Source organism: Ranitomeya variabilis, chromosome 6 (genome assembly GCF_051348905.1).
Source record: "Ranitomeya variabilis isolate aRanVar5 chromosome 6, aRanVar5.hap1, whole genome shotgun sequence".
Taxonomy (NCBI): Eukaryota; Metazoa; Chordata; class Amphibia; order Anura; family Dendrobatidae; genus Ranitomeya; species Ranitomeya variabilis.
In genome coordinates, this window is record NC_135237.1 from 315,130,297 (window position 1) to 315,202,385 (window position 72,089).

The following is a 72,089-nucleotide window of genomic DNA, read 5'->3' on the forward strand; positions in this document are numbered from 1 at the left end:
TTGATAATGCGGGGGTCCCTTTTTAGGATACGCAAGGAATACTCAGCCATGTGGGCCAATGTTCCAGGTGTCAATTCACTGCTTGTGCTGGGTTGAGGAGCACTTTCTTGCAAATCAACATCACTTGTGTCCCGCAAAAACCCTGTACCTGACCTTGCAACGCCACCAGTTTCTATTGCCCCCTGAGAAGCATCCTCCTCCCATAAATATTCATCCCCATCATCCTCCTCCTCCTCCTCTTCGTCTGCTACCTCGTCCAGGAGAGTTCCCTTAGCTGACAATGGCTGACTGTCATCAAGGCTTCCCTCTTCTTCGGCTGCAGACGCCTGCTCCTTAATGTGCGTCAAACTTTGCATCAGCAGACGCATTAGTGGGATGCTCATGCTTATGATGGCGTCGTCTGCACTTACCAGCCATGTGCATTCCTCAAAACACTAAAGGACTTGACAGAGGTCTTGTAGCTTCGCCCACAAACACCAGACAACTCCATGTCTGCCATCCAACTGCCTGCCCGTGTATGTGTATCCTCCCACAAATAAATTACAGCATGCCTCTGTTTGCACAGCCTCTGAAGCATGTGCAGTGTGGAGTTCCACCTTGTTGCAACGTAGATTACTAGGCGGTGCTGGGGAAGATTCAGCGATCGCTGATGGTTCAGCATACGGCTGGAGTGTACGGGCGACCGGCGGATGTGTGACCAAAGTCTTCCCACCTTCAGGAGCAGGGCTGGTGACTCCGGATAATTTTTCAGGAAGCACTGCACCACCAGGTTCAAGGTGTGAGCCATGCAAGGTCTGTGTTTCAGTTCTGAAAGGGCTATGGCAGCCATAAAATTCCTTCCGTTATCACTGACTACCTTGCCTGCCTCAAGATGTACACTGCCCAGCCATGACTGCCTTTGCTGCTGAAAGTACTCTGGCAGTACTTCCGCGGTGTGTCTGTTGTCGCCCAAACACTTCATTTGTAATACAGCCTACTGATGCTTACCACTATCTGTTCGATAATGGGACACCTCGTGTGCAACACTGGCAGCTGCGGATGGAGTGGTTGTGCTACTGCGCTCTGTGGATGAGCTTTCGCTTCTGGAGGAGGAGGAGGGGTGGCGAACGCCTACAGCCAACTGTTTCCTAGTCCGTGGTCTAGGCAGAACTTCCCCACTATGGCTGTCCCCTGTGGACCCTACATCCACCACATTAACCCAGTGCGCCATGATGGACATGTAACGTCCCTGGCCATGCCTACTGGTCCATGCATCTGTTGTGAGGTGCACCTTTGCACTGACTGATTGCCTCAGTGCATGAACAATGCGGTCTTTGACATGCTGGTGGAGGGTTGGGATGGCTTTTCTCGCAAAGAAGGGTAGGTCATGGCGTGGTACTGCGTAGGCCATCTGGTCTTTGAAAACTTCGCTTTCAACCATCCAGTAGGGCATCATCTCTAATGAGATTAGTATAGCAATGTGGGCATTCAAACCCTGTGTACGCGGATGAGAGGATGAGTAATTTCTTTTCCTAATAAGAGTCTACTGTAGGATGAGCTGGACTAAAGAGCTGCATATAGTGGAACTAGCGGTGGTGGTGGTGGTGGAAATGGCGGATTGAGAGAGGGTTGGTGATGGTATACTTGATGTTGGCCTGCATACAGTGTTTCCTACCAATAACCTTGTGATTCCCTTACTGCTTTGGCCTTGCGATGATACCTCCATATTTGCTGCTGGTGGTGTTCTAACCGGTGGGCTTACAGTGAGGGAAGCAATGTAGCGTTGCTGACTACCTTCATTATGAGCAGGTGCAACAATGGTACGTGACGTTTGGTAGTTAGTCCAGGCTTGCAAGTGCATGCTGGTTAAATGTCTACGCATGCACGTTGTATTTAAATTTTGAAGATTCTTCCCTCTGCTAAAGGTCTTTGAGCATTTCTTACAGATAACTTTTGACTGATCATTCGGATCTTGGTTAAAAAATTGCCACACTGCACTCTTCCTACTATCGAATACCTTTTCAGGCATTGCACGCTGTGCTACTTTCACCGGATGGCCACGCTGTCCTAAAACTGTTTTTGTTTTTGACACACGTTTTTGGCCTGATACGGGCCTGCCAGATGACAGCTGTTGCAATGTAGATGGCTGCTGCGGATCATCCACCTCCGCTTCTGAGCTACTGGCAGCGGCACCCTCTTCCCCCAATGGCTGCCAATCTGGGTCAACAACTGGGTCATCTATCACCTCCTTTTCAATGTCATGTGCACATTCCTCTGTGTCACCGTGTAAGGTGCTATAGCGTTTGGGACGGGGCACCATAGTCTCATCAGGGTCAGATTCTGGCTGAGTACACTGCGAGGGCAATGTAGTGATCTGAGTCAATGGAACAGCATAATAATCTAGCTGTGGCTGTGCATCAGTGCACTCCATGTCCGATTCAACTTGTAATGGGTAGTTAACAATTTCCCTTTCTAACCCAGGCACGGTATGTGTAAAGAGCTCCATGGAGTAACCTGTAGTGTCGCCTGATACATCCTTCACTTTTGGTTTGGGTGAAGGCCACAAGGAAACGTCTTGTTCCTGACTGGGAGCATCCACTCACAACTTGCTGCTTTTATATTTTGAACTTTCTGAAGAGGAGGCAAAAGAGCTAGAGGCTGAGTCAGCAAGGAAAGCCAAAACTTTTTCCTGCTGCTCCGGCTTTAAAAGCTGTTTTCCTACTCCAAGATAAGGGAGTCTTCGAGGCCTTGTGTAGCCAGACGAAGACGCTGGCTCAACACCTCCAGCCTTAGGTGCTATTTTGCTTTTCCCACTACCACCAGATGCTCCACCACCACCACCATTAGTACCAGATGGCAACGACCGCCCACGTCCTCTTCCATCACACTTCCTCATTTTTGGGAAAATCTAACCAAAATAACAACCGTTATATGGTACTTTAAAAAAAGGTAGAAGGTGTATATAAACTTGCTGAGAATTTAAATCGCAAATTTTTTGGGGGGGAGACTGCACCAAAACTCAGGCCCAGTGTATAACACAACACAAGGTAAGTGGCAGAACGTGGCTGGCTGATATACTACAAACTAATAGAAATGACGTATATCCACTTTGTGACAATTTGAATCTCCCTTTTTTGGGGGGGAGACTGCACCAAAACTCAGGCCCAGTGTATAACACAACACAATGTAAGTGGCAGAACGTGGCTGGCTGATATACGACAAACTAACAGAACTGACGTATATCCACTTTGTGACAATTTGAATCTCCCTTTTTTTGGGGGGAGACTGCACCAAAACTCAGGCCCAGTGTATAACACAACACAATGTAAGTGGCCGAACGTGGCTGGCTGATATACTACAAACTAACAGAACTGACGTATATCCACTTTGTGACAATTCGAATCTCCCTTTTTTGGGGGGGAGACTGCACCAAATCTCGGCCCAGTGTATAACACAACACAATGTAAGTGGCAGAAAGTGGCTGGCTGATATACGACAAACTAACAGAACTGACATATATCCACTTTGTGACAATTTGAATCTCCCTTTTTTTTTAGGGAGACTGCACCAAAACTCAAGCCCAGTGTATAACACAACACAATGTAAGTGGCAGAAAGTGGCTGGAAGATATACCCTCCACTGTTCCTGCAAAAAAAAGGTGGTGTTGGACAGTGGAAATTGCTACAGCACAAGCGGTTTGGGGGTTAATCTTCCCTCCCTAACTATATCCTTTCTTCTCATGAAGCTGCAGCAACCTCTCCTTATGCTAAGATCGGCAGAAGTAAGATGGCGGTCGGCATGCACGCCCCTTTATACCCCCTGTGATGCCGCAGAAAGCAAGCCAATCACTGTCATGCCCTTCTCTAAGATGGTGGGGACCGAGACCTATGTCATCACGCTGCCCACACTCTGCGTCCTCCTTCATTGGCTGAAAAATGGCGCTGAACGCGTCATATGAAACGCGACTTTGGCGCGAAGATCGCCGACCACATGGCCGATCCCACACTAGGATGGGGTCGGGTTTCATGAAATCTGACTTTGCCGAAAGTCGGCGATTTTTTAATTTGTCCGATTAGTTTCGCTCAACCCTAATCATGAGTAGTAATGAGCGAGCACTACAATGCTCCGGTGCCCATTGCTCGGGTCGACCCAAGCAACGAGCCCAATGTAAGTCTATGGGAAACCCGAGTATTTTTACCACGATCCCCCTGGGGTCCTTTTAAGGCCTAAAAGCGTCAGAAAATGATGAAAACACTGCTCAAATGACACAGGCACATCACAGGGATCACCCCTGGAAGCATTTCTGACTCCTAGGTCACAGCTGTAAGCAATGATCTCAGCGTTTCACGCCATTTTTACATGTGCACCAAAAAACATACAAAAAGGAAACCAAAATGGATTTTGCTGGGAAATATATTAAGGTACATCCTTTCCAGGCTAATGACTTGTGTATAAGGCAATTAACCCCAAGCCAAAGTGTTCCTCCACCACTTGGGCTATGTTCACATGCAGCGTTTTTGATGCGTTTTTCAACTTTAACATTGTTTTCAACCAATACAAATGCAGTCACTGGGAAATGTTATTGTAACATTTAACAACCCTAGCTGGCCATGTGGTGTGTGACACATAAGGAGACACATCTTGTTTCATTTATGAAGGAGGGACTCTTAAAGTCACAAAGCCTATTTTTAGAGGAGCATCAGGAGGCATTAATATTCTTAAAGGGCAATTATTAAACAGTGGGTCTCCTGTTGTGAATTCTGTTGTGGGTTCTGCTCTTGGTCTCCCTCCGGTGGTTATAAGTGGTAGTGCTGCTGTTTGTCCTTCACAGCAGTCATCAGGTGCTTCCACTTTGGATGGGGCTATTTAGTCTGGCTTCACCCTTTAGGGAGTGCCAGTTGTCCGTTGTTTTTCTGGAGGATTCACATCTCTGCTTGGTTTCTCCTGCTGGATTGTCCAAATCATCAAAGATAAGTCCTGGCTTGTTTTTTTCCAGTCCACATGCGGTGGACTTTATAGTTCAGTGAATTGCTATGTTTTTTCTTGTCCAGCTTTGTCTGTGTAAGGATTTATTCAGCCAAGCTGGAAGCTCTGGAGTCACAGAGTTACCCTCCATGCCTTTAGTTAGGTGTGGAGATTTTTGTATTCTCTGTGGTGGATTTTTGTAGTATTTTAATACTGACCGCACAGTACTCTGTCCTGTCTTTTCTTTCTAGGTAGCGTGGCCTCCTTTGCTAAATTCTGTTTTCAGTCTGCGTTTGTAATTTCCCTCTCCTCTCACAGTCAATATTTGTGGGGGGCTGTCTTTCCTTTGGGGATTTTCTCTGAGGCAAGATAGTTTTCCTGTTTCTTTCTTTAGGGGTAATTAGTCCTCCGGCTGTGACGAGGTGTTTAGGGAGTGACAGGAACATCCCACAGCTACTTATAGTTGCGGTGTTAAGTTCAGGGTCTGCGGTCAGTATAGAGGCCACCTACTCCAGAGCTCGTCCACGCTGCTCCTAGGCCACCAGATCATAACAGTACAACTGGCCAACAATGAGTTAACCGCATCTCAAAAGAAGGGAAAGAAAGTGCTGAGCCATTTTTTTTTCTGTACTCTGTTGTGTTTTTTTTTCCCTCTTCACCTCTGGGTGGCTCAAGAGTTAGGCGCTGACATGGATGTTCAGGGACTTGCTTCTCGGGTGGATCAACTTGCTGCTAGAGTACAGGGTATTTCTGATTATATCGTGCAGACTCCTGTTTTACAGCCTAGAATTCCTACCCCCGATCTGTTTTTTGGGGACAGGTCCAAATTTTTGAGCTTTAAAAATAACTGTAAACTGTTTTTTGCTCTGAAGCCCCGTTCCTCTGGTGATCCCATCCAGCAGGTAAAAATTGTCATTTCTCTGTTGCGTGGCGACCTGCAGAATTGGGCATTTTCCCTGGAATCTGGAAATCCGACCTTGCTTAATGTAGACACCTTTTTTCAGGCGCTTGGGTTATTGTATGATAAACCTAATTCTGTGGATCATGCTGAGAAAACCTTGTTGGCCCTGTGTCAGGGTCAAGAAACGGCAGAATCATATTGCCAGAAATTTAGAAAATGGTCTGTGCTTACTAAGTGGAACGAGGATGCTTTGGCAGCAATTTTCAGAAACGGTCTTTCTGAATCTGTTAAAGATGTTATTGTGGGCTTCCCCACGCCTGCAGGTCTGAGTGATTCTATGTCTCTGGCCATTCAAATTGATCAGCGCTTGCGTGAGCGCAGAGTTGTGCACACTATGGCATTGTCTTCTGAGCGGAGTCCTGAGCCTATGCAGTGTGATAGGATTGTGTCTAGAGCTGAACGCCAAGGATTCAGACGTCAGAATAGGTTGTGCTTTTACTGCGGCGATTCTGCTCATGTTATTTCTGATTGCCCTAAGCGTGCCAAGAGAATCGCTAATTCCGTTACCATCAGTACTGTACAACCTAAATTTCTGTTATCTGCGACCCTGATCTGCTCATTATCGTCATTCTCTGTCATGGCATTTGTGGATTCAGGCGCCGCTTTAAATTTGATGGACTTAGAATTTGCCAGACGTTGTGGTTTTCCCTTACAGCCTTTGCGGAGTCCTATCCCTTTGAGGGGTATTGATGCTACACCATTGGCTAAAAATAAACCTCAGTTTTGGACACAGTTAACCATGTGCATGGCGCCAGCCCATCAGGAAGATTGTCGTTTCCTGGTGTTGCATAATTTGCATGATGCTATTGTGCTGGGGTTTCCATGGTTACAGGTACTGTTGTGATCCGCTTTTTGGGCTCCCCTAGTGGTGGCTGGTGGTACTGGAGACTTGTGTGTTCTTTTCTGCCTCAGCTCACCTGCTTCCATCAGTTTTGCTCTCCAGTCACTTCCTTGCCGGTCATCATTGTAACCTGAGTCTTTCAGTTGCATGTTCCTGCTACCAGTCTGCTGATCAGCTAAGTGGACTCTTGTCCTTTTTGTTTTGTATTTTTTGTCCAGTTTACAGTTTGTCATTTCCTGTTACTGGAAGCTCTTGTGGACTGAAATTGCCACTCCTGTGTCATGAGTTGACACAGGAGTCTTAAAGTAATTTCAGGATGGGTTTTTGAAAGGGTTTTTCAGCTGACCGTGAAGTCCTCTTTTGTATCCTTCCTCTATCTAGTAAGTGGACCTCGCTTTGCTAAATTTACCTTCATACTGTGTATGTCTTTTCCTCTGAACTCACCGCTAATATATGTGGGGGCTACTATCATCTTTGGGGAATTTCACTAGAGGTAAGCCAGGTCTGTTCCTTCCTCTTCCAGGTGTAGTTAGTTCTCCGGCTGGCGCATGGCATCTAGGCAGCCGTAGGAATGCTTCCTGGCTACTGTTAGTTGTGTGGTAGATTTAGGTCACGGTCAGCTTGAGTTTCCATCACCCGAGGGCTAGTCTGTTATTTTGTGTTTCTGATGTTCCCATGCCATTGGGGATTCATGACAAGGTACATAATCCGGTGTTGGATTGGAAATCTATGTCTGTGACTAGTTGGGGTTGTCAGGGGGTTCATGATGACGTTCCTCTGATGTCAATTTCCTCTTCTCCCTCTTCTGAAATTCCTGAGTTTCTGTCAGATTTCCAGGATGTTTTCGATGAGCCCAAGTCCAGTTCCCTTCCACCGCATAGGGACTGTGATTGTGCTATTGACTTGATTCCAGGCTCTAAGTTTCCTAAGGGCCGACTTTTCAACCTGTCTGTGCCTGAACATGCCGCCATGCGGAGCTATGTAAAGGAGTCTTTGGAGAAGGGGCATATTCGGCCATCTTCTTCTCCATTGGGAGCAGGTTTCTTTTTGTTGCCAAGAAGGATGGTTCCTTGAGACCCTGTATTGATTATCGCCTCTTGAATAAGATCACGGTCAAATTCCAATACCCTTTGCCTTTGCTTTCTGATCTGTTTGCTAGGATTAAGGGGGATAGTTGGTTTACTAAGATTGACCTTCGAGGGGCATATAATCTTGTTCGTATTAAGCAGGGTGACGAATGGAAAATTGCGTTTAATACGCCCGAAGGCCATTTTGAATACCTTGTGATGCCATTTGGACTCTCTAATGCTCCATCTGTGTTTCAGTCCTTCATGCATGATATATTTCGGAATTATCTTGATAAATTCATGATTGTATATTTGGATGATATTTTGATTTTTTCAGATGATTGGGAGTCTCATGTGAAACAAGTCAGGATGGTATTTCAGGTCCTTCGTGATAATGCCTTGTTTGTGAAGGGGTCTAAGTGCCTCTTTGAAATACAGAAGGTTTCTTTTTTGGGCTTCATTTTTTCTCCATCATCTATAGAAATGGATCCGGTTAAGGTTCAGGCCATTCATGATTGGATCCAGCCCACATTTGTAAAGAGCCTTCAGAAATTTTTGGGCTTTGCTAATTTTTATCGCCGTTTCATTGCCAACTTCTCCAGTGTGGTTAAACCCCTGACCGATTTGACGAGGAAGGGCGCTGATGTAGCTAATTGGTCCTCTGAGGCTGTTTTTGCCTTTCAGGAGCTTAAGCGCCGATTTACTTCTGCCCCTGTGTTGCGTCAGCCGGATGTTTCTCTTCCTTTTCAGGTTGAGGTTGACGCTTCTGAGATTAGGGCAGGGGCCATTTTGTCTCAGAGGAATTCTGATGGTTCCTTGATGAAACCGTGTGCCTTCTTTTCCCGAAAGTTTTCGCCTGCGGAATGCAATTATGATGTCGGCAATCGTGAGTTGTCGGCTATGAAGTGGGCATTTGAGGAGTGGTGACATTGGCTTGAGGGGGCCAAGCACCGTATTGTGGTCTTGACCGATCATAAGAATCTGATTTACCTCGAGTCTGCCAAACGGCTGAATCCTAGACAGGCCCGATGGTCCCTGTTTTTCTCCCGTTTTGATTTTGTTGTCTCGTATCTTCCGGGTTCTAAGAATGTTAAGGCTGATGCCCTCTCTAGGAGTTTTTTGCCTGATTCCCCTGGGATTCTTGAGCCGGTTGGTATTCTGAAGGAGGGGGTGATTCTTTCTGCCATTTCCCCTGATTTGCGACGGGTTCTTCAGGAGTTTCAGGATGATAAACCTGATCGCTGTCCAGCGGGGAAACTGTTTGTTCCTGACAGATGGACTAGTAAAGTGATTTCTGAGGTTCACTGTTCTGTGTTGGCTGGCCATCCTGGGATTTTTGGTACCAGAGATTTGGTTAGTAGGTCCTTTTGGTGGCCTTCTTTGTCACGGGATGCGCATTCTTTTGTGCAGTCCTGTGGGACTTGTGCACGGGCCAAACCTTGCTGCTCCCGCGCCAGTGGGTTGCTTTTGCCTTTGCCGGTCCCTGAGAGGCCTTGGACGCATATTTCTATTGATTTTGTTTCGGATCTTCCTGTTTCCCAGAGGATGTCTGTTATCTGGGTGGTCTGTGACCGGTTTTCTTAGATGGTTCATTTGGTACCTTTGCCTAAATTGCCTTCCTCTTCTGAGTTGGTTCCGTTGTTTTTTCAGCATGTGGTTCGTTTGCATGGCATTCCGGAGAATATTGTGTCCGATAGAGGTTCCCAGTTTGTTTCTAGGTTTTGGCGGTCCTTTTGTGCTAAGCTGGGCATTGATTTGTCTTTTTCTTCCGCATTTCATCCTCAGACAAACGGCCAAACCGAGCGAACTAACCAGACTTTGGAAACTTATTTGAGACGCTTTGTGTCTGCCGATCAGGATGATTGGGTGGCTTTCTTGCCATTGGCCGAGTTTGCCCTTAATAATCGGGCTAGTTCGGCTACCTTGGTTTCACCATTCTTTTGTAATTCTGGGTTTCATCCTCGTTTTTCTTCAGGGCAGGTTGAGTTTTCTGATTGTCCTGGGGTGGACTCTGTGGTTGACAGGTTGCAGCAGATTTGGGCTCATGTTGTGGACAATTTGGTGTTGTCTCAGGAGGAGGCTCAGCGTTTTGCCAACCGTCGTCGGCGTGTGGGTTCCTGGCTTCGGTGGGGGATTTGGTCTGGTTGTCTTCTCGTCATGTTCCTCTGAAGGTTTCTTCCCCGAAGTTCAAGCCTCGGTTTATTGGTCCTTATAGGATTTCTGAGATTATCAATCCAGTGTCTTTTCGTTTGGCCCTTCCAGCCTCATTTTCCATCCATAATGTTTTTCATAGATCTTTGTTGCGGAAATATGTGGTGCCCGTGGTTCCCTCTGTTGATCCTCCTGCCCCGGTGTTGATTGATGGGGAGTTGGAGTATGTTGTGGAGAAGATCTTGGATTCTCGTTTTTCAAGACGGAGGCTTCAGTGTGTTGTCAAGTGGAAGGGTTATGGCCAGGAGGATAATTCTTGGGTTGTTGCCTCCGATGTTCACGCTGACGATTTGGTTCGTGCCTTCCATTTGGCTCGTCCGGATTGGCCTGGGGGCTCTGGTGAGGGTTCGGTGACCCCTCCTCAAGGGGGGGGTACTGTTGTGAATTCTGTTGTGGGTTCTGCTCTTGGGCTCCCTCCGGTGGTTATAAGTGGTAGTGCTGCTGTTTGTCTTTCACAGCAGTCATCAGGTGCTTCCACTTTGGACGGGGCTATTTAGTCTGGCTTCACCCTTTAGGGAGTGCCAGTTGTCCATTGTTTTTCTGGAGGATTCACATCTCTGCTTGGTTTCTCCTGCTGGATTGTCCAAATCATCAAAGATAAGTCCTGGCTTGTTTTTTGCAGTCCACATGCGGTGGACTTTATAGTTCAGTGAATTGCTATGTTTTTTCTTGTCCAGCTTTGTCTGTGTAAGGATTTATTCAGCCAAGCTGGAAGCTCTGGAGTCGCAGAGTTACCCTCCATGCCTTTAGTTAGGTGTGGAGATTTTTGTATTCTCTGTGGTGGATTTTTGTAGTATTTTAATAGTGACCGCACAGTACTCTGTCCTGTCTTTTCTTTCTAGGTAGCATGGCCTCCTTTGCTAAATTCTGTTTTCAGTCTGCATTTGTAATTTCCCTCTCCTCTCACAGTCAATATTTGTGGGGGGCTGTCTTTCCTTTGGGGATTTTCTCTGAGGCAAGATAGTTTTCCTGTTTCTTTCTTTAGGGGTAATTAGTCCTCCGGCTGTGACGAGGTGTCTAGGGAGTGACAGGAACATCCCACGGCTACTTATAGTTGCGGTGTTAAGTTCAGGGTCTGCGGTCAGTATAGAGGCCACCTACTCCAGAGCTCGTCCATGCTGCCCCTAGGCCACCAGATCATAACAGTCTCCTATGCTGTTTTTGCCTATGCAGTGAGTGGCTGGGCTGCCAGGAATTACAACAAACTTCAATACCCCTTTCACGAGAGGAACATGAGGGCTTCCTGAGAAAATGTTGCATTGAATGCAAGGCCTGCCCTGCTATCAAGTCACATGCACCCCAATAAGCCTTTGAACCCAGGTACTGAATGGCCACAGGAAAATCCACTCCACATTAGTCATTTTGTAATCCCATACTGTTTTCTTATGTATTGACTGCAAGGCCTTCCCTGCTGCCAAGTCATATGCACCCCAATAAGCCTTTGAAACCAGGTACTGGATGGCCACAGGAAAACCCACTTCACAGTCTTCAGTTGGTCCTACCATACAGTTTCCTTATGCACTGAATGCAAGGGTCACCTTGACCCAAATTTGCATGCACCCCAATCCTCCCTTGGAAGAAACATGGAGGAGGGCCTGATAAAAAAAGTCCCATTATAAAGGAGCGGGTCTCCTAGACTCATAATGCCCATTGCCCATAATGACAAACATTTCCCCATGGGGGGTACATTTTTTAAACAATTTTTTATGGGGATCATAGTCACCCTTGCCAAAAAATTGACTGGCTGTAGTAGAATAGAACACGTTCACCCTGGTGTTTTAGTGGTGGTGGATAGGGTTGAGCGACTTTCATTTTTTTAAGATCGAGTCTGGTTTTGTGAAACCCGATTTAGTCCAGAGTCGAGTCGAGTGAAGTCGGCCGATTATCGCTAAAAGTCGGGGATCGACCGAAACACGAAACCCAATGCAAGTCAATGGGGAAGCATAGCCGGCAGTGAGTGGAGGCCAGGAAAACACCTACAGTGCACATTTTACTGCCAAAAACATCCATTCTTGTTTTCTGAAGCTTGTCAATCTTAATTAACTTTATAATAATAGTTGGGCACTGGAAATTGGGGGTCATTTGGCAAAAGTTGTGGGGGTAGGGCTGGTTCAAGGTTTTAGTGGGCCCAGGAAACATGGACTACGTCATGGCGGTGGAGCAGGGAGAGGTAAGTATTTCAACGTTGCAAGTGCTGTGATCCTGAGCAAGCAGGGGGGGCCCACTCGTTCGCATTGGCACTGGCACAGGGCCCCTCAAAGTACGGCGGTGTGTTTGCATGGCGGGGGCGCCTCCCACCAGCAGCGACACTTTTGCGTACTCTGAGTGGCCCTGTGCCAGTGACGTCGCCAACGAGTATGCCCCCCCACCTGATGAAGGAACCTGCACTTTCATCTGCACCTTCCTCTTTGTCCCTGTGTAAGGTGGTATAATATGCGGGAAGGGGAACCTTACTTTCAGCAGGGTCAGATTCTGGCTGTGTAGAGTACAAGGGGAATGTAGTGGTCTAGGTCAATGTACCAGCAGACTCATCTAGCAGTGGCTGGGCAATGGGCAGGATGATGAGGAAACAGATATAGGGCCAAAGAATAAAGTAGGCTAAATGCAGATCAAAATTGGTAACAGGACTAAACAGGCGGCATTGCTTTGTTCAGTGGAGTAGCAAACCCAAGAGCAGCAGACACTGTTTCAAGGGCCTAACCACACTAGTAGGCCAAATGCAGTTTAATATCTGATAGTATAGGCCGAAAGCCAGAATGTGGAAGCTCAGCTTTGTTCAGTTGAGGACAACACCAGGGAGGGGCAGACACCGTTAGTAGGCCCTAACCACCATTTTGTTTTTTAAAAAACACTTAATGAGAGCCAGAAGGTTGAAGCTCAGCTTTATTCAGTTGAGGGCAACACCAGGGAGGGGCAGACACCGTTAGTAGGCCCTAAACACCATTTTGTTTTTTAAAAAACACTTAATGAGAGCCAGAAGGTTGAAGCTCAGCTTTATTCAGTTGAGGGCAACACCAGGCAGGGGCAGACACCGTTAGTAGGCCGGAACCACCATTTTGTTTTTTAAAAAACACTTAATGAGAGCCAGAAGGTTGAAGCTCAGCTTTATTCAGTTGAGGGCAACACCAGGGAGGGGCAGACACCGTTAGTAGGCCGGAACCAGCAATGTGTTTAAAAACAGCAGTTAATCAGAGCCGGAAGGTAGAAGCTCAGCTTTATTCAGTTGAGGGCAACACCAGGGAGGGGCAGACACCGTTAGTAGGCCGGAACCAGCAATGTGTTTAAAAACAGCAGTTAATCAGAGCCGGAAGGTAGAAGCTCAGCTTTATTCAGTTGAGGGCAACACCAGGGAGGGGCAGAAGCCGTTAGTAGGCCCTAACCACCATTTTGTTTTTTAAAAAACACTTAATGAGAGCCAGAAGGTTGAAGCTCAGCTTTATTCAGTTGAGGGCAACACCAGGCAGGGGCAGACACCGTTAGTAGGCCGGAACCAGCAATGTGTTTAAAAACAGCAGTTAATCAGAGCCGGAAGGTAGAAGCTCAGCTTTATTCAGTTGAGGGCAACACCAGGGAGGGGCAGACACCGTTAGTAGGCCGGAACCAGCAATGTGTTTAAAAACAGCAGTTAATCAGAGCCAGAAGGTAGAAGCTCAGCTTTATTCAGTTGAGGGCAACACCAGGGAGGGGCAGAAGCCGTTAGTAGGCCCTAACCACCATTTTGTTTTTTAAAAAACACTTAATGAGAGCCAGAAGGTTGAAGCTCAGCTTTATTCAGTTGAGGGCAACACCAGGCAGGGGCAGACACCGTTAGTAGGCCGGAACCACCATTTTGTTTTTTAAAAAACACTTAATGAGAGCCAGAAGGTTGAAGCTCAGCTTTATTCAGTTGAGGGCAACACCAGGCAGGGGCAGACACCGTTAGTAGGCCGGAACCAGCAATGTGTTTAAAAACAGCAGTTAATCAGAGCCGGAAGGTAGAAGCTCAGCTTTATTCAGTTGAGGGCAACACCAGGGAGGGGCAGAAGCCGTTAGTAGGCCCTAACCACCATTTGTTTTTTTAAAAAACACTTAATGAGAGCCAGAAGGTTGAAGCTCAGCTTTATTCAGTTGAGGGCAACACCAGGCAGGGGCAGACACCGTTAGTAGGCCAGAACCAGCAATGTGTTTAAAAACAGCAGTTAATCAGAGCCAGAAGGTTGAAGCTCAGCTTTATTCAGTTGAGGGCAACACCAGGCAGGGGCAGACACCGTTAGTAGGCCAGAACCAGCAATGTGTTTAAAAACAGCAGTTAATCAGAGCCGGAAGGTAGAAGCTCAGCTTTATTCAGTTGAGGGCAACACCAGGGAGGGGCAGAAGCCGTTAGTAGGCCCTAACCACCATTTTGTTTTTTAAAAAACACTTAATGAGAGCCAGAAGGTAGAAGCTCAGCTTTATTCAGTTGAGGACAACTTGAATTAGGGACTGCATACAGACTTAGCAGGCTGTCCCCTGTGTGGACCATGCATCAAATACATTAACCCATTGAGCCACAAAGGACACGTAACCTTCCGTGGCCATGCCTACAGGTCCATGTGTCTGTTGTCAGGTGTACCTTTGTCAGTGTAGGCCTATTGGAAGGAGGGACCGCAGACAGGCTTCGAAGGCCTAACACAATAAAATGGGCTGGCTGTAGGCACTTTAAAATTGGTTCCAGGGGTACACGGGCAGCAGTGGTCTGGTCAGTATAGGCCTAGTGGAAGGAGGGACCGCAGACAGGCTTCGAAGGCCTAAAATAACAAACAATAGGCTCATGGCAGTTTTACAGCGGTTACATGGATACACGGGCAGGCAGCTTGGTGGTGAGTGGAGGAGTATTTAAAGTAGGGACCGCAGACAGGCTATCAAAGGCCTAAAATAACAAACAATAGGCTCATGGCAGTTTTACATCGGTTACATGGATACACGGGCAGGCAGCTTGGTGGTCAGTGGAGGAGTATTGCAAGGAGTGACCGCAGACAGGCTATCAAAGGCCTAAAATAACAAACAATAGGCTCATGGCAGTTTTACATCGGTTACATGGATACACGGGCAGGCAGCTTGGTGGTCAGTGGAGGAGTATTTAAAGTAGGGACCGCAGAAAGGCTATCAAAGGCCTAAAATAACAAACAATAGGCTCATGGCAGTTTTACAGCGGTTACATGGATACACGGGCAGGCAGCTGGTGATGAGTGGAGGAGTATTTAAAGTAGGGACCGCAGACAGGCTATCAAAGGCCTAAAATAACAAACAATAGGCTCATGGCAGTTTTACAGCGGTTACATGGATACACGGGCAGGCAGCTGGTGATGAGTGGAGGAGTATTTAAAGTAGGGACCGCAGACAGGCTATCAAAGGCCTAAAATAACAAACAATAGGCTCATGGCAGCTTTACAGCGGTTACATGGATGCACAGGCAGCTTGGTGGTGAGTGGAGGAGTAGTGCAAGGAGTGTCTGTCCCAGTACTCCCAAAATATAAATAGATGTTAATGTCTCGCAAAACAACCAAAACAAAAAAAAAGGTGGCATACTTATGTACAGGGGTGGGCTCATCTACTGAGTTTCTGACATAGTAATTTGGCAGTAACTATTTAATGGTGCCAATATAGGACACAGACACAGACTACTTTAAGTTGCATCATAGATGTCTACAAATTTGTATTGTCAGTGCCAGACATTGAATGATGTCAGCGAATAGACTAAAGATTGGTGGAGCTGTGCGACATAATTTTGCACGTGGTAGAGCACATTTTGAGCTGGGGTAGGGGGGAACTCTCTTGAGGCCGGCGGGACCGCCCCAGGGCCCCTCATGTTACAACGGTGTGTCTGACGTTGGGTGCGCACCACCACCGCCAGAGACACTACATTGTACTATGAGGGACCCAGTAGCAATGCCGTCAACCAAAAGCGAGCACACCCACCTCTTCAGACAAACAGCAGTCTCACGGGTGCTTGCGCCAAGTCGCGATACCACGGCCCCGTGTGGGGAGTTTTGCCATTTAGGGAGGTGTAAACATGTCGTATGCTGTACAATCAGCTGCAGCAAATTAGACATTAGAAAAGTAATTCACAGGCAAGAGCTTTTCATAGGAAAGCTAGGTGTCGGCCGGGCAAGGTGGGGCAAAAGATTTCGAAATCCAGTTGTGGTTCATTTTAATGAATGTTAGATCGTCAACATTTTGGGTAGCCAGACGAGTCCTTTTTTCGGTTAATATTGAACCTGCAGCACTGAATACTCTTTCTGATAGGACACTTGCTGCCGGGCAAGCAAGCTCCTGCAATGCATATTCTGCCAATTCTGGCCAGGTGTCTAATTTGGAGGCCCAGTAATCAAATGGGAATGACGGTTGAGGGAGAACATCGATAAGGGATGAAAAATAGTTAGTAACCATACTGGACAAATGTTGTCTCCTGTCACTTTCAATTGATGCAGCAGTACCTGTCCTGTCTGCGGTCATAGCAAAATCACTCCACAACCTGGTCAGAAAACCCCTCTGTCCAACGCCACTTCTGATGTGTGCACCCCTAACACTCCTAGTCTGCTGCCCCCTGGAGCTCGTGTGAGAACGATCACGTGCGCTGTGTGCTGGGAATGCCTGAAGCAAACGGTCAACAAGAGTTGATTGTTTGGTTGCTAATATTAGTTCCAAGTTCTCATGTGGCATAATATTTTGCAATTTGCCTTTATAGCGTGGATCAAGGAGGCAGGCCAACCAGTAATCGTCATCGTTCATCATTTTCGTAATGCGTGTGTCCCTTTTTAGGATACGTAAGGCATAATCCGCCATGTGGGCCAAAGTTCCAGTTGTCAAATCTCTGGTTGTGATTGGTTGAGGGGCAGTTGCAGGCAAATCTACGTCACTTGTGTCCCTCAAAAAACCAGAACCCGGCCGTGACACGCAACCAATTTCCTGTGCCCCCGGGAAAGGTTCGGCATTAAAAATATACTCATCCCCATCATCCTCCTCGTCCTCCACCTCCTCTTCGCCCGCTACCTCGTCCTGTACACTGCCCTGACCAGACAATGGCTGACTGTCATCAAGGCTTTCCTCTTCCTCTGGTGCAGACGCCTGCTCCTTTATGTGCGTCAAACTTTGCATCAGCAGACGCATTAGGGGGATGCTCATGCTTATTACGGCGTTGTCTGCACTAACCAGCCGTGTGCATTCCTCAAAACACTGAAGGACTTGACACATGTCTTGTATCTTAGACCACTGCACACCTGACAACTCCATGTCTGCCATCCTACTGCCTGCCCGTGTATCCTCCCACAAATAAATAACAGCACGCCTCTGTTCGCACAGTCTCTGAAGCATGTGCAGTGTTGAGTTCCACCTTGTTGCAACGTCTATGATTAGGCGATGCTGGGGAAGGTTCAAAGACTGCTGATAGGTCTGCATACGGCTGGCGTGTACAGGCGAACGTCGGATATGTGAGCAAAGTGCACGCACTTTGAGGAGCAGGTCGGAGAACCCAGGATAAGTTTTCAATAAGCACTGCACCACCAGGTTTAAGGTGTGAGCCAGGCAAGGAATGTGTTTCAGTTGGGAAAGGGAGATGGCAGCCATGAAATTCCTTCCGTTATCACTCACTACCTTGCCTGCCTCAAGATCTACTGTGCCCAGCCACGACTGCGTTTCTTGTTGCAAGAACTCGGACAGAACTTCCGCGGTGTGTCTGTTGTCGCCCAAACACTTCATAGCCAATACAGCCTGCTGACGCTTGGCAGTAGCTGGCCCATAATGGGACAACTGGTGTGCAACAGTGTCATCTGCCGATGGAGTGGTTGGCAGACTGCGTTCTGTGGAAGAGCTGTAGCTTCTGCAGGAGGATGAGGAGGAGGAGGAGGAGGGGGTGCGAACGCCTACAGCCAACTGTTTCCTAGACCGTGGGCTAGGCACAACTGTCCCTAAATTGATGTCGCCTGTGGACCCTGCATCCACCACATTCACCCAGTGTGCCGTGATGGACACATAACGTCCCTGGCCATGCCTACTGGTCCATGCATCTGTAGTCAGGTGCACCTTTGTACTCACAGATTGCCTGAGTGCATGGACGATGCGCTGTTTAACATGCTGGTGCAGGGCTGGGATGGCTTTTCTGGAAAAAAAGTGTCGACTGGGTAGCTCGTATCGTGGTTCAGTGTACTCCATCAGGGCTTTGAAAGCTTCGCTTTCAACTAACCGGTAGGGCATCATCTCTAACGAGATTAGTCTAGCTATGTGGGCGTTAAAACCCTGTGTACGCGGATGCGAGGATAAGTACTTCCTTTTTCTAACCAGAGTGTCATGTAGGGTGAGCTGGACTGGAGAGCTGGAGATCATGGAACTTTCGGGTGTGCCGGTGTACATGGCAGACTGAGAGACGGTTGGAGACGGTATTGTTTCCGCCGGTGCCCTAGATGCAATATTTCCTCCTACAAAACTGGTGGTTCCCTGACCCTGACTGCTTTTGGCTGGCAAAGAAACCTGCACAGATACTGCCGGTGGTGCGGAAAATGGTGGCCTTACAGTGACGGAAGGGATGTTGCGTTGCTGACTAGCTTCATTGGCCGAGGGTGCTACAACCTTAAGGGACGTTTGGTAGTTAGTCCAGGCTTGAAAATGCATGGTGGTTAAGTGTCTATGCATGCAACTAGTATTTAGACTTTTCAGATTCTGACCTCTGCTTAAGCTAGTTGAACATTTTTGACAGATGACTTTGCGCTGATCAGTTGGATGTTGTTTAAAAAAATGCCAGACTGCACTCTTCCTAGACTCGGATCCCTTTTCAGGGATTGCAGACTGAGCTTTAACCGGATGGCCACGCTGTCCTCCAACAGGTTTTGGCTTTGACACGCGTTTTGGGCCAGATACGGGCCCGGCAGATGGAACCTGTTGCGATGTTGATGCCTGCTGCGGCCCCTCCTCCACCTCCGCTTCTGAACTACTGCCGCCTGCACCCTGTTCCCCCAATGGCTGCCAATCGGGGTCAATAACTGGGTCATCTACTACCTCCTCTTCGAGCTCGTGTGCAACTTCGTCTGTGTCACTGTGTCGGTCGGTGGTATAGCGTTCGTGGCGGGGCAACATAGTCTCATCAGGGTCTGATTGTGGATCTGTACCCTGAGAGGGCAATGTGGTGGTCTGAGTCAAAGGAGCAGCATAGTACTCTGGCTGTGGCTGTGCATCAGTGCACTCCATGTCAGAATCTACTTGTAATGGGCATGGCCTGTTAAATGTTTCACTTTCTAAGCCAGGGACGGTATGTGTAAAGAGCTCCATGGAGTGACCCGTTGTGTCGCCTGCTGCATCCTTCTCTCTTGTTGTAGTTTTTGCTGAGGAGGACAAGGAAGCGACTTGTCCCTGACCGTGAACATCCACAAGCGACGCGCTGCTTTTACATTTACCAGTTTCGGAAGAGGAGGCAAAAGAGCTAGAGGCTGAGTCTGCAATGTAAGCCAAAACTTGCTGTTGCTGCTCCGCCTTTAAAAGCGGTTTTCCTACTCCCAGAAAAGAGAGCGTTCGAGGCCTTGTGTAGCCTGACGACGAAACTGGCTCCACAGCTCCAGACTTAGGTGGAATATTTTTATCCCCACGACCACCTGATGCTCCATTACCACTACCATCATTACCAGCTGACAATGAACGCCCACGACGACCTCTTGCACCAGACTTCCTCATTGTTTTAAAATCTTAACCAAAGTAACTTTATTTGTTGCTGTCAAACAACTTACACGGTGAGCTATAACTTCAGTATGATTTCAATATCCCTTAACAGGTTGGTGAGACCACAAGGAAAATCAGGCACAATGTTACACACTCTGTTTTCTGTGGCACAAAATCACAGAGATGACACACACGCAGGACTGTCACTCAAGCACTAATGTCAATATTAATCTCCCACCTAATTTATTTTTTTTTTTTTCTCAGGGAGACTTTAGAAACCAAATAATATTTTAAAAAAAACAAAAAAAAAAAGGCTTTCTATGGCCCACAATTAGAGAGAGAGAGGTGGCACACCCAGGAGTCAAGACTGGCACACAAGCTGAAAGGGCAATATTACTCTCCCACTGTTTTTTTAAGTTTTTTTTTTTTTTTTTTCAGGGAGACTTTAGAAACCAAATAATATTAAAAAAACCAAAAAAATAAATAGCCTTTCTATGGCCCACTGAATGAGAGAGAGAGGTGGCACACCCAGGAGTCAAGACAGGCACACAAGCTGAAAGGGCAATATTACTCTCCCACTGTTTTTTTATGTATTTTTTGTTTTTTAAGGGAGACTTTAGAAACCCAATAATATTTAAAAAAAAAAAAAAAAAAAAGGCTTTCTATGGCCCACAATTAGAGAGAGAGGTGGCACACCCAGGAGTCAAGACTGGCACACAAGCTGAAAGGGCAATATTACTCTCCCACTGTTTTTTTATTTATTTTTTTTTTTTTCAGGGAGACTTTAGAAACCAAATAATAAGAAAAAAAATAAATAAATAAATAGGCTTTTTATAGCCCACTGAATAAGAGATAGCACACACAGCAGTGGCACACAAGCCCTGACTGAGGCCAATATTTTTCTACCACTGATTGATGTAGTGTTTTTGTGTTGAGGTAGATTTTAGAACACAAATCAAGGAAAAAAAAAATAAATGCTTTCTATGGCCCACTGAATGAGAGAGAGGTGGCACACCCAGGAGTCAAGACTGGCACACAAGCTGAAAGGGCAATATTACTCTCCCACTGTTTTTTTATGTATTTTTTGTTTTTTAAGGGAGACTTTAGAAACCCAATAATATTTAAAAAAAAAAAAAATAGCCTTTCTATGGCCCACTGAATGAGAGAGAGAGGTGGCACACCCAGGAGTCAAGACTGGCACACAAGCTGAAAGGGCAATATTACTCTCCCACTGTTTTTTTATGTTTTTTTTTTTTTTCAGGGAGACTTTAGAAACCAAATAATATTAAAAAAACCAAAAAAATAAATAGCCTTTCTATGGCCCACTGAATGAGAGAGAGAGGTGGCACACCCAGGAGTCAAGACTGGCACACAAGCTGAAAGGGCAATATTACTCTCCCACTGTTTTTTTATGTATTTTTTTTTTTTAAGGGAGACTTTAGAAACCAAATAATATTAAAAAAACCAAAAAAATAAATAGCCTTTCTATGGCCCACTGAATGAGAGAGAGAGGTGGCACACCCAGGAGTCAAGACTGGCACACAAGCTGAAAGGGCAATATTACTCTCCCACTGTTTTTTTATGTATTTTTTGTTTTTTAAGGGAGACTTTAGAAACCAAATAATATTAAAAAAAAAACAAACAAAAAAAGGCTTTCTATGGCCCACAATTAGAGAGAGAGAGGTGGCACACCCAGGAGTCAAGACTGGCGCACAAGCTGAAAGGGCAATATTACTCTCCCACTGTTTTTTTAAGTTTTTTTTTATTTTCAGGGAGACTTTAGAAACCAAATAATATTAAAAAAACCAAAAAAATAAATAGCCTTTCTATGGCCCACTGAATGAAAGAGAGAGGTGGCACACCCAGGAGTCAAGACTGGCACACAAGCTGAAAGGGCAATATTACTCTCCCACTGTTTTTTTATGTATTTTTTGTTTTTTAAGGGAGACTTTAGAAACCCAATAATATTTAAAAAAAAAAAAAAAAAAAGGCTTTCTATGGCCCACAATTAGAGAGAGAGGTGGCACACCCAGGAGTCAAGACTGGCACACAAGCTGAAATGGCAATATTACTCTCCCACTGTTTTTTTATTTATTTATTTTTTTTTCAGGGAGACTTTAGAAACCAAATAATAAGAAAAAAAATAAATAAATAAATAGGCTTTCTATAGCCCACTGAATAAGAGATAGCACACACAGCAGTGGCACACAAGCCCTGACTGAGGCCAATATTTTTCTACCACTGATTGATGTAGTGTTTTTGTGTTGAGGTAGAATTTAGAACACAAATCACGGAAAAAATAAATAGGCTTTCTATGGCCCACTCAGTGAGAGATGGCACACACAGGGATGGCACTGTAGCAGAAATGCCAATCTTAATCTCCCACAAAAAAAAACAAAAACAAAAAAAAACAGGGACTGTCCTACAATTACTATGTCCCTGCAGTAATCTAAGCCAGGTATGGCAGGCAGCAATAGGAGTGGACTGATGCACAAATTAAATAAAAAGTGTGGACAAACAAAAAAGATAGCTGTGCAGAAAGGAACAAGAGGATATGTGCTTTGAAAAAAGCAGTTGGTTTCCACAGTGGCGTACACACAGCAATACAGCTATCACGGAGCCTTCTAGGGCAGCCCAATGAGCTACAGCGCTGAGGAAAAAAAAATAAAAATAGCTTCCACTGTTCCTGCACACCGAAGGTGGTGTTGGACAGTGGAAATCGCTACAGCACAAGCGGTTTGGTGGTTAGTGGACCCTGCCTAACGCTCTCCCTGCTTCTGACGAAGCGGCAGCAACCTCTCCCTAAGCTCAGATCAGCAGCAGTAAGATGGCGGTCGGCGGGAACGCCCCTTTATAGCCCCTGTGACGCCGCAGACAGCAAGCCAATCACTGCAATGCCCTTCTCTAAGATGGTGGGGACCAGGATCTATGTCATCACGCTGCCCACACTCTGCGTTCACCTTCATTGGCTGAGAAATGGCGCTTTTCGCGTCATTGAAACGCGACTTTGGCGCGAAAGTCGCGTACCGCATGGCCGACAAGCACAGGGGTCGGATCGGGTTTCATGAGACGCCGACTTAGCCAAAAGTCGGCGACTTTTGAAAATGATCGACCCGTTTCGCTCAACCCTAGTGGTGGATGATGAGACGTGGAGGAAGGCCTCATTAAAAAAAGTGTTTACTGTTTAGTGCTAGGGTAACAGACAGCAAAAAAAGGTGAATAGAAGCCTGAAAAGCACACTTTGGAGACCAAAGATACATGAGGTGTGTCACGGAGATACCTCACTGTAAAATATGTGGCCTGTGTTTTTATTTTGACCCCAAAAATAGTGTATAGAAATCAGGTCAAAGACAGAAAATACAGTGGAATGTAGCCCTGAAATGCTACAATTTGTAAGCCACAGATACATCTGACATTTGACTGAGATATCAGACTCTTCAATATGTGGCCTGTATATTTATTTTTTACTGCTAAATAGTGTTTAGAGCTAGGGGAACACACTGCAAAAAAAGGAGAATGGAAGCCTCAAAAGCACACTTTGTAGTCCACAGATAGATGAGGCGTGTCACGGAACTACCACACTGTAATATAGGTTTTTTGGGTTTTTTTTAACCAAAATAGTGTAAAGACCTAGGGTATTAGGCAGACCAAAAATTGGAATGTATGCATGAAAACCAACTATTTTTAGACCACACATAGAACGGGCATCGGACAGGTTTAACAGATGGTTTCAATATGTGGCCTGTATTTTTTTCAATTTTAAAAGCAACAAAATACTGTCTAAACCACTAAACCAAGGGTAGCAGATCAAAAACTGGAATGTATGCCTGAAAAGCAAGGATTTGGAGACGACAGATACACACTCAGGACAAGCGGTGGATACCGCGTCCGGAACGGGAGCTCACTAGTGCGATACCAGCACAAAGTCTGTACCTAGGACTACCGGATTTCCTAAGTGGTAACCCGACTATAAAATATATTCATCAGCCATCTCTATATTAAGAGAGGTACATTGAGGAAGGTCTATGACCGAAACGTCTGTGTATGTACTCTCTGAAATTAAAAATCACATTTGCATCTTATCACGTGTGTGCCAAGTTGATCTACAAGTATATATGATTGAGATAACAGACTTTCAATATGTGGCCTGTAATTTCTTAGATTTTAAAAACCACAAAATACTGTATACATCAAGGGTAGCAGACCAAAAACTGGAATGTATTCCTGAAAATCAAGGATTTGCAGACCACAGACAGACCAGGCATCTGACTGAGATAACAGACTTTCAATATGGGGCCTGTATTTTCAAAAATTTTAAAAACCACAAAATTCTGTATATAGCAAGGGTAGCAGACCAAAAAATGCAATATATGCCTGCAAAGCGAGGATTTGGACACCACAGATACACCGTGCGTCTGACGGAGATAACAGACTGATCAAAATGTGGCCTTTTTTTGAGGACCACCAAAATTGTGTCAATAAGTAGACTATGACACTAAAATAAAAAATTTGGGGTACTAAAATTGTACAATATTTAGCGCAATGATATGCAATGTGTGTGGTGTACAAATCACAGTGCTAAATATAGTACAAGTGCTGGTATTACAGTGCTGGTATTTTTTTTTGCAGCTAAAGATTTTTTGGTCACCAAAATGTTGTCCAAAAATGTTGTAAGACACTCCAAAAAACCTATAGTACCCCAAAAAAAGGCCAGAATTTTATGTGCACTCACATCTGATGCCTGGGAAAAAAACAACTGTTTTAAATTGCTAGATTTTAGCGCTCTTGTATTAAAATTACCTGGCTGTAGTCTGCAGTGTGATCAAGCAATTAAATGTTGAAAAAAATGGGGTTCTGGATTGCTTTCTACTAAAATTAGCAGGTATAAGGTTCCCCCCCCAAAAAAAATCCTGGCCACGGATACCTGCAGCTACGTATATATAAATAGACAGTAATGAAGCCTTTCGATGTATACAGGGAGATCTATAGACTCACATACAGTGCCTGCATGCCTTGCAGTGATGTGGATATGTGCACATACACTCCTCTGCCTACCTAGCACAATGATCTACTGTATATATCCCTGAAATAGCCCTAATGGTCCTGTTGCTTTATCAGGATTTGTGGATTGAACACTAGTAGACCCACACTAACTAATAAAAGAACAAATCTGACCCTATCTCAGCGGTAGCTCTCCCTACACTCGGCAAGTACCGAGTAGTGGCGAGCACGTTTGCTCATCAATGATCACTAGCGGGGGATAATGAGATGTGGAGGAAGGCCTCATTAAAAACTAGGCCCAATGTTAAGGAGCATGTCTCCTAGACTTGTAATGCCCATACAATAAGTGCATGGGCTGACAAACATTTCCCCCTGGGAGAGTAACATTTTTTTGAGTATAAAATTATTAATGGGCATCATAAAAACACCCTTGCGCAAAAAAATGAGTGACTTTTGCGTCACGGAATAAGTTCACCCTGGTGTTCGGATGGTTGTGGATGATGAGAATGATGATAAGGAGGAGGATAACGCCAAACAGACCAAATCAGGAAGCGTATACCCATGTGTGGTTGTGAAGATGTGTGTTATGATCCTTAGTGGCTGAGGATCACCAATAGACCAGCAAGTGAATAAACTTAGGACAAGCTCTAGGGAGATGGTAACTTGACTGATCGCAAATCTGAACCTATCCAACACAACTAGAGGTAGCCGGCAAACGTGCCTAAAAAATTCCTAGACGTCTCGAGCCAGCCTGAGGAACTAGCTACCCCTAAAGAGAAAGAAAGACCTCGCTTGCCTCCAGAGAAATAATCCCCAAAGATATAGAAGCCCCCAACAAATATTAACGGTGAAGTAAGAAGAAGGCACATACATAGGGATGAAATCAGATTCAGCAAAAGAGGCCCACTAGTACTAGAAAGCAGAAAATACAGCAGGGGTCTATGCGATCAATAAAAAACCCTTGCAAAATATCCATCCTGAGATTTCAAGAACCCATGCACCGACTAACGGTGTGTGGGGAGAAACTCAGTCCACTAGAGCAACCAGCAAGCGAGGGAATCACATTTTAGCAAGCTGGACAAGAAAACATGATAAACACTGCTGATCAAAAAATGAGCAAACAAAACTTAGCTTGTCCTGGATGGACTGGGAGCAGGTAGTCAGAAGGAATCTGAGTAGCACTGATTACATCGACAGCCGGCAACAAGTGAAAGAGAAACAGAGCTATATAGGAACCTCCCAGAGGATAACGAACCAGCTGATAGCCAGAGACCAGCAGGCTAACAAACAAAGCCACCAGGGGGAGCCCAAAGCAAAAGTCACACCATACCACCAGTGACCACAAGAGGGAGCCTGAAAACAGAGTTCACAACAGTTGTGCATGAGAATACATCTCCACAAAAAAGACAAAGTATTTGAGGTTATGTTTCGCTGTTTTCACTTGGTGGTGTACAGAAGTCTTGCCCAATTCAGCCTTTGTTCATTTTTACAAGAGTCAGCCTGTTAGCATTTTCAATTGACAGGCGGATGCGCTTATCTGTTATAAGTCCACCACAGTGGCACTAAAAACCTGCTCTGACAGAATGCTCACAGCAGGGCAGGCCAGGACCTGCAAGGTGTAGAGAGCCAGTTCATGCCATGTGTCCAGCTTGGATCCCTAATAGCTAAAAGACACAGAGGAATCACGGATGACGTTTGAACGATTAGCATGGTACTCCCTCAGCATCTTCCTAAACATTGCACTTCTTGTGACAGCACCCCTTGCCTCTGTGCCGGCACGATGGGAGAGTCTGAGAAAACTGTCCCAGAACTTTGCAATTGTTCCCCTGCCTGAGCTGGATTGTACTTCTGTCTCTCTCGCTTGGACTCCTTGGTTGTACACAAAACGCTGACTTCTGCTGCCAGCGTTCTCAGATGGGAAGTTTTTAAGTAATGTAATTCCTGGTACTGCAACATTTTAGTACTCCTGTCTGTCTCTGGAAGAATAGATTGAAAGTCCTCCTTGTTGAGTGGGTCTAGAAGTGTCACCAACCAGTAGTGAGTGTCACCAAAAATTTTAATAATAAGAGGGTCACGAGAAACGCAGCTCAACATAAAGTCAGCCATGCGTACCAGACTGCTAACTGGCAGGACTTCCGTGTCCTCGCTAACAGGATGACTGACCATGCTGTTCTCCTCCTCCTCCTCCTCCTCCCTGTCCTCAGGCCATCCACGATGAACAGATGGTATGACATCTGTGCTTGTAGTACCGTCTATAGCACATGAAAGTAGCTCCTGTTCTTCTTCCTCCTCTTCTTCCTCATTGTCTACCAATCCACGTTGGGACGACATGAGGCTGGGCTCAGTGTAGTCACCCTGTATGGTTCTTTGCTCCATGTCCTTGTGTTCCGCCTGCAATTCATCCTCTTTATTTGTGAGCAAGGAGGTTTTCAGAATGCATAGAAGCGGGATGGTGAGGCTAATTATGGCATCTTCGCTGCTCACCATCTTGGTGCAGTCCTCAAAGTTTTGAAGGAAGGTACATATGTCTGACATCCATGTCTTCTCCTGAGGTATTATGTGTGGAGTCTGAACTGAATAACGTCGACCTTGTTAATTCTAGTAGTCAACAACTGCCCTCTTCTGCTCACAAATCCTTTCCAACATATGCAGTGTAGAGTTCCAATGCATGGGGACATCACACACCAGTCGGTAGGCTGGAAGCTGCAATTGCTGATGAAGCACGGCAAGGGCAGCTGAAGCTGTAGCTGACTTTCTAAAATGGGCAGACAGATGGCGTACTTTCACTAGCAGATCCGGCAGCTCCGGGTAGCTTTTGAGAAAGTGTTGAACCATGAGCACATGGGCCAGGTAAGGTATGCATGTGAGCTCACCTTGCCTCAGAGCCACCACCAGGTTCCAGCCATTATCACACATGACCATGCCTGGCTGTAGGTTCAGCGCTGTCATCCAAAGATCTGACTGCTCTTTCAGCGCTGTCCACAACTCTTCAGCATTGTGCGGTTTGTCACCTATGCAGATTAGCTTCAGCACAGCCTGTTGCCACTTGGCTGAGGCAGTGCTTCAGTGCTTCCAGCTTCTGACTAATATGCTCATTTCAGAGAGGAGGAAGAAGAGTAGGAGGATGAGGAGGTGAAGGAGCTGTAGACTGTGGGGGGCAACCCTGATTGACGTAGGGCTCGCAATCCTCAGTTTGGGCAGGATGTGTTCTATCCCAAGGTCCAACTGGGTCCCGGCTTTCACTACATTAACCCAGTGTGCCATCAGTGAAGTGTACCATTACTGCCCACAAGCCCTTTTCTACGTGTCCGTGTTTAGGTGGACTTTCCCAGTAACAGCATTGTTGAGGGCACGGGTAATGTTGTGGGACACGTGCTGGTGTGATGCCGGTACAGCACACCGGGAGGAATAGTGGCGACTGGGGACCAAGTACCTTGGGACAGCCACCACCATCAGGTTGCGGAAATCTTCCATCTCAATGAGCCTAAAAGGCAAAATTTTGAGCGCAAGCAGGTGAGAAATGTTAGAATTTGGTACTGTGGCCTGTAGGGCGTTCGCTTTGTATTTCCGCTTGCGTTCCAATGACTGGAGTATAGACAACTGAATACTGCGCTGGGACAAGAACATGTACAGGCTTGATGATGGTGCTGGTTGACTGTGGGCAACAACAGTAGAAGAGCACGAGGCATTTTCACATGCATGTTAAACTGGGGATTGGCTTCTACGCAAAACAGTGGAGGAAGCAGTGGTGTCACCCGTAGACAGTGTTCCAGTAGCCTGGGGTTCAGCCTACAAAGTCGGGTGCTTTACTGCCATATGCCTGATCATGCTGGTGGTGGTCAGACTGGTAGTTTTGCTACCCATGCTGATGCGGGCATGGCAGGTGCTACAAAGGTCTGTTTGGGGTTATTGGCAGAGTCTTTAAAAAATAACCAGACTTGGGAAGATCTAACAGTTGGAATGGCAACTTCCGTCAAGTTGATGTTATGGGGAACGGATGCATGCCTTCTGTCTGTGGCCACCACACTGCTTCTTCCTGCCTGTTGGGGTGATATACCTCCTCCCCATGTGTGCTGCTTTCCTTGCTTTGCATGTCCTCCTGCCAGGTTGGGTCAGTTACTATGTCATCCACCACCTCATCTTCCACATCCGCACCCTGCTCCTCCTCCTGACTTTCTGTCAATTGTGTCTCGTCATCGTCCACCTCTTGTGACACTTTCCCACCATTGCCTTTGTGTTACTGTGGCTTTTCAAATCTTTGGGCATTAGTACATGCGATCACTTCTGGCCCCACTTCAAGATGACTGGCCGAGAGTCCGGAATCTTTAAAGGGAAAACTGAACAGCTCTTCGGAGAGTCTAAGTGTGGGATCAGTTGTCTCAGGGCACTCAGCATGGTGGGAGGAAGGAGGATCAGGGTGAGTAATATGCGGTCCACACTCACGGCTACTCAGACTTGACCGTGTGGAATATGTAGTGTTGGTGGTGGTGGCTAAGTGACTGGAAGCATTATCGGCTATCCAACCAACAACCGTTTTGCACTGCTCTGGATTCAACAGTGGTGTGCTGTGGTCCCCTAGAAACTGGGACAGGAAGGTCAAGCGAGAAGATGTGGGTCTTTGTTGTGGCCCACTTTCAGCTTGGCCACGGCCTCGCCCTCTGCATGCACCATCAGCATTACGTCCACTTCCTCGTCCCTTGCCTTGCCCACTTTAAATGGGCTACTGAAATATTTGAAAAGTTCAATAGAAATGGAATAATTTGGAGAAAACGTATATGTGATCAGTATGACTGACAAGCAAGTATTTGGAGACCACAGATACACCAGGCATCTGACGGAGATAACAGACATTTTAATGTGTCTTTTTTTTTGCTTTTTTTTAACCACTAAATAAGGAGTAGACCAAGCCTAGCAGACAAAACATTGCAATGTATGCCTGTAAGCAAGGATTTTGACACCACAGATATACCAGGCATCTGCCGGAGATAACAGACCATTTAATTTATTTTTTTTGTAAAGAAAAATTTTTAACCACTAAATAAGGAGTAGACCAAGGCTAGCAGACAAAACAATGCAACATATACCTGCTAAGCGAGGATTTTGACACTGCAGATACACCAGGCAAAACAAAAAAAGTATATGGTCAGTTGTAATGTGACGCTGAGTCACTACACACGGGTAAGCTGTGAAGTATAGATACCAGGAGGGATCATAGTACAGAGGGGTGAGACATAGGTGTAGTTAGGTAACAGTCCGAGGTCATATATCAGGAGGGTAAAAACTAGGGAGTACAACAAACTGATAGTCAGAGGCCAAGTCAGATGCCTTAAGTGTCAAAGTCAGAAGGGATAATCCAAAAGAGTAGTTACAACAAAATCCAGGGTCATCCGCAAGATCAGTAGTCAGACACAGAGCAAGAATATACACCTACAGTAACTATAGCAAATCTACAACTCATAATCTGCTGCACTCAGGAAGCCAGTTAAATGCACTGTAAATCATTTGAGAATGGGATGCACCTGAGGAAACACCCGTAGGCTAACCAGATTAATCAATAAGGCTGTCAATCAAAATACTGACAGCTCAGCATGCCCCAGTATCAGATTGGATGACTGGACTGTCACTCATAAAACTGACAGTCCAGCACACCACAGATCCCATAGGGCGGCTGAGCTGTCGCTCACAGTGTCCCAAGGCCACAGTTAGATCTAAAACCGTGACAGCAAATAGATTATTAAATGGGACATAAAGTGTCTTTTACAGAGAAAGTTTAGGTATGTTATGCTTGTTTAGTTTGGAAAAAAAGACACGTCAGAGATGATTTCATGTATGCATAAAAATACACTGCATATGTGTGGTCCAAAAAAATCACTGGTACACGACTTATTCCTTTCAAGGACCTTACAAAAGACCAGGGGGCACTTATTATGTATAGAGGAAAAGCAAGTACAACAGCTAAACAGGAAAGGGTTATTTACTGTTAGAGATTTATGAAATGCCCTACCGCAAGAGGTAATATAAGCATATACTATATCTTTATTTAACCCCTTCCCGACCTTTGACGCATACGCTGCGTCATGAAAGTCTGTGCCTTCCCGACCTATGACGCAGCATATGCGTCATGGAGGGATCGCGTCCCTGCAGATCGGGTGAAGGGGTTAACTCCCATTTTACCCGATCTGCAGAGACAGGGGGAGTGGTGCTTCAGCCCAGGGGGGGTGGCTTCACCCCCCCGTGGCTACGATCGCTCTGATTGGCTGTTGAAAGTGAAACTGCCAATCAGAGCGATTTGTAATATTTCACCTAAAAAACAGGTGAAATATTACAATCCAGCCATGGCCGATGCTGCAATATCATCGGCCATGGCTGGAAAACCTGAAGTGACCACCCCCCACCCCACCGATCGCCCCCCCAGTGCTCCGGTGCGTGGTCCGGTCCCCTCCGTCCTGTGCTCCGCTGCCCCGTGCTCCTGCCCGCTCCCCCGTCCTGCTGTCCGCTCCCCCCGTCCTCCGATCACCCCCCCTGTGCTCAGATCCACCCCCCCACCACCCCTTCATACTTACCGATCCTCCCGGTGTCCGGCCGTCTCCTCGCTGGGCGCCGCCATCTTCCAAAATGGCGGGCGCATGCTCAGTACGCCCGCCGGCCGGCAGATTCCTTACAGGTACATTTTGATCGCTGTGGTAGGTTCTACCACAGCGATCAAAATAAAAAAAATAATAAATAAACCCCCCCCTTTATCACCCCCATAGATAGGGACAATAATAAAATAAAGAAAATATATATATATTTTTTTTCCACTAGGGTTAGGGTTAGAACTAGGGTTAGGGTTAGAACTAGGGTTAGGGTTACGGGTAGGGTTAGGGTTATGGCATGTGCGGATTTGGCAGCGGATCCGCAGCGGATCGGCCGCGGATCCGCAGCGGATCGGCCGCGGATCCGCAGCGGATCGGCCGCGGATCCGCAGCGGATTGGCCGCTGCGAATTCGTAGCAGTTTTCCATCAGGTTTACAGTACCGTGTACACCTATGGAAAACCAAATCCGCTGTGCCCATAATGCGGAAAATTCTGTGCAGAAACGCTGCGTTGTATTTTCCACAGCATGTCAATTCTTTGTGCGGATTCCGCAGCGTTTTACACCTGTTCCTCAATAGGAATCCGCAGGTGAAATCCGCACAAAAAAACACTGGAAATCTGCTGTAAATCCGCAGGTAAAACGCAGTGCCTTTTACTTGCAGATTTTTCAAAAGTCGTGCGGAAAAATCTCACACGAATCCGCTACGTGGGCACATACCCTTAGGGTTAGGGTTGGAATTAGGGCTAGGGTTGGAATTAGGGTTACGGGTGTGTTGGGGTTAGGGTTGTGGTTAGGGGTGTGTTGGGGTTAGGGTTGGGATTAGGGTTATGGCTACAGTTGGGATTAGGGTTAGGGGTGTGTTGGGGTTAGTGTTGAAGTTAGAAATGAGGGGTTTCCACTGTTTAGGCACATCAGGGGTCTCCAAACGCAACATGGCGCCACCATTGATTCCAGCCAATCTTGCATTCAAAAAGTCAAATGGTGCTCCCTCCCTTCCAAGCCCCGACGTGTGCCCAAACAGTGGTTTACCCCCACATTTGGGGTACCAGCGTACTCAGGACAAACTGGGCAACAACTGTTGGGGTCCAATTTCTCCTGTTACCCTTGCAAAAATAAAAAATTACTTGCTAAGACATAATTTTTGAGGAAAGAAGAATGATTTTTTATTTTCACGGCTCTGCGTTGTAAACTTCTGTGAAGCACTTGGGGGTTGAACGTGCTCACCACACATCTAGATAAGTTCCTTGGGGGGTCTAGTTTCCAAAATGGGGTCACTTGTGGGGTGTTTCTACTGTTTAGGCACATCAGGGGCTCTGCAAATGCAACGTGACGCCCGCAGACCATTCCATCAAAGTCTGCATTTCAAATGTCACTACTTCCCTTCCGAGCCCTGACGTGCGCCCAAACAGTGGTTTACCCCCACATATGGGGTATCACTGTACTCACAACAAACTGGGCAACAACTTTTGGGGCCCAATTTCTCCTGTTACCCTTGTGAAAATAAAAAATTGCTTGCTAAAACATCTTTTTTGAGGAAAGAAAAATGATTTTTTATTTTCACGGCTCTGCGTTGTAAACTTCTGTGAAGCACTTGGGGGTTGAATGTGCTCATCACACATCTAGATAAGTTCCTTGGGGGGTCTAGTTTCCAAAATGGGGTCACTTGTGGGGGGTTTCTACTGTTTAGGCATATCAGGGGCTCTGCAAACGTAACATGATGCCCGCAGACCATTCCATCAAAGTCTGCATTCCAAAACGTCACTACTTCCCTTCCGAGCCCCGGCATGTGCCCAAACAGTGGTTTACCCCCACATATGGGGTATCAGCGTACTCAGGAGAAACTGGACAACAACTTTTGGGGTCCAATTTCTCCTGTTACTCTTGCAAAAATAAAAAATTCTGGGCTAAAAAAATATTTTTGAGGAAAGGAAACACGTTTATTATTTTCACGGCTCTGCGTTATAAACTTCTGTGAAGCACTTGGGGGTTCAAAGTGCTCACCACACATCTAGATAAGTTCCCTTGGGGGTCTAGTTTCCAAAATGGAGTCACTTGTGGGGAGTTCCTACTGTTTAGGCACATCAGGGGCTCTGCAAACGCAACCTGACGCCCGCAGAGCATTCCATCAAAGTCTGCATTTCAAAACGTCACTACTTCCCTTCCGAACCCCGACGTGTGCCAAAACAATGGTTTACCCCCACATATGGGGTATCAGCGTACTCACAACAAACTGGGCAACAAATATTGGGGTCCAAATTCTCCTGTTACCCTTGTGAAAATAAAAAATTGCTTGCTAAAACATCTTTTTTGAGGAAAGAAAAATGATTTTTTATTTTCACGGCTCTGCGTTGTAAACTTCTGTGAAGCACTTGGGGATTGAAAGTGCTCACCACACATCTAGATTAGTTCCTTGGGGGGTCTAGTTTTCAAAATGGGGTCACTTGTGGGGGGTTTCTACTGTTTAGGCATATCAGGGGCTCTGCAAACGTAACATGATGCCCGCAGACCATTCCATCAAAGTCTGCATTCCAAAACGTCACTACTTCCCTTCCGAGCCCCGGCATGTGCCCAAACAGTAGTTTACCCCCACATATGGGGTATCAGCGTACTCAGGAGAAACTGGACAACAACTTTTGGGGTCCAATTTCTCCTGTTACCCTTGGGAAAATAAAAAATTGTGGGCTAAAAAATCATTTTTGAGAAAAGAAAAATTATTTTTTATTTTCATGGCTCTGCGTTATAAACTTCTGTGAAGCACTTGGGGGTTCAAAGTGCTCACCACACATCTAGATTAGTTCCTTTGGGGGTCTAGTTTCCAAAATGGGGTCACTTGTGCTGGAGCTCCAATGTTTAGGCACACAGGGGCTCTCCAAACGCGACATGGTGTCCGCTAATTATTGGAGCTAATTTTCCATTCAAAAAGCCAAATGGCGTGCCTTCCCTTCCGAGCCCTGCCGTGCGCCCAAACAGTGGTTTACCCCCACATATGGGGTATCATCGTACTCAGGACAAACTGTACAACAACATTTGGGGTCCAATTTCTCCTATTATCCTTGGGAAAATAAAAAATTCTGGGCTAAAAATAATTTTTGAGGAAAGAAAAATTATTTTTTTATTTTCACGGCTCTGCGTTATAAACTTCTGTGAAGCACCTGGGGGTTGTAAGTGCTCACTATGCATCTAGATAAGTTCCTTGGGGGGTCTAGTTTCCAAAATGGGGTCACTTGTAGGGGAGCTCCAATGTTTAGGCACACAGGGGCTCTCCAAACGCGACATGGTGTCCGCTAACGATTGGAGCTAATTTTCCATTCAAAAAGTCAAATGGCACGCCTCCCCTTCCGAGCCTTGCCGTGCACCCAAACAGTGGTTTACCCCCACATATGAGGTATCGGCATACTCAGGAGAAATTGCCCAACAAATTTTAGGATCCATTTTATCCTGTTGCCCATGTGAAAATGAAAGAATTGAGGCTAAAAGATATTTTGTGTGAAAAAAAAGTACTTTTTCATTTTTGCGGATCAATTTGTGAAGCACCTGGGGGTTTAAAGTGCTCACTATGCCTCTAGATGAGTTCCTTGGGGGGTCTAGTTTCCAAAATGGGGTCACTTGTGGAGGAGCTCCAATGTTTAGGCACACAGGGGCTTTCCAAACGTGACATGGTGTCCGCTAACGATGGAGATAATTTTTCATTCAAAAAGTCAAATGGCGCTCCTTCCCTTCCGAGCCTTACCATGTGCCCAAACAGTGGTTTACCCCCACATGTGAGGTATTGGTGTACTCAGGAGAAATTGCCCAACAAAATTTAGGATCCATTTTATCCTGTTGCCCATGTGAAAATGAAAAAATTGAGGCTAAAATAATTTTTTTGTGAAAGAAAAGTACTTTTTCATTTTTACGGATCAATTTGTGAAGCACCTGGGGGTTTAAAGTGCTCACTATGCTTCTATATAAGTTCCTTGGGGGGTCTAGTTTCCAAAATGGGGTCACTTGTGGGGGAGCTCCAATGTTTAGGCACACGGGGGCTCTCCAAACGTGACATGGTGTCCGCTAAAGATTGGAGCCAATTTTTCATTCAAAAAGTCAAATGGCGCTCCTTCCCTTCCGAGCCCTGCCGTGCGCCCAAACAGTGGTTTACCCCCATATATGAGGTATCAGCGTACTCAGGACAAATTGGACAACAACGTCCGTGGTCCAGTTTCTCCTTTTACCGCTGGGAAAATAAAAAAATTGTTGCTAAAAGATCATTTTTGTGACTAAAAAGTTAAATGTTCATTTTTTACTTCCATGTTGCTTCTGCTGCTGTGAAACACCTGAAGGGTTAATAAACTTCTTGAATGTGGTTTTGAGCACCTTGACGGGTGCAGTTTTTAGAATGGTGTCACTTTTGGGTATTTTCAGCCATATAGAACCCTCAAAATGACTTCAAATGTGAGGTGGTCCCTAAAAAAAATGGTTTTGTAAATTTTGTTGTAAAAATGAGAAATCACTGGTCAAATTTTAACCCTTATAACTTCCTAGCAAAAAAAAAAATTGTTTCCAAAATTGTGCTGATGTAAAGTAGACATGTGGGAAACGTTATTTATTAACTAATTTGTGTCACATAACTCTCTGGTTTAACAGAATAAAAATTCAAAATGTGAAAATTGCGAAATTTTCAAATTTTTTGCCAAATTTCCATTTTTTTCACAAATAAACTCAAAAATTATCGACCTAAATTTACCACTAACATGAAGCCCAATATGTCACGAAAAAACAATCTCAGAATCGCTAGGATCCGTTGAAGCGTTCCGGAGTTATTACCTCATAAAGGGACACTGGTCAGAATTGCAAAAAACGGCAAGGTCATTAAGGCCAAAATAGGCTGGGTCATGAAGGGGTTAAATAACAGCTTCTATTGACCAACAGTTCATCTCTCGTGTCTCACATCAGTATTTCACCTGCCATTTACCCAACTGCCTAATAGCTTCCGAATTAATCCTTTATTATTATCAACCCAGTGAGCATGGCAGAAGTACAGCCAGTTGATGTCATTACACCCTAACTATTCCACCCAACTCCCCCTAATTCAAAACCCTTTTTACCTTTGGTAAAAAAAGGGACTTAGATCTATTGATAACTTATTAGATCATTCACATCAACGTATACTAACTATTTCAGAACTTAATTCTAAAATCTCTTTTGCATTTTTCCCTTATCTGCAAGCTAAGACATATATATCAACTATTATGCCTACACTTTACCAGCACAGAGTGGAACTCACAATAAAGGATATTCTTTTCACCATCTTAGTTCATCAAAAAGCTTAATATCAAGGTATTGTAAACTCCTTACTAAACCAATGGGCCATCAGCGTGATATATAGATTTACTTCTCAGTCTCTGTCATCAGACCAATGATACTTTTATTAGAGGACATATGATGAGTAGGGTTGAGCGAAACGGGTCGATCATTTTCAAAAGTCGCCGACTTTTGGCTAAGTCGGCGTCTCATGAAACCCGATCCGACCCCTGTGCTTGTCGGCCATGCGGTACGCGACTTTCGCGCCAAAGTCGCGTTTCAATGACGCGAAAAGCGCCATTTCTCAGCCAATGAAGGTGAACGCAGAGTGTGGGCAGCGTGATGACATAGGTCCTGGTCCCCACCATCTTAGAGAAAGGCATTGCAGTGATTGGCTTGCTGTCTGCGGCGTCACAGGGGCTATAAAGGGGCGTTCCCGCCGACCGCCATCTCACTGCTGCTGATCTGAGCTTAGGGAGAGGTTGCTGCCGCTTCGTCAGAAGCAGGGAGAGCGTTAGGCAGGGTCCACTAACCACCAAACCGCTTGTGCTGTAGCGATTTCCACTGTCCAACACCACCTTCGGTGTGCAGGAACAGTGGAAGCTATTTTTTTTTTTTTTTTCCTCAGCGCTGTAGCTCATTGGGCTGCCCTAGAAGGCTCCGTGATAGCTGTATTGCTGTGTGTACGCCACTGTGGAAACCAACTGCTTTTTTCAAAGCACATATCCTCTTGTTCCTTTCTGCACAGCTATCTTTTTTGTTTGTCCACACTTTTTATTTAATTTGTGCATCAGTCCACTCCTATTGCTGCCTGCCATACCTGGCTTAGATTACTGCAGGGAGATAGTAATTGTAGGACAGTCCCTGTTTTTTTTTTTTTGTTTTTTTTTTGTGGGAGATTAAGATTGGCATTTCTGCTACAGTGCCATCCCTGTGTGTGCCATCTCTCACTGAGTGGGCCATAGAAAGCCTATTTATTTTTTCCGTGATTTGTGTTCTAAATTCTACCTCAACACAAAAACACTACATCAATCAGTGGTAGAAAAATATTGGCCTCAGTCAGGGCTTGTGTGCCACTGCTGTGTGTGCTATCTCTCATTCAGTGGGCTATAGAAAGCCTATTTATTTATTTATTTTTTTTTCTTATTATTTGGTTTCTAAAGTCTCCCTGAAAAAAAAAAAAAAAAAAAAAAAACAGTGGGAGAGTAATATTGCCCTTTCAGCTTGTGTGCCAGTCTTGACTCCTGGGTGTGCCACCTCTCTCTCATTCAGTGGGCCATAGAAAGGCTATTTATTTTTTTGGTTTTTTTAATATTATTTGGTTTCTAAAGTCTCCCTGAAAATAAAAGAAAAAAAACATAAGAAAACAGTGGGAGAGTAATATTGCCCTTTCAGCTTGTGCGCCAGTCTTGACTCCTGGGTGTGCCACCTCTCTCTCTCTAATTGTGGGCCATAGAAAGCCTTTTTTTGTTTGTTTTTTTTTAAATATTATTTGGTTTCTAAAGTCTCCCTTAAAAAACAAAAAATACATAAAAAAACAGTGGGAGAGTAATATTGCCCTTTCAGCTTGTGTGCCAGTCTTGACTCCTGGGTGTGCCACCTCTCTCTCTCATTCAGTGGGCCATAGAAAGCCTATTTATTTTTTAGGTTTTTTTAATATTATTTGGTTTCTAAAGTCTCCCTGAAAAAAAAAAAACATAAAAAAACAGTGGGAGAGTAATATTGCCCTTTCAGCTTGTGTGCCAGTCTTGACTCCTGGGTGTGCCACCTCTCTCATTCAGTGGGCCATAGAAAGCCTATTTATTTTTTTTTTTAATATTATTGGGTTTCTAAAGTCTCCCTTAAAAAACAAAAAATACATAAAAAAACAGTGGGAGAGTAATATTGCCCTTTCAGCTTGTGTGCCAGTCTTGACTCCTGGGTGTGCCACCTCTCTCATTCAGTGGGCCATAGAAAGCCTATTTATTTTTTTTTTTAAATATTATTGGGTTTCTAAAGTCTCCCTTAAAAAACAAAAAATACATAAAAAAACAGTGGGAGAGTAATATTGCCCTTTCAGCTTGTTTGCCAGTCTTGACTCCTGTGTGTGCCACCTCTCTCTCTCATTCAGTGGGCCATAGAAAGCCTATTTATTTTTTTGGTTTTTTTAATATTATTTGGTTTCTAAAGTCTCCCTTAAAAAACAAAAAAAACATAAAAAAACAGTGGGAGAGTAATATTGCCCTTTCAGCTTGTGTGCCAGTCTTGACTCCTGGGTGTGCCACCTCTCTCATTCAGTGGGCCATAGAAAGCCTATTTATTTTTTTAAAAAAATATTATTTGGTTTCTAAAGTCTCCCTGAAAAAAAAAAAAACATAAAAAAACAGTGGGAGAGTAATATTGCCCTTTCAGCTTGTGTGCCAGTCTTGACTCCTGGGTGTGCCACCTCTCTCTCTCATTCAGTGGGCCATAGAAAGGCTATTTATTTTTTTGGTTTTTTTAATATTATTTGGTTTCTAAAGTCTCCCTGAAAACAAAAAAAACATAAAAAAACAGTGGGAGAGTAATATTGCCCTTTCAGCTTGTGTGCCAGTCTTGACTCCTGGGTGTGCTACCTCTCTCTCTCATTCAGTGGGCCATAGAAAGCATTTTTTTTTTTTTCCTTGATTTGTGTTCTAAAATCTACCTCAACACAAAAACACTACATCAATCAGTGGGAGAAAAATATTGGCCTCAGTCAGGGCTTGTGTGCCACTGCTGTGTGTGCTATCTCTCATTCAGTGGGCTATAGAAAGCCTATTTATTTATTTATTTTTTTTCTTATTATTTGGTTTCTAAAGTCTCCCTGAAAAAAAAAAAAAACATAAAAAAACAGTGGGAGAGTAATATTGCCCTTTCAGCTTGTGTGCCAGTCTTGACTCCTGGGTGTGCCACCTCTCTCTCTCATTCAGTGGGCCATAGAAAGGCTATTTATTTTTTTGGTTTTTTTAATATTATTTGGTTTCTAAAGTCTCCCTTAAAAAACAAAAAATACATAAAAAAACAGTGGGAGAGTAATATTGCCCTTTCAGCTTGTGTGCCAGTCTTGACTCCTGGGTGTGCCACCTCTCTCTCTCATTCAGTGGGCCATAGAAAGCCTATTTATTTTTTTGGTTTTTTTAATATTATTTGGTTTCTAAAGTCTCCCTGAGAAAAAAAAATAAATAAATTAGGTGGGAGATTAATATTGACATTAGTGCTTGAGTGACAGTCCTGCGTGTGTGTCATCTCTGTGATTTTGTGCCACAGAAAACAGAGTGTGTAACATTGTGCCTGATTTTCCTTGTGGTCTCACCAACCTGTTAAGGGATATTGAAATCATACTGAAGTTATAGCTCACCGTGTAAGTTGTTTGACAGCAACAAATAAAGTTACTTTGGTTAAGATTTTAAAACAATGAGGAAGTCTGGTGCAAGAGGTCGTCGTGGGCGTTCATTGTCAGCTGGTAATGATGGTAGTGGTAGTGGAGCATCAGGTGGTCGTGGGGATAAAAATATTCCACCTAAGTCTGGAGCTGTGGAGCCAGTTTCGTCGTCAGGCTACACAAGGCCTCGAACGCTCTCTTTTCTGGGAGTAGGAAAACCGCTTTTAAAGGCGGAGCAGCAACAGCAAGTTTTGGCTTACATTGCAGACTCAGCCTCTAGCTCTTTTGCCTCCTCTTCCGAAACTGGTAAATGTAAAAGCAGCGCGTCGCTTGTGGATGTTCACGGTCAGGGACAAGTCGCTTCCTTGTCCTCCTCAGCAAAAACTACAACAAGAGAGAAGGATGCAGCAGGCGACACAACGGGTCACTCCATGGAGCTCTTTACACATACCGTCCCTGGCTTAGAAAGTGAAACATTTAACAGGCCATGCCCATTACAAGTAGATTCTGACATGGAGTGCACTGATGCACAGCCACAGCCAGAGTACTATGCTGCTCCTTTGACTCAGACCACCACATTGCCCTCTCAGGGTACAGATCCACAATCAGACCCTGATGAGACTATGTTGCCCCGCCACGAACGCTATACCACTGACCGACACAGTGACACAGACGAAGTTGCACACGAGCTCGAAGAGGAGGTAATAGATGACCCAGTTATTGACCCCGATTGGCAGCCATTGGGGGAACAGGGTGCAGGCGGCAGTAGTTCAGAAGCGGAGGTGGAGGAGGGGCCGCAGCAGGCATCAACATCGCAACAGGTTCCATCTGCCGGGCCCGTATCTGGCCCAAAACGCGTGTCAAAGCCAAAACCTGTTGGAGGACAGCGTGGCCATCCGGTTAAAGCTCAGTCTGCAATCCCTGAAAAGGGATCCGAGTCTAGGAAGAGTGCAGTCTGGCATTTTTTTAAACAACATCCAACTGATCAGCGCAAAGTCATCTGTCAAAAATGTTCAACTAGCTTAAGCAGAGGTCAGAATCTGAAAAGTCTAAATACTAGTTGCATGCATAGACACTTAACCACCATGCATTTTCAAGCCTGGACTAACTACCAAACGTCCCTTAAGGTTGTAGCACCCTCGGCCAATGAAGCTAGTCAGCAACGCAACATCCCTTCCATCACTGTAAGGCCACCATTTTCCGCACCACCGGCAGTATCTGTGCAGGTTTCTTTGCCAGCCAAAAGCAGTCAGGGTCAGGGAACCACCAGTTTTGTAGGAGGAAATATTGCATCTAGGGCACCGGCGGAAACAATACCGTCTCCAACCGTCTCTCAGTCTGCCATGTACACCGGCACACCCGAAAGTTCCACGATCTCCAGCTCTCCAGTCCAGCTCACCCTACATGACACTCTGGTTAGAAAAAGGAAGTACTTATCCTCGCATCCGCGTACACAGGGTTTTAACGCCCACATAGCTAGACTAATCTCGTTAGAGATGATGCCCTACCGGTTAGTTGAAAGCGAAGCTTTCAAAGCCCTGATGGAGTACGCTGAACCACGATACGAGCTACCCAGTCGACACTTTTTTCCAGAAAAGCCATCCCAGCCCTGCACCAGCATGTTAAACAGCGCATCGTCCATGCACTCAGGCAATCTGTGAGTACAAAGGTGCACCTGACTACAGATGCATGGACCAGTAGGCATGGCCAGGGACGTTATGTGTCCATCACGGCACACTGGGTGAATGTGGTGGGTGCAGGGTCCACAGGCGACATCAATTTAGGGACAGTTGTGCCTAGCCCACGGTCTAGGAAACAGTTGGCTGTAGGCGTTCGCACCCCCTCCTCCTCCTCCTCCTCGTCCTCCTGCAGAAGCTACAGCTCTTCCACAGAACGCAGTCTGCCAACCACTCCATCGGCAGATGACACTGTTGCACACCAGTTGTCCCATTATGGGCCAGCTACTGCCAAGCGTCAGCAGGCTGTATTGGCTATGAAGTGTTTGGGCGACAACAGACACACCGCGGAAGTTCTGTCCGAGTTCTTGCAACAAGAAACGCAGTCGTGGCTGGGCACAGTAGATCTTGAGGCAGGCAAGGTAGTGAGTGATAACGGAAGGAATTTCATGGCTGCCATCTCCCTTTCCCAACTGAAACACATTCCTTGCCTGGCTCACACCTTAAACCTGGTGGTGCAGTGCTTATTGAAAACTTATCCTGGGTTCTCCGACCTGCTCCTCAAAGTGCGTGCACTTTGCTCACATATCCGACGTTCGCCTGTACACGCCAGCCGTATGCAGACCTATCAGCGGTCTTTGAACCTTCCCCAGCATCGCCTAATCATAGACGTTGCAACAAGGTGGAACTCAACACTGCACATGCTTCAGAGACTGTGCGAACAGAGGCGTGCTGTTATTTATTTGTGGGAGGATACACGGGCAGGCAGTAGGATGGCAGACATGGAGTTGTCAGGTGTGCAGTGGTCTAAGATACAAGACATGTGTCAAGTCCTTCAGTGTTTTGAGGAATGCACACGGCTGGTTAGTGCAGACAACGCCGTAATAAGCATGAGCATCCCCCTAATGCGTCTGCTGATGCAAAGTTTGACGCACATAAAGGAGCAGGCGTCTGCACCAGAGGAAGAGGAAAGCCTTCATGACAGTCAGCCATTGTCTGGTCAGGGCAGTGTACAGGACGAGGTAGCGGGCGAAGAGGAGGTGGAGGACGAGGAGGATGATGGGGATGAGTATATTTTTAATGCCGAACCTTTCCCGGGGGCACAGGAAATTGGTTGCGTGTCACAGCCGGGTTCTGGTTTTTTGAGGGACACAAGTGACGTAGATTTGCCTGCAACTGCCCCTCAACCAATCACAACCGGAGATTTGACAACTGGAACTTTGGCCCACATGGCGGATTATGCCTTACGTATCCTAAAAAGGGACACACGCATTACGAAAATGATGAACGATGACGATTACTGGTTGGCCTGCCTCCTTGATCCACGCTATAAAGGCAAATTGCAAAATATTATGCCACATGAGAACTTGGAACTAATATTAGCAACCAAACAATCAACTCTTGTTGACCGTTTGCTTCAGGCATTCCCAGCACACAGCGCACGTGATCGTTCTCACACGAGCTCCAGGGGGCAGCAGACTAGGAGTGTTAGGGGTGCACACATCAGAAGTGGCGTTGGACAGAGGGGTTTTCTGACCAGGTTGTGGAGTGATTTTGCTATGACCGCAGACAGGACAGGTACTGCTGCATCAATTGAAAGTGACAGGAGACAACATTTGTCCAGTATGGTTACTAACTATTTTTCATCCCTTATCGATGTTCTCCCTCAACCGTCATTCCCATTTGATTACTGGGCCTCCAAATTAGACACCTGGCCAGAATTGGCAGAATATGCATTGCAGGAGCTTGCTTGCCCGGCAGCAAGTGTCCTATCAGAAAGAGTATTCAGTGCTGCAGGTTCAATATTAACCGAAAAAAGGACTCGTCTGGCTACCCAAAATGTTGACGATCTAACATTCATTAAAATGAACCACAACTGGATTTCGAAATCTTTTGCCCCACCTTGCCCGGCCGACACCTAGCTTTCCTATGAAAAGCTCTTGCCTGTGAATTACTTTTCTAATGTCTAATTTGCTGCAGCTGATTGTACAGCATACGACATGTTTACACCTCCCTAAATGGCAAAACTCCCCACACGGGGCCGTGGTATCGCGACTTGGCGCAAGCACCCGTGAGACTGCTGTTTGTCTGAAGAGGTGGGTGTGCTCGCTTTTGGTTGACGGCATTGCTACTGGGTCCCTCATAGTACAATGTAGTGTCTCTGGCGGTGGTGGTGCGCACCCAACGTCAGACACACCGTTGTAACATGAGGGGCCCTGGGGCGGTCCCGCCGGCCTCAAGAGAGTTCCCCCCTACCCCAGCTCAAAATGTGCTCTACCACGTGCAAAATTATGTCGCACAGCTCCACCAATCTTTAGTCTATTCGCTGACATCATTCAATGTCTGGCACTGACAATACAAATTTGTAGACATCTATGATGCAACTTAAAGTAGTCTGTGTCTGTGTCCTATATTGGCACCATTAAATAGTTACTGCCAAATTACTATGTCAGAAACTCAGTAGATGAGCCCACCCCTGTACCTAAGTATGCCACCTTTTTTTTTGTTTTGGTTGTTTTGCAAGACATTAACATCTATTTATATTTTGGGAGTACTGGGACAGACACTCCTTGCACTACTCCTCCACTCACCACCAAGCTGCCTGTGTATCCATGTAACCGCTGTAAAGCTGCCATGAGCCTATTGTTTGTTATTTTAGGCCTTTGATAGCCTGTCTGCGGTCCCTACTTTAAATACTCCTCCACTGACCACCAAGCTGCCTGTGTATCCATGTAACCGATGTAAAACTGCCATGAGCCTATTGTTTGTTATTTTAGGCCTTTGATAGCCTGTCTGCGGTCCCTACTTTAAATACTCCTCCACTCACCACCAAGCTGCCTGTGTATCCATGTAACCGTTGTAAAGCTGCCATGAGCCTATTGTTTGTTATTTTAGGCCTTTGATAGCCTGTCTGCGGTCCCTACTTTAAATACTCCTCCACTCACCACCAAGCTGCCTGTGTATCCATGTAACCGATGTAAAACTGCCATGAGCCTATTGTTTGTTATTTTAGGCCTTTGATAGCCTGTCTGCGGTCCCTACTTTAAATACTCCTCCACTCACCACCAAGCTGCCTGTGTATCCATGTAACCGCTGTAAAGCTGCCATGAGCCTATTGTTTGTTATTTTAGGCCTTTGATAGCCTGTCTGCGGTCCCTACTTTAAATACTCCTCCACTCACCACCAAGCTGCCTGTGTATCCATGTAACCGATGTAAAACTGCCATGAGCCTATTGTTTGTTATTTTAGGCCTTTGATAGCCTGTCTGCGGTCCCTACTTTAAATACTCCTCCACTCATCACCAGCTGCCTGCCCGTGTATCCATGTAACCGCTGTAAAACTGCCATGAGCCTATTGTTTGTTATTTTAGGCCTTTGATAGCCTGTCTGCGGTCCCTACTTTAAATACTCCTCCACTCACCACCAAGCTGCCTGTGTATCCATGTAACCGCTGTAAAGCTGCCATGAGCCTATTGTTTGTTATTTTAGGCCTTTGATAGCCTGTCTGCGGTCCCTACTTTAAATACTCCTCCACTCACCACCAAGCTGCCTGTGTAACCATGTAACCGATGTAAAACTGCCATGAGCCTATTGTTTGTTATTTTAGGCCTTTGATAGCCTGTCTGCGGTCCCTACTTTAAATACTCCTCCACTCACCACCAAGCTGCCTGTGTATCCATGTAACCGCTGTAAAGCTGCCATGAGCCTATTGTTTGTTATTTTAGGCCTTTGATAGCCTGTCTGCGGTCCCTACTTTAAATACTCCTCCACTCACCACCAAGCTGCCTGTGTATCCATGTAACCGATGTAAAACTGCCATGAGCCTATTGTTTGTTATTTTAGGCCTTTGATAGCCTGTCTGCGGTCCCTACTTTAAATACTCCTCCACTCATCACCAGCTGCCTGCCCGTGTATCCATGTAACCGCTGTAAAACTGCCATGAGCCTATTGTTTGTTATTTTAGGCCTTTGATAGCCTGTCTGCGGTCCCTACTTTAAATACTCCTCCACTCACCACCAAGCTGCCTGTGTATCCATGTAACCGCTGTAAAGCTGCCATGAGCCTATTGTTTGTTATTTTAGGCCTTTGATAGCCTGTCTGCGGTCCCTACTTTAAATACTCCTCCACTCACCACCAAGCTGCCTGTGTATCCATGTAACCGCTGTAAAGCTGCCATGAGCCTATTGTTTGTTATTTTAGGCCTTTGATAGCCTGTCTGTGGTCCCTACTTTAAATACTCCTCCACTCACCACCAAGCTGCCTGTGTATCCATGTAACCGATGTAAAACTGCCATGAGCCTATTGTTTATTATTTTAGGCCTTTGATAGCCTGTCTGCGGTCCCTACTTTAAATACTCCTCCACTCACCACCAAGCTGCCTGTGTATCCATGTAATAGCTGTAAAGCTGCCATGAGCCTATTGTTTGTTATTTTAGGCCTTTGATAGCCTGTCTGCGGTCCCTACTTTAAATACTCCTCCACTCATCACCAGCTGCCTGCCCGTGTATCCATGTAACCGCTGTAAAACTGCCATGAGCCTATTGTTTGTTATTTTAGGCCTTTGATAGCCTGTCTGCGGTCCCTACTTTAAATACTCCTCCACTCATCACCAGCTGCCTGCCCGTGTATCCATGTAACCGCTGTAAAACTGCCATGAGCCTATTGTTTGTTATTTTAGGCCTTTGATAGCCTGTCTGCGGTCCCTACTTTAAATACTCCTCCACTCATCACCAGCTGCCTGCCCGTGTATCCATGTAACCGCTGTAAAACTGCCATGAGCCTATTGTTTGTTATTTTAGGCCTTTGATAGCCTGTCTGCGGTCCCTACTTTAAATACTCCTCCACTCACCACCAAGCTGCCTGTGTATCCATGTAACCGCTGTAAAGCTGCCATGAGCCTATTGTTTGTTATTTTAGGCCTTTGATAGCCTGTCTGCGGTCCCTACTTTAAATACTCCTCCACTGACCACCAAGCTGCCTGTGTATCCATGTAACCGATGTAAAACTGCAGTATTTTGCTTATAAAAAAGAAAATACTGGAGAGATATCAAATGCAGACATTTTAACATTAAAAACAAAAACACATACAACAAAAAACTGGTACAGTACAAAAATTGGCCACCAGCTACAAAAACTTGCTCCTGCAAGTAGTTAACTGAAAGGTTTTTTTCCATTGAAAACACAGATATGGCATCCACCGAGTGTTGTCCTGTCGCGTCTTCTTTATATTATTGCCAAGAAGCTGCAACTGAATAAAGCTGAGCTTCTACCTTCTGCCTCTTACTAACTGCTGTTTTTTTTAAAAATTGGCTGTTCCGGCCTACTAAAGGTGTCTGTCTGCCCCTGCCTGGTGTTGTCCTCAACTGAATAAAGCTGAGCTTCAACCTTCAGTTCCAAATTACCATTTTTAAAAATGCAATTGGCTGTTCCGGCCTACTAAAGGTGAATGTCTGCCCCTGCCTGGTGTTGTCCTCAACTGAATAAAGCTGAGCTTCTACCTTCTATTCCAAATTACCATTTTTAAAAATGCAATTGGCTGTTCCGGCCTACTAAAGGTGAATGTCTGCCCCTGCCTGGTGTTGTCCTCAACTGAATAAAGCTGAGCTTCTACCTTCTGTTCCAAATTACCATTTTTAAAAATGCCATTGGCTGTTCCGGCCTACTAAAGGTGTCTGTCTGCCCCTGCCTGGTGTTGTCCTCAACTGAATAAAGCTGAGCTTCTACCTTCTGTTCCAAATTACCATTTTTAAAAATGCAATTGGCTGTTCCGGCCTACTAAAGGTGAATGTCTGCCCCTGCCTGGTGTTGTCCTCAACTGAATAAAGCTGAGCTTCTACCTTCTGTTCCAAATTACCATTTTTAAAAATGCCATTGGCTGTTCCGGCCTACTAAAGGTGTCTGTCTGCCCCTGCCTGGTGTTGTCCTCAACTGAATAAAGCTGAGCTTCAACCTTCAGTTCCAAATTACCATTTTTAAAAATGCAATTGGCTGTTCCGGCCTACTAAAGGTGTCTGTCTGCCCCTGCCTGGTGTTGTCCTCAACTGAATAAAGCTGAGCTTCTACCTTCTGCCTCTTACTAACTGCTGTTTTTTTAAAAAATTGGCTGTTCCGGCCTACTAAAGGTGTCTGTCTGCCCCTGCCTGGTGTTGTCCTCAACTGAATAAAGCTGAGCTTCAACCTTCAGTTCCAAATTACCATTTTTAAAAATGCAATTGGCTGTTCCGGCCTACTAAAGGTGTCTGTCTGCCCCTGCCTGGTGTTGTCCTCAACTGAATAAAGCTGAGCTTCTACCTTCTGCCTCTTACTAACTGCTGTTTTTTTAAAAAATTGGCTGTTCCGGCCTACTAAAGGTGAATGTCTGCCCCTGCCTGGTGTTGTCCTCAACTGAATAAAGCTGAGCTTCAACCTTCAGTTCCAAATTACCATTTTTAAAAATGCAATTGGCTGTTCCGGCCTACTAAAGGTGAATGTCTGCCCCTGCCTGGTGTTGTCCTCAACTGAATAAAGCTGAGCTTCTACCTTCTGTTCCAAATTACCATTTTTAAAAATGCAATTGGCTGTTCCGGCCTACTAAAGGTGAATGTCTGCCCCTGCCTGGTGTTGTCCTCAACTGAATAAAGCTGAGCTTCTACCTTCTGTTCCAAATTACCATTTTTAAAAATGCCATTGGCTGTTCCGGCCTACTAAAGGTGTCTGTCTGCCCCTGCCTGGTGTTGTCCTCAACTGAATAAAGCTGAGCTTCAACCTTCAGTTCCAAATTACCATTTTTAAAAATGCAATTGGCTGTTCCGGCCTACTAAAGGTGTCTGTCTGCCCCTGCCTGGTGTTGTCCTCAACTGAATAAAGCTGAGCTTCTACCTTCTGCCTCTTACTAACTGCTGTTTTTTTAAAAAATTGGCTGTTCCGGCCTACTAAAGGTGTCTGTCTGCCCCTGCCTGGTGTTGTCCTCAACTGAACAAAGCTGAGCTTCCACATTCTGGCTTTCGCCCTATACTATCAGATATTAAACTGCATTTGGCCTACTAGTGTGGTTAGGCCCTTGAAACAGTGTCTGCTGCTCTTTTGTTTGCTACTCCACTGAACAAAGCAATGCCGCCTGTTTAGTCCTGTTACCAATTTTGAACTGCATTTAGCCTACTTTATTCTTTGGCCCTATATCTGTTTCCTCCTCATCCTGCCCATTGCCCAGCCACTGCTAGATGAGTCTGCTGGTACATTGACCTAGACCACTACATTCCCCTTATACTCTACACAGCCAGAATCTGACCCTGCTGAAAGTAAGGTTCCCCTTCCCGCATGTTATACCACCTTACACAGGGACAGAGAGGAAGGTGCAGATGAAAGTGCAGGTTCCTTCATCAGGTGGGGGGGCATACTCGTTGGCGACGTCACTGGCACAGGGCCCCTCAGAGTACGCAAAAGTGTCGCTGCTGGTGGGAGGCGCCCCCGCCATGCAAACACACATCGCTGTACTTTGAGGGGCCCTGTGCCAGTGCCAATGCGAACGAGTGGGCCCCCCCTGCTTGCTCAGGATCACAGCACTTGCAACGTTGAAATACTTACCTTTCCCTGCAACACCGCCGTGACGTAGTCCGCATTTCCTGGGCCCACGAAAAACTTGAGCCGGCCCTACTCCCCCCACAACTTTTGCCAAATGACCCCCAATTCCCTATGCCCAACTATTATTATAAAGTTAATTAAGATTGACAAGCTTCAGAAACAAGAATGGATGTTTTTGGCATTAAAATGGGCACTGTAGGTGTTTTCCTGGCCTCCACTCACTGCCGACTATGCTTCCCCATTGACTTGCATTGGGTTTCGTGTTTCGGTCGATCCCCGACTTTTAGCGATAATCGGCCGACTGCACTCGACTCGACTCTGGACAAAATCGGGTTTCACAAAACCCGACTCGATCTTAAAAAAATGAAAGTCGCTCAACTCTAATGATGAGTATTTTCCCTCCATCAAATTGATTCCAATCTAATACCCCTGAGGCTGACCTGTACCGCTGCATGTGGTCTTGCCCAAAGTTTTTTTGGACAAACATCCTTTTGGTCCTATTTGACCATTTTCAGATATCTGGATGCTGAAACATATCAAAGCAATCCTGGTTTAAGGAAACTTTTGCACATAGCAGCAGCAGAGGGATCCAAAAACAATACTTCACTCATGGCTTAGTCCACAACCCCCTCCATACAAAATGTTTTCGGAAAAACTTTCTTTTTTAATGAGGATAGACTCAGTGGAGGCGTCTCTTCAAAAGGAACATACAGTTAAATATTTTTTTACATTTGGGAGAGTTTAATAGAACTTTCACCTTACCACATTCATAAATCCTTGCAAGATAGTTTTGGAACAGCCAAAATAGTTTCAACAAAGGCTTTTAGAAGATCTTTCAATAATATTACCTTAGTTTTCCATTACAGGTTACGTCTGTGACATGGAGACAAAAAGCCATGCTCCACCAGGATGAAATTCTCTACAACTATTTCCTCTACAATCACTATAATTTTTCTTGAAGGGAGAGAGGAGGAGACATGAGCAATTATTTTTGGCGCCATTTTATGCCACTTCTAAAGCTTACTTTATTGCTAATTGATTTATATAAAAAAGGTAATATACAGTGGGGAAAATAAGTATTTGATACACTGCCAATTTTGCAAGTTTTCGCAACTACAAAGAATGGAGAAGTATGTAATTTTTAGCGTAGGTACACTTCAACTGTGAGAGACAGTTTCTTAAAAAAATTACGAAAATCACATTGTATTATTTTGACATAATTTGGTGCAGAAACCTTTGTTTGCAATTACAGAGGTCAGATGTTTCCTGTAGTTCTTGACCAAGTTTGCATACATTGCAGCAGAAAATTTGGTCTATTCCTCAATACATATCTTCTCCAGATCTTTCAGGTGTCAGGGGCTATCTTTGGGCAACATTGTGTTTCAGTTTCATCCAAAGATTTTCTATTTGGTTCAGGTCTGGAGAAAGGCTAGGCTACTCCAGGACGTTGAAATTCTTCTTACGGAATTACTCCTATTTTGCCCTGGCTGTGTGTTTTGGGTCACTGTCATGCTGGAAAACCCCGCCACAACTCATTTTCAATGCTCTTACTGATGGAAGGAGGTTGTGGTCCAAAATCTTGGGATATATGACTACATCAATCCTCCCTTCAATAAGGTGCAGTTGTCCTGTCTCATTTGCAGAAAAGTACCCTGAAAGTATGATGTTTCCCCCATCATACTTCATGGTTGGTACGATGTCCTTGGGGTTGCACTCATCCTTCTTCCAAACACGTTGAGTTCTATGTTGGTCTCATCTGATCACATGACCTTCCTTATGCCTCCTCTTGATCATCCAGATGTTCAGTGGTAAACTTTAAACAGACTTGGACATGTGCTTGTGTGAGCAGGGAGACCTTGCATGCAGTGCAGGATTTTAATCCATGATGGTGTTCTGTATTACTAACAGTAGAGTTTGAGACAGTGATCCGAGCTCTTTTCAGATCAGTGACCATGTCCTCCCATGTAGTTCTGGGCTTATTCCTGACTCAGAATCATCCCTAGCTCACAAGGCGAGATCTTGCTTGGAGCCCCAAACAGAGAAAACTTGACAGATATCCTGTGTTTCTTCCATTTTCTAATAATCGTGCCAACAGTTGTTGTCTTCCTCACCAAGCTGTTTATCTATTGTCCTGTAGCCCATTCCAGCCTTGTGCAGATCTACAATTTTGTCCCCGATGTCCTTTGTTAGTTTTTTGGTCTTGGCCATGGTGGAGAGGTTGGAGTGTGATTGATTGAGTGTGTGGACAGGTGTCTTTTATACAGGTAATGAGTTCAAACAGGTGCAATTAATACAAGTAATGAGAGCAGAGTACGAAGGGCTTCTTAAAGGAAAACTAACAGGTCTGTGAGAGCCAGAATTCTTCCTCGTTACTAGGTGATCAAATACTTATTTCATGCAAAAAATGCTAATTAATTATTTAAAAATTATACAATGTAGTTTTCTGACTTTTATTTTTATATTCTGTCTCTTAGGGCTCATACTCATTTATGCAAGAAGCGGACGAGTGCAATCCGTTAAAAAAAAGTCTTGCACTTGGACCAATGTTATTCAATGAGATACATCTCATCTGCGATTTTTTTCTCAGCTAATATCGGACTGAGAAAAAAAATCCCAGCATACTGAGTATTGCTGCGATTCTCGGATGAGACTCGCCAATGTAAGTCAATGGGAGCGAGAAAAAAATCGCACAGCACACATGCGAGTGCTGTCTGATTTTTACGCATCGGTGTTCTTTGAAATGCTGGTAATTCAGTGCGGTGTACAGTAACATCACACTGACTTGTTGGAATAGAATAGATAGATGCACATAGAATAGGTATATACAGTATATATGTATGTTCTGTAAAATCATTGCAGAACCCGACAGGATATGAGACATGGTTTACACACAGTAAACCATTGCATATCCATTAGACTTTTACGTCCCTCACTAATAATGTAAACCATTGCATATCCATTAGACTTTTACGTCCCTCACTAATAATGTTAGTAGTGTTTGTGTGTGTGTGTGTGTGTGTGTGTGTGTGTATGTGTGTGTGTGTGTGTGTGTGTGTGTGTGTGTGTGTGTGTGTAAAATTTGGGAGCTGTAGGGGTTAAATTAAAGGATTAATTCACAGAAAAAACTGGCGTGGACTCCCAAACAATTTTCTCTGCCAGAGAGGGAAAACCAGTGACTGAGGGCAGATATTAATAGCCTACAGAGCGACCAGGTTTATCTCCCCCCCCCCGGCTAAAAACATCTGCCCCCAGCCACCCCAGAAAAGGGGCATGTGTAAAATGCGCCTTTGCCATACTTTTATACTTTTCTCTTTCCATCATTCTGGTAGAGGGTGATCTTGGTTTCTTCTGTCCAAAGAATGTTCTTCCAGAACTGTGCTGGCTTTTTTAGATTTTTTTTTAGCAAAGTCCAGTCTAGCCTTTTTATTCTTGATGCTTATGAGTGGCTTGCACCGTGCAGTGAACCCTCTGTATTTACTTTCATGCAGTCTTCTCTTTATGGTTGATTTGGATATTGATACGCCTACCTCCTGGAGAGTGTTGTTCACTTGTTTGGCTGTTGTGAAGGGGTTTCTCTTCACCATGGAGATTATTCTGCGATCATCCACCACTGTTGTCTTCTATGGGTGCCCAGGTCTTTTTGCATTGATGAATTCACCAGTGCTTTCTTTCTTTCTCAGGATGTACCAAACTGTAGATTTTTCGACTCCTAATGTTATAGCAATTTCTTGGATGGGTTTTTCTGTTTTCACAGCTTAAAGGATGGCTTGTTTCACCTGCATGGAGAGCTCCTTTGACCGCATGTTTACTTCACAGCAAAACCTTTCAAATGCAAGCACCTCACCTCAACTAAACTCCAGGCCTTTTATCTGCTTAATTGAGAATGACATAACTAAGGGATTGCCCACACCTGTCAATGAAATGGCCTTGGAGTCAATTGTCCAATTACTTTTGGTCCCTTTAAAAACAGGGTGGCGCAAGTTAAGGAGCTGAAACTCCTAAACCCTTCATCCAATTTTAATGTGGATAAAGCTGAAAGTCTGAACTTCAACTGCATCTGAATTGTTTTGTTTAAAATTCATCGTGGTAATGTCTATAGCTAAAATTAGAAAAATGTTGTCTCTGTCCAAATATATATGGACCTAACTGTATATATATATATATATATACTAGATGGTGGCCCGATTCTAACGCATCGGGTATTCTACAATATGTATGTATGTATGTACGTCGCGCTGTGAGTGGGGGTTAAATTCCGCACCAATATCGCTGATTGGTCGCGCCAGGCTGGCCGATCAGCAAAGCGTGGTTCAAATCTGGTGCCAATTCGCGGCCGGACTGCGCCTGTCTCTGATTGGTCGCGGCCTGCCGGGCACAACCAATGACCGAAGTGGTGTTTAAATACCGCGCCAAAATCGCTGATTGGTCATGGCCGGCCGTGAGCTACCAATCACTGAAGCTGTGTTTAAATCCCGTGCCAATATCGCTGATTGGTCGCGCACGGCTGGCCGCAACCAATCACTGGAGCTGTGTTTAAATCCTGTGCCAATATCGCTGATTGGTCGCTTCCGGCCGGGCTCAACCAATCAGCGAAGCGTGGTTTAAGTCCCTTATCAATTCGCAGCTCGACTGCATCTGTCGTTGATTGGTCGCAGGATGTCGGGGGGGTTCAGGGTGCAGGATATAGTACAGCCACGTAGTATATAACACAGCCACGTAGTATATAGCACAGCCACGTACTATGTAGTATATAGCACAGCTACGTAGTATATAGCACAGCCACGTAGTATGTAGTATATAACACAGCCATGTATTATGTAGCACAGCCACATAGTATATTGCACAGCCAAGTAGTATATAGCACAGCCACGTAGTATATAGCAGCCACGTAGTATATAGCCAGGGCCGGACTGGCCATCGGGCAGTTCTGGCAAATGCCAGAAGGGCCGGTGGCAGTAGTGGGCCGCTCGAGTGTGCCGCTGTCGGCACACTCTCCCCGCTTTCAGCGCACTCCCGGCCCCGCATTCAACTATACCGGCGTCATAGACGCCGGTACAGTTGAATGCAATGATGGAGGAGAGAGTGTCTGCTGACGCTTCCTCTCCCATCATTCCCCGCTCTGCCTGCCGCTGACACTGTGGGTGCGCGATGACGTCATATCATCGCGCACCTGCTGTGTGACCGGGCGGGCAGACTGCGACTGCTGAGACCAGAGCCAGAGCAGCGCGGGGCAGGAGGAAAGGTGAGTAGAGTGTTTTGTTGTTTTTTTTATCAATGAGTGATGACTGGATTGTGGAGCTATTGGGGGGGGGCTGTGCTGCATTCCATTCTATGGGCCTGTGCTGCATTATATTCTATGGGGCTGGCTGCATTCCATTCTATGGGCCTCTGCTGCATTATATTCTATGGGGCTGGCTGCATTCCATTCTATGGGCCTCTGCTGCATTATATTCTATGGGGCTGTGCTGCATTCCATTCTATGGGCCTGTGCTGCATTATATTCTATGGGCCTGTGCTGCATTATATTCTATGGGCCTGTGCTGCATTATATTCTATGGGGCTGTGCTGCATTATATTCTATGGGGCTGTGCTGCATTATATTCTATGGGGCTGTGCTGCATTCCATTCTATGGGCCTGTGCTGCATTATATTCTATGGGCCTTTGCTGCATTATATTCTATGGGCCTGTGATGCATTATATTCTATGGGCCTGTGCTGCATTATATTCTATGGGCCTGTGCTGCATTACATTCTATGGGGCTGTGCTGCATTCCATTCTATAAGCCTGTGCTGCATTATATTGTATGGGGGCTGTGCTGCATTACATTCTATGGGGCTGTGCTGCATTACATTCTATGGGGCTGTGCTGCATTATATTGTATGGGGGCTGTGCTGCATTACATTCTATGGGGCTGTGCTGCATTATATTGTATGGTGGCTGGCTGCATTACATCCTATGGTGGCTGGCTGCATTACATTCTATGGGGGCTGTGCTGCATTACATTCTACGGGGGCTGTGCTGCATTACATTCTATGGGGGCTGGCTGTATTACATTCTATGGGGGCTGGCTGTATTACATTCTATGGGGCAGTGCTGCATTACATTCTATGGGGGCTGTGCTGCATTATATTCTATCGGGGCTGTGCAGCATTACATTCTATGGGGCTGTGCTGTATTATAGTCTATGGGGGCTGGCTGTATTACATTCTATGGGGGCTGTGCTGTATTACATTCTATGGGGGCTGTGCAGCATTACATTCTATGGGGCTGTACTGTATTATAGTCTATGGGGGCTGGCTGTATTACATTCTATGGGGGCTGGCTGCATTACATTCTATGGGGGCTGTGCTGCATTACATTCCATGGGGGCTGTGCTGCATTACATTCTATGGGGGCTGGCTGTATTACATTCTATGGGGGCTGGCTGTATTACATTCTATGGGGCTGTGCTGCATTACATTCTATGGGGGCTGTGCTGCATTACATTCTATGGGGGCTGTGCAGCATTACATTCTATGGGGCTGTGCTGTATTATAGTCTATGGAGGCTGGCTGTATTACATTCTATGGGGGCTGTGCTGTATTACATTCTATGGGGGCTGAGCTGTAATGCTGTATACAGCTGTAATTATATGTTATATAGTCGTGTTACACTCCCCTCACTTCTTGTAGCCTACAAGTGTACAAAGATATTATACAGTCACCATGTGACAAGTGGGCCTGTGTGACTTCAAATGCCAGGGCTGAATTTTAGTCCCAGTCCGGCCCTGTATATAGCACAGCCACGTAGTATATAGCACAGCCACGTAGTATATAGCACAGCCACGTAGTATATAGCAGAGCCACATAGTATATAGCACAGCCACATAGCATATAGCAGCCAGCCACATAGTATGTAGCAGCCACATAGTAGGTAGCAGCCACATAGCATATAGCACAGCCACGTGGTATATAGCAGCCACGTAGTATATAGCAGCCACATAGTATATAACACAGCCCATGCAGCATATAACACTGCCCACGTAGTATATATCAGTCATGCAGAATATAACACAGCCCACATAGTATACAGCAGTGTGGGCACCATATATCTGTTAAAAAAAAGAATTAAAATTAAAAATAGTTATATACTCACTCTCCGGCATCCACCAAAGTTGTACCGATGCGTGCGAGGCTGCCTACAGCTTCCGTTCTCAGTGATGCACTGGGAAATTACCCAGATGACTTAGCGGTCTCGCCACGTAGTATATTGCGCAGCCCACGTAGTATATTGCCCAGCCACATAGTATATTGTGCAGCCCACATAGTATACAGCACAGAGCCACGTAGTATATTGCCGAGTCACATAGTATATTGCCCAGTCACGTAGTATATTGCACAGCGACGGAGTATACAGCACAGAGCCACTTAGTATACAGAGTTAAAATAAAAAATAAACATATACTCAACCTCCGTAGGCCCGTTGAAGTCCTGGCCCTGTGCGCGGTGCAGGCGTCAGCTTCCGGTCCCAGGGTGTGATGATGTCACGGTCACATGACCGTGACATCATGGCAGGTCCTTCTCGCGCAGGACCTGTGATGACGTCGCGGTCACATGACCGTGACGACCACAGGCGGCAGCTTCCGGTCCCAGGATGCTATGCCAGAAGGACCTTCCATGACATCACGGTCATGTGACAGCGACATCATGGAAGGTCCTTCTCGAAGGGCCTGTGATCACGTCGCGTTCACATGACCGTGACATCATGGAAGGTCCTTCTGGCATACCATCCTGGGACCGGAAGCTGCCGCTTGCATGGAGTGGTCACCGTAGTGACGCTAGGAGGGCGAAAGGCGGCGGATGGTGAGTATAGCAGGTTTTCTTTTTTTTAATTATTTTAAACATGACATATTTTTACTACTGATTCTGCATAGGCAGCGTCAATAGTAAATAGTTGGGGACACACAGGGTTAATAGCAGCGGTAATGGAATGCGTTACACCGCGGCCCGTTACCGCTGCCATTAACCCTGTGTGAGCGGTGACTGGAGGGGAAGGGGATTATGGAGCGGGCGCCTGGCAGTGATTGCTGGGGAGAAGGGGAGGGACTAATCGGACTGTGGCCGTCGGTGATTGGACGCGGCAGCCATGACAGGCAGCTGCCGAGACCAATCAGCGACTTGGATTCCATGACAGACAGAGGCCTTGACCAATGAATATCCGGGACAGACAGACGGAAGTACCCCTTAGACAATTATATATATAGATATATATATATATATATACACTCACTGGCCACTTTATTAGGTACACCTGTCCAACTTCTTGTTAACACTTAATTTCTAATCAGCCAATCACATGGCGGCAACTCAGTGCATTTAGGCATGTAGACATGGTCAAGACAATCTCCTGCAGTTCAAACCGAGCATCAGTATGGGGAAGAAAGGTGATTTGAGTGCCTTTGAACGTGGCATGGTTGTTGGTGCCAGAAGGGCTGGTCTGAGTATTTCAGAAACTGCTGATCTACTGGGATTTTCACGCACAACCATCTCTAGGGTTTACAGAGAATGGTCCGAAAAAGAAAAAAAATCCAGTGAGCGGCAGTTCTGTGGGCGGAAATGCCTTGTTGATGCCAGAGGTCAGAGGAGAATGGGCAGACTGGTTCGAGCTGATAGAAAGGCAACAGTGACTCAAATCGCCACCCGTTACAACCAAGGTAGGCCTAAGAGCATCTCTGAACGCACAGTGCGTCGAACTTTGAGGCAGATGGGCTACAGCAGCAGAAGACCACACCGGGTACCACTCCTTTCAGCTAAGAACAGGAAACTGAGGCTACAATTTGTACAAGCTCATCGAAATTGGACAGTAGAAGATTGGAAAAACGTTGCTTGGTCTGATGAGTCTCGATTTCTGCTGCGACATTCGGATGGTAGGGTCAGAATTTGGCGTAAACAACATGAAAGCATGGATCCATCCTGCCTTGTATGGAGCATCTTTGGGATGTGCAGCCGACAAATCTGCGGCAACTGTGTGATGCCATCATGTCAATATGGACCAAAATCTCTGAGGAATGCTTCCAGCACCTTGTTGAATCTATGCCACGAAGAATTGAGGCAGTTCTGAAGGCAAAAGGGGGTCCAACCCGTTACTAGCATGGTGTACCTAATAAAGTGGCCGGTGAGTGTATATTTGTGTTTTGAATAATTTTTCATTTTGAAACTATGTGTAAAGGACAGAGAACTGCTGTATGTAAAAGCTCATGTTAAAATCACATTGCACATGGATTGCATATGGATGTCATATGGATGTTGCGATAAGAAATTACATTGACCTTGCATGACACTCGCATGACAATCGCATATTTCTCCTCTGTTTTTTCGGTCCAGATTATGGACCGCTTTTTTTCTCACATATGGGTATGAGCCCTTACAGTTGAAGTCTACCTACAATAAAAATTGCAGACCTCTCCAATCTTTGTAGGTAGGAAAACTTACAAAATCGGCAGTGTATCAAATACCATTTTCCCCACTGTATACTGTAGAATGGCCTCGTGTTAGTCAAATCAACTTTAGTGAAATAGCATCTTTGTATACACTCTCCATTTTTAGATTTGTTTTTATGTCCTTTTTGTAATCTAATAAAATGTGTTTGATTTTACTATCAGGCGTTCTACTTCTTATCCCTGTAGGTTTTTGTTTAAGTTAAAAGTGCCTTTTTCTCATTTCGTCCTTTTAAACCCGCAGACAAGGGGGGGCTGTCCTCGTCATGGACAGGTCAATGTATATCAGTGAAATTATGAGACAACTGCATGATGAAAATGTGTACTGTAAAATGGAATGTGACCCTAAATACAACATTAGTAAGGAGATCAAAATGGTCTTAAAGCAAGCATTGGAAGCGTACATTATAGATCAGGACCTGTATGATTATTTATTGGTTGAATACCCACGGACACCAGTTTTATATATAACTCCCAAAATACATAAGACTTTAAATAACCCCCCCCCCCGGTGCCCTATTATATCAGGAGTAAAATCAATTTTCAATAAAATGGGTATCTTTTTAGACAAAATATCTAACCCCATTGTAAAAAATGGCAAATCATACATAAAAGATACAACCGACTTCCTTAACAAATTAGAAGGGGTTAAATTGGATCAGGAGGTGATCTTAGCGACTGTTGACGTAGTATCATTGTATACATCTATTGATCATGAACGGGGACTAAATTTATGTTAAGAACGTATAACTCTGCCCTTCACCTCGCCAAACAGACCTACTACACCACCCTGATCTCCTCACTATCCAACAACCCCAAGAAACTTTTTAACACCTTTCACTCCCTCCTCAGGCCAAAAGCACAAGACACTATCACAGACATTTGTGCTGATGACCTGGCCTCCCACTTTATAGAGAAAATAGACAATATCCATCAGGAAATCCGCTCCCAGACACCAAGTGCAATGACTCCCATCCCTCCCTGCATCTCCCCTGGCTCACTCTCCACATTCGATCCCATCACAGAAGAAGAAGTCTCCAAGCTCCTCTCTTCTTCTCGTCCGACTACATGCACCACGGACCCCATTCCCTCACACCTCCTCCAGTCTCTCTCTCCAGTCGTCACAACTCACCTAACTACAATTTTTAATCTCTCCCTCTCCTCTGGCATTTTCCCCTCCTCCTTCAAACACTCTATCATTACTCCATTACTAAAAAAAAACACCCTTGACCCATCATGCACAAACAACTACAGACGGGTCTCCAATCTCCCCTTCATCTCAAAACTCCTGGAGCGCCTGATCTACTCCCGCCTTACCCGTTATCTCTCCACTCATTCCCTCCTAGACCCTTCACAGTCTGGTTTCCGCCCCTACATTCAAAAAGAAACTGCACTCATCAAGGTGACCAATGACCTTCTGACAGCAAAATGTAATGGTGACCACTCTCTGCTCATTCTCCTCGACCTCTTTGCAGCTTTCGACACTGTTGACCACCCTCTCCTACTCTCTAGGCTCCAGTCACTAGGCATTAAGGACACTGCGCTCTCCTGGTTCTCCTCCTACCTTTCTGAACGCTCCTTCAGTGTTCTGTTCTCTGGCTCCACTTCATCTCCTCTTCCTCTCACTGTTGGGGTACCTTAGGGCTCAGTCCTTGGCCCCCTTCTCTTCTTCCTCTACACAGCCCCAATTGGACAGACCATCAGCAGATTTGGCTTTCAGTACCATCTTTACGCTGATGACACACAACTATACACGTCATCCCCTGACCTTACCCCCACTGTACTACAGAACGCCACTGACTGTCTGACTGCAGTCTCCAACATCATGTCCGCTCTCTATCTGAAACTCAACCTCTCCAAAACTGAACTTCTTCTGCTCCCGCCTTCTACTAACCTCCCTAAATCTGACATTTCCCTCTCAGTGGGTGGCACCATAATAACACCCCGGCAGCAGGCACGCTGTCTGAGTGTTATGTTTGACTCCGATCTCTCCTTCACCTCCCACATACAATCTCTTGCCCGCTCGTGCCACTTACACCTAAAGAACATCTCTAGAATCCGCCCTTTTCTCACCATGGTGAAAACAAAAACTCTCACTGTCGCCCTAATCCACTCCCGCCTGGACTACTGCAATGTTCTATTAATTGGCCTCCTCCTCAAGTGACTTTCCCCTCTCCAGTCTATCCTTAATGCGGCAGCTAAAGTCATCCATCTGGCTAATCGTTACTCGGACGTGTCCGCTCTTCACCAGTCATTACACTGGCTGCCCATTCATTACAGGATACAATTCAAAGTACTTGTTCTCACCCACAAAGCTCTCCACAGTGCGGCACCCCCTTACATCTCCTCCCTCATTTCTGTCTATTGGCCTAGCCAACCACTGCGCTCTGCAAATGACTTTCGACTAACCTCTGCACTAATCCGTACATCCCACTCCCGACTCCAAGACTTCTCTCGTGCTGCGCCAATCCCCTGGAATGCTCTACCCCAAGATATTAGGACCATCCACAACTTGCATAGTTTTAGGAGCTCGCTCAAAACACATTTGTTCAGAGCGGCCTATCATGTTCCCTAATCAAAGTCATTTTATGTTTGTGTGTGTGTAGCCCATTCACTATCTCCATCTACCCCCCATCCCCTGAAGATGGCTGGACCATCATTGTAAATACATCATTGAAAATACACACCTGTATTTTGTATCTCCCCCACCTCATTGTAGATTGTAAGCTCTCACGAGCAGGGTCGTCTTATTTTGTCTTATTTTGCTTTATTACTGTATTGTTAACGTTGTTACCTATGACTGTTGTGTTTGAAACTGTTAAACTGTAAATCGCTGCAGAATATGTTGGCGCTATATAAATAAAGATTATTATTATTATTAGATATAGCTAAATATACTGTCGAAGGAAAAATGTTCATACTAAGATTATTAGAAATCATACTTAAGCGAAATTACTTTTTGTTTGGTGATGTTTTTATACACAAAAACGGGGAACAGCCATGGGGGCCAATATTTCCCCCTCGTATGCAAATTTAGTGATAGAAATCTTGGAGGAGGAGTACATCTATGTATCTTGCCACTTCCAGCATGTGCTGGTGTGGTGGAGGTACGTGGATGATGTTTTCCTCCTCTGGACAGGGTCCCAAGAAGCATTAGACAACTTCCTCTGCTTTCTCAATACCATAGACTTGACAATTAAGTTCACATTAGTGTCATCTAAAACGGAAATACAATTTTTGGATGTGTTAATTAGACAAAGAGAGGATAGACTTGATACTACCCTTTTTGTGAAAAGTACTGATGAAAACAATTTACTGATATATGACATCCAACACCCATGCAGTATGGTGAGATCGATACCACTGAGTCAGTTACTTAGAGTGCGACAAATAGTTCAGAATAGAGAGGAGATACATGCTGTGATGGACTCCCTTATAAGGAAATTTAAAAACAGGGGATAAGGGGATATCCCAAAGATCTGCTGGTGAATACTAAAGAAAGGGTCTTAAAACGGGAAAGGAGTGAACTGATAGAGAATATAACAAGGAATAATAAGACAAAACAGTTTATGTCGTATACCATTGGTAACAACATATGTTGAAGAAAGTAGGGAGGTAGGTAATATCATAAAAAAACATTGGGGGATGTGGGGAAAATGTCTCCCAGGTATAAAACAGTTTAAAATGCCACCTCTATACTCGTATAGAAAGAATAAAAATATCTGACATAGGACCAATTAAAAAGAGTACCCAAGTAACCTTAACAGGTAAGAATAAAAAAGGATGCTTTCCCTGTTTAGGGTGTGTCAATTGTGCATACATGATCAAAGGACCTACATTTCAACACCCTTAAACAAAGAAAATATATGAAATAAAACAATATTTAATATGTAACTCGGATCATGTCATTTACCTACTAATGTGTCCTTGCAACTTATGGTATATCGGTGAAACGACTTGTGAATTTAAAGTCAGGATGAACCAGCACCGATATTCCATAAGGAAAAAAAGAATGGACCTACCAGTCCCTAAACATTTTACAGAACACAACCATTCTGAAAAAGAGCTTAAGTGTAAAATCATTGATGTAGTGCCTATTCAAAGAAGAGGAGGGAATAGGGAACAAATCTTAAAGGGAAGGTGCCATCGAAAAATTTTTGTTTCCAGCGATTGAAAAACTGTAAAGAATTAATGTTTACATTTTCTTAAAAAATATTATCATTTGTTTTTAATTTAGTAAAATATGAAAAATAATTTTAAAAGGTTTGGCATTTCCACTTTTAAACACTAGGGGGAGCAGCTAATGAAATTTGACAAAAACCTAGTGTACAACTAGCTCACATTACTGCACTGCAGTAATTATGGGCGGAGTCTGCTGACGTGTGTGATGTCACTCCTCTCCTCCCCTTCTGGTGTTTTCTAAGGGATGAGAGGATTCAGGAACACAGTGTGCAGCCATTTTGCTGGTGAATGCAAAGTTATACTGACAAGTAGACAGTCACCGAGGATGGCAGGCAGCAAGGATTCTGGGAGATATATGGTGGAGGGAGCAGGGTGACAGCAGCACAGAGTATTTCAGGAGAGCAGTGTGCTGGTCTATGGGGGGCACCCTGTTCTGTGTGCGGAGCAGCCAGGAATTGTACATAGAGCGCTGTCTTTTATACACATGGATGGACCGTCTCCTCAGAAATCCAGGTAACATTTCTGCTGATTGATGGCCTGTTCTGATCCAGACTTTGTATGCAAAGACCCTATTCCCCTCCTCAGATCCTGTCCTGGCGATGTGTGAAAGCGAGGTGACAGGCGCAGTCCGGGGTGATGATGGGAAGGAAATGTAGCCATATAGTAACGATAAACATGAGACCCCTCTCTTCAGCTGCCTCACCAGCCCTCCCCTGAAGGCACCTAACTGGAGGTCATGCTGCCCCCTCTATTACCCCAGACCCGCGTGCAGCTGCTCAACCGGAACCACCCTAGATTGGGTCCCCTTTCTGCAGATAATACTTCCATAGTGTTCTCACAAAATACCGCCATATAGATCACACATAATATCGCCATATAGATCACTCATAATACCGCCATATAGAGTACACAATACTGCCGTATAGAGCACACATAATACTGTCCTATAGTTCTCACATAATACCATCATATAGATCGCAAATAACGACGCCAGAGTGTTCTCACATAATACTGCCATATAGAGCACACATAATACAGAGCATACAATACCGCAATATACTTCACACATAATACCGCCATATACTTCACACATAATACCGTCATATAGATCTCACATAATACCACCAGTGTTCTCACATATCGCCATATAGATCACACATAATACCGCCATATACATCAAACATAATACCGCCATATACATCACATAGTACCGCCATATGCTTCTCACATAACGACGCCATATAGATCTCACATAATACCGCCATATAGAGCACACATAATACTGCCATATAGAGCACACATAATACCACCATATAGAGCATACCGCCATATAGATCTCACATAATACCGCCATATAGAGCACACATAATACTGCCATATAGAGCACACATAATACCGCCATATAGAGCACACAATACCGCCAAATAGAGCATACCGCCATATAGAGCACACATAATACCGCCATATAAAGCACACATAATACCGCCATATAGAGCACACATAATACAGAGCACACAATACCGCAATATACTTCACACATAATACCGACATATAGATCTCACATAATACCACCAGTGTTCTCACATATCGCCATATAGATCACACATAATACCGCCATATACATCACACATAATACCACCATATACATCACATAGTACCGCCATATACTTCTCACATAACGACGCCATATAGATCTCACATAATACCGCCATATAGATCACACATAATACCGCCATACAGATCACACATAACGGGGGAGAGGACTGCATAGGAGATAATTAGATACACAGCTCAACAGTCAGTATCAAACAGGACAGTATTAGATACACAGCTCAGTCAGTATCATACAGGATAGGATTAGATACAAGGCTCAGCACAGTATCACATAGGATAGGATTAGATACATGGCTCAGCAGACAGTATCACACAGGATAGGATTAGATACACGGCTCAGCAGACAGTATCACACAGGAGAGGATTAGATACACAGCTCAGTCAGTATCACACAGGATAGGATTAGATACATGGCTCAGCACACAGTATCCCACAGTAGAGGATTAGATACACGGCTCAGCACAGTATCACACAGGGTAGGATTAGATACAAGGCTCAGCACAGTATCACACAGAATAGGATTAGATGCATGGCTCAGCAGACAGTATCACACAGGAGAGGATTAGATACATGGCTCAGTCAGTATCACACAGGATAGTACTAGATACATGGCTCAGTACACAGTATCACACATGATACAATTAGATACATGGCTCTGCAAACAGTATGACACAGGAGAGGATTAGATACACAGCTCAGCACAGTATCATACAGGATAGGATTAGATACATGGCTCAGCAGTCAGTATCACACAGGATAGGATTAGATACATGGCTCAGCAGACTGTATCACACAGGATAGGATTAGATACACAGCTCAGTCAGTATCACACAGGAGTGGATTAGATACACGGCTCAGCACAGTATCACACAGGGTAGGATTAGATACAAGGCTCAACACAGTATCACACAGGATAGGATTAGATACATGGCTCAACACACAGTATCACACAGGAGAGGATTAGATATACAGCTCAGCACACAGTATCACACAGGATAGGATTAGATACATGGCTCAGCAGTCAGTATCACACAGGATAGGATTAGATACATGGCTCAGCAGACTGTATCACACAGGAGAGGATTAGATACACAGCTCAGCAGTCAGTATCACACAGGAGAGGATTAGGTATACAGCTCAGCAGACAGTATCACACAGGATAGGATTAGATACACAGCTCAGCAGACAGTATCACACAGGATAGGATTAGATGCATGGCTCAGCAGACAGTATCAGACAGGAGAGGATTAGATACACAGCTCAGCACAGTATCACACAGGATAGGATTAGATACACAGCTCAGTCAGTATCACACAGGAGAGGATTAGATACACAGCTCAGCAGACAGTAACACACCTGGGAGGAGATACACTGCTCAGAGTCAGCACCACAAGGGATAGGATTAGATTGCCTCTCCCCCTCCCCCACTGATACTTACGTCAGCTCCCTGCTGAATCCTTTCTCCCTCCATCCTTGGTCTCCTCCTCCTCCTATAACTGCAGGGCTCCTGCGATTATCCTGGGAAGCTGGAGCTCACACATGCAGTGTGAGCTCCAGGAAGATGGCGCTGGTCTCCTGCCTCTGCTGTGCTGTGGATGGCTCAGGGGGCGTGGCCAGACCAGAGCAGAGAGCAGCTTATAATGGTAGGTATAGTGTCGGGAGCCGACCACAGATCTCTATGCCCAGCGCTGCCATATTTGCAGAGTGTAAGTGTCGTGCAGCTTCACTTACACTCCTGCAAAGCAAAATGGCGGCGCCCAGTGGCTGAAAAAAAAATGAATAATAAAAAAAATGTTAAAGTTAAAAAAAGGAAATTTGTATGAAAAATAATTGTTTATATAAACAATTATTTTTAATACAAAAAATAAAATGCGGCACATTTCCTTTAAAGAAAAAAGAGCTTATGTGGATCTATGAGCTTAACACCCTCAAACCTAAGGGGTTAAACGTAGATTTCAAGATACATACTGTTATTTAGAAACAATATATGTGTACCTTGTTGATTAGTATGATGTGAGGACTTGTTGGTAATTTATTAGAGCTATTTCTTGTAATAGAGTACCGTATTTTTCGGACTATAGGACGCACCGGACTATAAGGCGCCCTCAGATTTTAGAGGTGGAAAATAGGGAAAAAAAATATTTGAAGCAAAAAAATGTGGTAAAATATTTAATAACATAAATAACATACTATTATATGTGGTGTTATTATATATAATAGTATGTTATTATGTTGGAAGCTGCGGGACCAGTGTGGTGTCTGTGAAGTACTATATGAAGATGCTGGAGGGTGAGTATAAGAATGGGGGCACAGAGCTGATATTGAAAGCACCACTCCAGCACTGCAAAATAGCACTGGAGTCCTGCTTTAAAATCCCATGGGAGAACTATAACTCCCAGCATGTCCTGCAGATACTATGACATGCTGGGAGTTATAGTTCACCACAGGAGTGGCAGAGTGCTTTATTGTGTATTGTAAAGACTAACCTCTTAATTGTGGAAGCCTGCCAGCCTGTGGTGAGGTAAAAGCATCCCATAACTGCACACACAAAGCCCTCCCTCTTGTTGCCTCTCCACAGCACAGGTTTTGAGGAAGCCTGCAGATTCTAGTGGAGAGCCTGAAGGACCTGTGATGATGTCAAGAAGAGGGAGGGCTCTGAGCTGCCATGTGATGCTCCAGCCCGCCCACTCCTGACATCACACAGGTCCTGTTTGTGTACAGCACTGGGCATCCAGGCATGGCAGGCAGATATACAGCAATCTCCTCTCCGCTCTGGCCCCTGCTGCTGCTGCTGCCTCCTCCCCAGGACACACAAATCTCCCTAGCTGCTGCAGGAATCAGCGCTGAGGAAGCCATGTGTGTCCCTGCTTAAGTGCAGTATTCATTTGCTGCTTCTGGCTCACCGCTCAGCTGATCGGTGGGCGGGAAGCCGCTAATGAATATTCACTGCACTTAATCATCCAGACCACATGGTTTTCCCAGCGCTGATTCCGGGCAGCGGGGACATCCTGAAGTGGGATAACAGTGCGATCCCACTCACTGCTGCCCCCCTCCCCACATGCTACATCTCTACCATAAGACGTGCACCTACACTTTCCTCCCAAATTTGGAGGAAAAAAAGTGTGTCTTATGGTCGGAAAAATACAGTATAATTAATTAACCACTCAATAGTGGGTGCATTCCCTCCCCTGTTCTTAAAATGGCAGGGCACACATGGTAAATGCTCCCAGCAGCTGCTTGGAGGCATTTAGATTATGTGTATTCACCTGCAAGGTGTCACCCAGCTTATAGTTTATTGGGAGGTGCCTGAGCAACCCCCATAATTTTGCTACATGGTTTGGTGTGCAACTGAATGCTGTCAAGTCCTCCTCCCCTAGTCTGTTAGTGTCTCAGGATCCCTATCCTGTGTTCCCCTTAGTCTGCCATAGTTAGTCCTTGTTTCCTGTGACTGTTTCAGCAGTGTCTGAAGCCTTAATCCATGTCTGCACTATCTGTACCCCATTGTCACATCGGCTGTACCTGTCTGCCACCCTAAGGGCTGAATACCCAGGCCGAAACTGTCTAAAAATCTGAAACAACTTCTTTGTCCTTTTTTGATCAGCAGTTACTGACAGACATTGCCCTTAAGTAGTACCTGGCAGCTACCTGCTGCACAAGTCTTACCTCACCACTACAGGCTCCAGAGAACACCAAGGTAGTTGCTTAGTCATGCCGCTAAAGGGTAAGTCTGGTCTGTGGTGCAGTGGGTCCACTAAGTGCTCTACCTAGGAGAGTAATGTGCCTCTTTTTTCACTGTCATACCCCTTAAAAAATAAACAGAATACTCACTCACCTTAATGATGCAAGCAAAGTCATGGTATCATCATTCCGCCTGTGTAATAGAGAAAGTGGAAGACAGCTCCCTTGCTATTCTCAATTGCAGGCAGTAGAGATGTGAGAAGCCATCCCTGGCTCGATACTGCTATAAGAGGACTTTAATTATTAATGGGGCAACCTGATCATGGGCCCCCAGGTAGTCCTGAATGAAGTTATTATAATCTTCCCCTGAAGTTAACTAGCATTTTAGGTCACAATAGGTTAACTAGCATTTTTGGGTACGAAAGGTTCTCTCTTAACAACATTGGGAATTCAGCCTCATTTTGATAATTTACTAGAAGTCAGATTAAAGTATTAACCAAACTCTAGCATGTAACAAAGCTTCATGATATAAAGCAACTACAGTACTTCCCTACAGTGAAAATCAAGAAAAATAAATTAAAAAGTCTGTAAATCCATCTTTACCAGATGGAATGGGTTTAGTTATTGAAGTTATTGACCTTACCTCTAACTTACATTTGTCAATCCTCCTATCTGCTGTGCTCCTATTTTATTCCAGAATACTTACAATTAATGAATATTCTTTGTGAACAAAAATTTCTAAATCTAGATCAAAGTACAAAGGTAGACAATTGAAAATGGGGATAAACTAGCCTTACTCTTTAAGGCTAGCTTCACACTTGTGTTAGAATCCGCAGCGTTTAATCCGCAACCGCAAATGAAGGAAAAACCTGCTTTGAAACGCATACAAATGCAGCGTTTTTTTGACGCATACGTTGTGCGCATGGTGAAAAACTTAACAGAAAATCTAGATAAACAGACATCGCCAATGGGACTACAGTGGGCGTGTCTTATGGGATATCTATGTATAGACCCTTGGACTACTGAAATCTTCACAGTTTGCTACTGTATCTTGTGTCATGATGGATCTTCGCATGGAGAGCTTTTATTTCAACCTGGATTGAAGCATCAAGCTGTTTCTTGCCCGTGCGTTTGCTTGGGAGCAACAAAGAAATTGAGAACGACAGAGAAGGACACAGCGTTGGTGTTTTTGGAGACACCCCATTATTGAACTCCGGGAGAGCCGTGGAGCCTACCACACGCTATATGGCGAGCTTAATGCCAACCCAGACAAATTCCCGGAATATACCAAGGTGTCTCAAGATTCTTTCCGGGAATTGCTTGGTCGTGTCCAAGGAGCCATCCAGAGACAGGACACCCAGCTCCGTAGAGCGATTCCAGCAGAGGAACATCTCCTGGTTACATTAAGATACGTAATAATTCTAAACAAATGCCAGTCATAATTATTATTGGTCTGCCATGTATTATTTGTACTTTCCTTTAGGTCTTTAGCTAAACACCACCATAAAAGAAATTGATTGTAAATTTATTTTTTTATTTTTATTTCAGATTTCTGGCAACCAGAGAGAGCTTATCATCCCTTCACTTTCAGTAAAGGCTTGGAATTTCCACCCTGTCCGGAATAGTTGTGGACACCTGCCAGGCTTTGTGGAATGTTCTCCAGGATGAGTTTATACCCATACCCACGGAGGACATGTGGATTGAAATTGCTGAAAAATTGTGGAGTGTGTGTGATTTCCCCAAATGTTTGGGAGCGGTGGATGGAAAGCACAAACGCATTATCAAACCCACCAGAACTGGATCGGAGTACTTCAACTACAAAAAATATTTTTCCGTTGTGCTCATGGCAATAGCAGATGCAGACTGTCACTTCATCGCCATGGACATTGGAGCTTTTGGCCGTGGGAATGACTCACACACTTTCAAGAACTCAGATATGGGCCAACGTGTGTTTGGAAGAAATTTTAATTTTCCACTGCCACAACCTCTCCCCAACACTCAAGGCCCACCAATGCCATTTGTTATAGTTGGGGATGAGGCCTTTCAGATGTGTGAAAACCTACTGAATCCATATTCCAGTCGGGACTTGAACCACACTAAAAGGATTTATAACTACAGACTGACCAGGGCCCGAAGAACAGTGGAGTGTACCTTTGGGATTCTTGTCTCAAAATGGAGGATTCTTGCGACAGCCATTAATCTAAAAATGGAGACAGTCGATGAGGTGGTCAAAGCCTGTGTGGTTCTCCACAATTACATAATGGCTAAGGAGCAACCCAACATTGAACTTGATGAACCAGTTGCAAACCTATTGCCAGATTACCAGCATCATCCGCTGCGGTCAACAGTTGAAGTTGGCCACATGCGGGACCAATTTGCTGCCTATTTTTATTCTGATATTGGACATGTGGCATGGCAAGACAATATTGTGTAAAATTTCCTGTTGGGTTTTGGCCTGTACCAGTTATGTTTTAAATGTTAATAATATTTTTTGTTAATAAAATTCGTGTTTTGCTATTTTGACCGAGTCTCCTATGTATTTCCTCTTAAAAACCACTTATGTTGTTAGTGGAAAGGTAGTTGACGTCATTACGTCCAGATTCTGTTCTGCAGTATCTATTGGACGCAGACTGAAGAGAAGATGGAGGTATAATAAAAAACAGATCTACACTCATCAAGTCAGGTGTCAGAAATAATGAATTCATGATGACACCTGTCCAGTTGAGTATAGATATGCCTTGTATGACCTACATCGTCTCTTCGGTTTGTGTGAAATAGATTACGTACACTGAAGAAAATATGGAAGTTATACAAGGCAGTTCCCTACTCACCAGGTCAGGTGTGATATATAATGAGTTCATGACACAGAGTTTTGTGCATCATGAACTCACTATTTATGACACATGACCTGTTGAGTATAGTTCTGCTTTGTATTACCGCCATTTTCTCTTCAGTCTGCGACACAGATTAATCAGACTGAAGAGATTATGGAGAAAATACAAGTTATATTTTTTTTGCCACCTCATAGCTCTATACCAAACACACAAAGCTGCAGACTTGTACTTAATAACTACTGGAGCTGTGATTTTGCAAAAAAATAGTGTGCGGCGCAGTGTTTTATGGGCACACGGTTTGTGTTGCCGGTGGCAATATACACAAATAACCAAACATTATTGAGGGCAAAAAACATTATTATTTATTTATAAATAAAAAAAAAAATTAACTGTGCCTGCTTGGGGTAGAGTGACGGAACTGGGGTGTGTGTAGCTGTGAGGCCTGGCTAAGTGTGGATGACGCAGGGGTGGCAGGAGAAGGGGCAATCAACGTAGTGGGATCTGGGAGTTCGGGGATGGGGCTTGATGCATGAGAGGGCTTAGACACACTGGAAGGGTGAGACAAACCTGACATTACAGACACATTGGGAGGTGAGGGGGAGGAATAGAGATAGTCAGCTGTTTCTTTTTCCCTTTTTGGGATCGGCGCTGCAGTCTGGGGAGCTTCGGCGGGCTCATTTCTTGCGGCCTGGTCATAGTGGCCGAACTGTCAGGGTCTTTGTGCCGCTGCTGCTGCATGGTTGCGGTTGGAGGTTGGAAGGCCATGCCAGGGTCCTGCTGCTGTGGCATGGTTTTGGACTGGAAGGCCATGCCAGGGTCCTGCTGCTGCATGGTGGAGCGGAAGGCCATGCTAGGGTCCTGCTGCTGCATGGTGGAGCGGAAGGCCATGCCAGGGTCCTGCTGCTGCATGGTGGAGTGGAAGGCCATGCCTGGGTCCTGCTGCATCGTGGTGGTGGAGCGGAAGGCCATGCCTGGGTCCTGCTGCTACATGGTGGTGGCAGTGGAGGAGGTCCAAGCAGGAGCAGCAGTTGTCATGGTGGTGGTGGTGGGCTGTCCAACAGCACTCGGCATGGTGGTAGTGCTGTAGTGGTGTCCGGCAGTGCTTGGAATAGAGGTGGCCGTGCAGTGGTATGCAGCAGAGCTCGG